This window comes from Xenopus laevis, chromosome 9_10L, assembly GCF_017654675.1.
Source record: "Xenopus laevis strain J_2021 chromosome 9_10L, Xenopus_laevis_v10.1, whole genome shotgun sequence".
NCBI classification, from domain to species: Eukaryota; Metazoa; Chordata; class Amphibia; order Anura; family Pipidae; genus Xenopus; species Xenopus laevis.
The window spans coordinates 137,388,507-137,454,148 of NC_054387.1; the positions used below are offsets into that span (position 1 = coordinate 137,388,507).

The window sequence follows — 65,642 nt, forward strand, 5'->3', positions numbered from 1 at the left end:
ACAGACTATAGAATGATGTGGCACAGACTATGACACAGACTATAGAATGATGTGGCACAGACTATGACACAGACTATAGAATGATGTGGCACAGACTATGGCACAGACTATAGAATGAGGTGGCACAGACTATAGAATGAGGTGGCACAGACTATAGAATGAGGTGGCACAGACTATAGAATGATGTGGCACAGACTATGGCACAGACTATAGAATGATGTGGCACAGACTATGACACAGACTATAGAATGAGGTGGCACAGACTATGACACAGACTATAGAATGATGTGGCACAGACTATAGAATGAGGTGGCACAGACTATGACACAGACTATAGAATGTGGTGGCACAGACTATAGAATGAGGTGGCACAGACTATAGAATGAGGTGGCACAGACTATAGAATGAGGTGGCACCGACTATAGAATGAGGTGGCACAGACTATAGAATGATGTGGCACAGACTATGACACAGACTATAGAATGAGGTGGCACAGACTATAGAATGATGTGGCACAGACTATGGCACAGACTATAGAATGAGGTGGCACAGACTATGGCACAGACTATAGAATGATGTGGCACAGACTATAGAATGAGGTGGCACAGACTATGACACAGACTATAGAATGTGGTGGCACAGACTATAGAATGATGTGGCACAGACTATAGCACAGACTATAGAATGAGGTGGCACAGACTATGACACAGACTATAGAATGATGTGGCACAGACTATAGAATGAGGTGGCACAGACTATGACACAGACTATAGAATGTGGTGGCACAGACTATAGAATGAGGTGGCACAGACTATAGAATGAGGTGGCACAGACTATAGAATGAGGTGGCACCGACTATAGAATGAGGTGGCACAGACTATAGAATGATGTGGCACAGACTATGACACAGACTATAGAATGATGTGGCACAGACTATGACACAGACTATAGAATGATGTGGCACAGACTATGGCACAGACTATAGAATGAGGTGGCACAGACTATAGAATGAGGTGGCACAGACTATAGAATGAGGTGGCACAGACTATAGAATGATGTGGCACAGACTATGACACAGACTATAGAATGAGGTGGCACAGACTATGACACAGACTATAGAATGATGTGGCACAGACTATGGCACAGACTATAGAATGAGGTGGCACAGACTATGGCACAGACTATAGAATGTGGTGGCACAGACTATAGAATGAGGTGGCACAGACTATAGAATGAGGTGGCACAGACTATAAAATGATGTGGCACAGACTATGACACAGACTATAGAATGAGGTGGCACAGACTATGACACAGACTATAGAATGATGTGGCACAGACTATAGAATGAGGTGGCACAGACTATGGCACAGACTATAGAATGATGTGGCACAGACTATAGAATGAGGTGGCACAGACTATGGTACAGACTATAGAATGAGGTGGTACAGACTATGACACAGACTATAGAATGATGTGGCACAGACTATAGAATGTGGTGGCACAGACTATGGCACAGACTATAGAATGAGGTGGCACAGACTATGGCACAGACTATAGAATGAGGTGGCACAGACTATAGAATGAGGTGGCACAGACTATGGCCCAGACTATGGCACAGGTATATATAAATGGCTAGCACAGTTGGCAAATAATATTTGGAGGTGGCACTTACTGAGCTGGGCAGAGGCCTCAGTGACCTCCCCTTGGTCGAGGCTGATGAAGCCGCGGTTGTCGGTGATGCAGACGGTGTTAGTGAGGGGGAAGTCGCATCTCTCACGTATGACGGAACCATCGGACCATCCCGCCCCTGCGAAGTTCTGGTAGGGCTGGTTCCGCAGGACACTCACACACAGGTTAATCAGGGAGGACGTGTCCAAGAAATTAAATGAAACTGGAGTTGAGAATAAACAGAACCTGAACCAGGAACCTGTCTGGGCACATTTCTTTGTCATGTGAGGGAGCAATTATTACTCGCTCCTAAACTGGGGCAAATACCCCACAGCTTCCCCCTTCCACCTACACTGGGGCAATTACTTGATCCAACTACCCCAGAGCTTCCACTTACAATCGGGCAATTACCCACTCCAACTTCCCCATGGCTTCCACCTAAACTGGGGCAATTATTGCTCTCTCAAACTGCCCCATGGCTACCACCTAGATCCAACTACCCCAGAGCTTTCACCTACACTGGAGCAATTATTACTTGCTCCAACTGCCCCACGGCTTCCACCTACACTGGGGCAATTACCTACTCCAACTGCCCCACTTCTTCCAGCTACACTGGGGCAATTACCCAATCAAACTGTCCCACTTCTTCCAGCTACACTGGGGCAATTACCTACTCCAACTGCCCCACTTCTTCCAGCTACACTGGGGCAATTACCCAATCAAACTGTCCCACTTCTTCCAGCTACACTGGGGCAATTACTCGCTCCAACTGCCCTATGGCTTCCACCTACACTGGGGCAATTACTCGCTCCAACTGCCCTATGGCTTCCACCTACACTGGGGCACACAGAAGAGTAAATACATTGCCTTTCTCTATAATTTCTCCTTCCTGGTTTACTGGTGTTGGTCGGGGGCGGAGCTTATAAACACCCCAAACCTTCATTCAGATCCACTCCTGACAGCACCCACTATATCTCTATACAGTCTGTCACTTCGGTACCAGAGGGAACTTCTGACATTCTATATCCATATACTGCAACTGTTTATTCTGGTAATTCTGCTATATCCCTACTTGTATTTGTTAACCCCAATAACTTTTGTCTGTCAGGCCTATTCTACTTTAGTTCTTTGATAAATATCTCAAGCACACATCTGTGTCCCCTCCTCCGTGAACAAGAGATATTTTTATAGCCCCAAACCTGGTTCTGGTGTCTGTAAAACTCTGCCCTTTGCCAGCTATTTAATTGATTAATTGATTAATTAGGCTCTGGTTTTCCCAATCAGCTACATATAAATTCAGACCCAGTATTGGGGATGGCACTCGTGTCTGGGGCATGGCACGAGTGCTAACCTTTCTTAAGTGCTCAGAAATGACAGTTAAACAAGGCAGTTTGACAAGGCAGTTGCACAAGGCATAAGGAACCGGATTCCCCTGCAATCAACATTGAACCATCTGGGATAAGAAGAAAACAGATTTGTTTGTACCTGCCAGTTTGTAACTTCTTATTCCAAACATGTTTTATCCTGTATTTCTCCTCCTTTCACTCTCATGTTTCATAAAACATTTTTCACTCCCTCCCCCATCAAATCCCAGTTCTATACAAATCTCAGCCTCTCTCCTCTCCTCTCCTCTCCACACATGAAGTTTATAAAGTACTCTGTTTAGCTATTCCACAAAACTCCTCCTTTTCATACAAACTAAGGACTTATAAATCCCACTCTCACTTAGTCTTTCTTTCCTTTCTATTACTGGCAGCTGGGGACATTTCCCCAAACCCTGGCCCTTACCCCATCCCAGTTATATCACGGCCACGAGCTCCTTCTCTCCGGAGCAAATTCCAACAGTACAGAACACTTACTCCTATACCCAAAAACCCAGTTAATCTTTCCTGTGCTCTCTGGAATGCCAGATCTGTCTGCAACAAACTCACCGCTATACACGACCATTTCATTGCCAATTCCTTTAACCTACTCGCACTTACTGACACCTGTCTCTCTCCTACTGACACTGCCTCACCTACTGCCCTGTCCTATGGGGCCTACACCTTACTCATACTTACTCATACTTACTCATACTTACTCATACTTACTCACTCATACTCACTCATACTTACTCATACTTACTCATACTTACTCATACTTACTCATACTTACTCATACTTACTCACTCATACTTACTCATACTTACTCATACTTACTCACACTTACTCACACTTACTCATACTTACTCATACTTACTCATACTTACTCATACTTACTTACTCATACTTACTCATACTTACTCATACTCCCAGACCTGCTAACAGACCTGGAGGTGGGGTACGTTTGCTTCTCTCTCCCCGCTCTACTTTTAAAGTTCTTCCACCTGTTCCCTCTCTATCATTCTCCTCATTTGAGACTCACTGCATTAGGCTCTTTTCTCCTGTTTCACTCTGCATTGCTCTTATATATCCACCACCAGGACCAACTGCACAATTTCTGGACAACTTTGCTGCTTGGCTTCCTTACTTTCTTTCATCTAACATCCCATCCATCATATTAGGTGACTTTAATATACCCGTTAACAACATTAACAACTCTTCTGTCTCTAAACTTCTCTCACTAACCTCCTCCCTAGGCTTATCTTTGTGCTCAGACTCCCCCTCTCACTCCAATGGTAATGCTCTGGATCTCATATTTACCAGACTCTGTTCAACCACCAATTTTACCAACTCCCCATTTCCCCTCTCTGATCACAATATGGTCACATTTCAACTCTCACTAACTCCCTCCTCACCCCCTGCTATTCCCCAAACACGTACTTACCGTGACTTGCAAGCTATAGACATGTCACATCTCTCTTCTTCCTTTGACTCTCTTCACTCTAATATCTCAGCCATCTCATGTCCTAATGTGGCTACTACTATAGTCCTCTCACCACTGCCCTAAATGAGCTGCTCCTATAAAAACTAAACGTTCTAGACCCAAACCACTTCAACCTTGGCATACTGCTCATACACAAGCTCCATATTCATTCACGTGCAATTGAGCGTCGCTGGGGCAAATCCCGCTCAGAATGAGACTTTTGGAGCTACAAATCTGCCCTGCGCTCCTTTAACACCAGCCTCTTCCAAGCCAAACAAACTTACTTTACTTCACTCATTAACTCCCTTTCTAAAAAACCAGCACAACTTTTCTCCACCTTTAACCCTCTCCTTTCCCCTTCTCCACCCCCTCCATGCACATCTGTCTCTGCTCAAGATATTGCTGAGCACTATAAAAACAAAATTGACACTATCAGAAGGGACATTCCACTACTCAACCCCCCTAGACTTCCACCACCCTCCCTCCACACTCCCCAGTCTCTCCTGTGCTCCTTCACCCCTGTCACTGATGAGGAATCTCAAAGCTTCTGGCCTCTTCTCACCTTACCACCTGCCCGCTTGGTCCAATTCCCTCAAAACTTCTCCGCAATACCAATCCTTGTCTAATCAAAGCCTTAACTCACCTATTTAATCTTTCCCTCTCAACTGGACTGATTCCTTCTCAACTAAAACATGCTCTTGTCACCCCCATTCTGAAAAACCCTCTCTTGATCCCTCCAATCTTGACAACCTCCGACCTATCTCTCTGCTACCTTTCATCTCTAAACTACTTGAGCGCCTAGTCTACAACCGACTAACCTCATTCCTCTCTGACAATAACCTGCTGGACCCCCTACAATCTGGTTTTAAGCCACAACACTCCGCGGAAACTGCCCTGACTCGACTGACTAATGACCTTTTAACCGCTAAAGCCAACAATCACTTCTCACTACTAATACTGCTTGATCTCTCAGCCGCATTTGACACTGTAGATCACCCTCTCCTCCTCCAGTCCCTCCAGTCACTTGGCCTTCGTGACACAGCCCTGTCCTGGTTCTCTTCTTACATCACCAATCGTTCCTTCAGTGTCTCCTACAATGGAGTATCATCTTCTCCCCTACCTCTTTCTGTTGGAGTTCCCCAAGGCTCTGTCCTGGGACCATTACTATTCTCCCTCTATACTTCCTCCCTTGGCAAATTAATAAATTCTTATGGTTTCCACTACCACCTCTATGCTGACGATACTCAGATCTATCTCTCATCTCCTGATCTCAACCCAGAACTCCTAACTCGCGTCTCCTCCTGCCTGTCCGCTATCTCTACCTGGATGTCACAACGCTACCTTAAATTAAACCTCTCTAAAACTGAAATGGTTCTCTTTCCTCCAACTAACACCAGTAACATCCCGGAAGTATCCATCATAGTTAACAATTCCACTATCACCCCCTCTCCCCAGGCCCGGTGCCTTGGGGGTATCCTAGATTCTGCCCTGTCATTCACTCCTCATATCCAGTCACTTATTAAATCTTGTCACTTCCACCTAAGGAACATATCCAAAATACGATCATTTATCACCCAAGACGCTGCCAAAATTCTTATTCACTCTCTCATCATATCGTGTCTAGACTACTGTAACTCTCTTTTAATTGGCCTCCCCCTCCAGAGACTGTGAGCTCTCCAGTCCATAATGAACACTGCTGCGAGGCTCATACACCTCAGCAACCGCTCCTCCTCTGCCTCGCCATTCTGTCAATCCCTGCACTAGCTTCCGTTACCTTTCAGAATCAAATTCAAATTAATGACACTGACTTTCAAAGCACTTCACAACTCTGCCCCACCCTACATCTCTGAACTCATCTCTATATACTCACCCACTCGCTTACTACTCTCCTCTACTGACCTGCTACTCAACTCTTCTCTCATTACCTCCTCACATGCTCGCATTCAAGACTTTGCAAGGGCTGCACCCCTCCTCCTGGAACGCTCTCCCACGGTCTGTCCGACTTTCTCCCAACCTTTCTACTTTCAAGAAATCTCTGAAAACGCACTTCTTTCGAGAAGCCTACCCTCACTCTGCTTAACTACCAAACGCAATACCACATTTCTCACCCACTTAATTCGATCTTGCCCACTCCCATACCTTGTGTATTACTCCCTTCCCTTTAGACTGTATGCCTGTGCATAGGGCCTTCCTCACCTTTTTGTACCTGTATTGATTGTGATGTTTGTTACTCCATATATTCTATGTATGTAATTCATGTGATGTAGTTGTATAATCACATTTACTTTACAGTGCTACGCAATATGTTGGCGCTATATAAATACATGTTAATAATAATAATAATTGGGGAACTTCTGACATTCTATAGACATGGGGGAACTTCTGACTTTCTATAGACATTGGGGAACTTCTGATATTCTATAGACATTGGGGAACTTCTGACATTCTATAGACATTGGGGGAACTTCTGACATTCTATAGACATTGGGGAACTTCTGACATTCTATAGACATTGGGGAACTTCTGACATTCTATAGACATTGGAGAACTTCTGAAATTCTATACAATTATCAACAGTATCAGCACAATCCATATCTCATATTAATACTCTCTCCTGTCCCAATATGGCAGCTTCTCTCTACAACGATGCCCTTTCAACAGCACTTGACTCCCTTAAACCTTCTACCACCCGTCACAGCCGGCCAGCTAAACCCCAATCCTGACACACTAGTGTAACACGGTACCTCAGAAGATGCAGTAGATCAGCTGAGCGACGGTGAGAAAGTCACAAACTGATCCTGACTTAATCCACTTCAAATTCATGCTCTCTTGCTATAACTGAGCTCTATCATTAGCCAAAGAACGATACTTCTCTTATCTTATATCTACTATGTCCTCCAAACCACAGCAGCTGTTTGCCACATTTAACTCACTCCTATGCCCCCCTCCACCTCCTCCACCTATTAATGTTACCGCCCAAGACCTTGCTCATTTCTTTAATGAAAAAATCGATCTCATTAGGCTGAGCATAGCGTCCGACAACAATCTCAGACCAATGTGCAATCCACTCACATCTACTTTGCACTCCTTCACCCCTGCAACTCTAGATGAAGTAACAAACTTCTAGCCAGCTCAAAACCCACCACCTGCTCCCTTGACCCCATACCCTCTCGCCTTCTCCACCCAATCTCTGATACACTCTCTCCTGCACTTACCCACCTATTTAATCTCTCACTCTCTACTGGTACCTTTCCATCATTATACAAACAAGCACTAATCACTCCTATCCTCAAAAAACCTTCCCTTGATCCCAGCTCTCCCACTAACTATCGACCGGTCTCCCTTCTTCCATTCGTATCCAAATCACTAGAAAGGCTTGTTTACAAACACCTGATCCAGCATCTCACTCACAACTCCCTCCTCGACCCCCTGCAATCTGGCTTCCGCCCATCACACTCAACTGAAACTGCCCTCACCAAAGTAACCAATGATCTTCTATTGGCAAAGTCTAAAGGTCATTATTCCATTCATACCTTCTAGATCTCTCTGCAGCCTTTGACACAGTTGACCACACACTCCTCCTTGACATTTTACACTCATCTGGCATTCGGGACACTGCTCTTTCATGGTTTACATCTTATCTGTCTGACTGTTCCTTTAAAGTTTCCTTCTCTAACTCTACTTCTACTACTTCCCCACTCTCTGTTGGAGTTCCTCAAGGCTCTGTTCTTGGCCCCCTGCTGTTCTCGCTCTATACAACTTCACTAGGAAAACGTATTCAGTCATTTGGTCTTCAGTATCACCTTTATGCTGATGACACCCAACTCTACTTGTCTACTCCTGATCTTTCTAATTCTGTCCTTTCCCAAGTCCCAGACTGTCTCTCTGCTGTCTCCTCCTGGATGTCTCGGCGCCACCTGAAACTGAACCTTTCTAGAACAGAACTCATTATATTTCCTCCAAGATCTTCCCCTGTCACTCAGATATCACTCACCGTAAACAACACCACCTTTCATTCCACCACACAGGCTGCCTAGGAGTCATCTTAGACTCTCATCTGTCTTTTTCACCACACATTCAAACACTTGCAAAATCTTGTCGTATTCAACTGCGCAACATTGCTCGAATACGACCCTATCTCAGTTCAGAATCAACTAAAACACAGATTCAGTCTCTCATCATCTCCCGCCTTGATTACTGCAACTTACTCCTCACAGGTATTCCAACAAGTCACCTTTCATAACTCCAATCTGTTCTAAACGCGGCCGCTAGACTCATTCATCTATTTCGCCTCTCAACATCAGCTGCTCCCATATGTATGTCCCTTCACTGGCTCCCAATCTCTTCTAGAATCAAATTCAAATTATTTACACTCACATTCAAGGCCCTTAATAATGAAACCCCTCCCTATATTTCATCTCTAATCTCCAAATACTCTCCTTCACGAAACCTACTCTCTGCTTCTGATCTTCCCTCACTTCTCCTCTGGTCACTTCTGCCCATTCTCGTCTACAAGACTTCTCTCTCATCACTTCTACCCATTCTGATCTACAAAACTTCTCCTCTGATCACTTCTGCCCATTCTCAACTACAAGACTTCTCTCAGGCTTCTGCTTTTCTCTGGAACTCTCTGCCACAAGCTGTCAAGACTTTCTCCTTCCTTCCAAACTTTCAAGCACTCCTTAAAGACCCACCTGTTTAAAGAGGCTTATTCGATGTACCTTAATTAATCATTGCTGTAACAAAAATGACAAAGTGTTTATATAATCCTAGTGTCTCAATTGTACCCTAACCTTTTAGTTTGTAAACTCTAATCTCTAGGTCCTTCTAACCCTATTGTACTCTGTAATCCTTGTCTGTTATCCACCATTTATTCCCTGTTTGCTATAACTGCAGTAAAGCACTGCGTATCTTGAAAGCGCTATATAAATAAATGATGATGATGATGATGATGAAATAGACATTGGGGGGAACTTCTGACATTCTATAGACATTGGGAAACTTCTGACATTCTATAGACATTGGGGGAACTTCTGACATTCTATAGACGTTGGGGGAACTTCTGACATTCTGTAGACATTGGGGGAACTTCTGACATTCTATAGACATTGGGGAACTTCTGACATTCTATAGACATTGGGGAACTTCTGACATTCTATAGACATTGGGGAACTTCTGACATTCTATAGACATTGGGGAACTTCTGACTTTCTATAGACATTGGGGAATTTCTGACATTTTATAGACATTGGGGAATGTTGGGTCTGGACCTCAGAGAGAGACTTTTCCAATGATACAGCCAACACCCTTTTCAAAGTTTCAATCAGAGAAGGAAGTTTATTCAAGCTCAGAATACAGAAGCATTCGGTAGCTCAGAGAGATCTCATGCTCTAGCTGACCATTGCACAAATATTTATTATGTTTCATTTCATACCAAAGCATTGTGTTATACATGATTGGTTAAAATATCACTGCAAACTCTACATAATATGGCTTAAGCAAAATGATTCTTATATGGGCATAAACTTTATACTTGGTACATTGGTACAGTAGTTTATCTGACCACAAGCACTTTCATTATAACTAGCTAGCTAGGCATTGGTCATTAGGTTCCTCTTTTATACTTGGTACTTTGCATGTAGCTGCATCTTATACATTGTTTACTGATAATACAGAAATATATTGCTATATAAAAAATATATTGCTATGAGAAGTAGAAAATTACATAGGACAGAACCAGAGTTCAAAGGTTAGATCTGCCGCATAGGTAGAGGTGGGTCAGAAGGTAAGTAAGATACCACAATCGCCCCTTTGAAAATTTTATTTTCACAAACTTTAGGGAGTAGTGAGAGTAGTCTGAATCATGTGGACATACTGGGGGTCACTGGGATTTCCTTCGGTAAGGATAGTGGGGAAATCATTAATTGGATCAACAATTGGGTAGGATATTACATGATTATCTTCAACAATGAGTACTTCTGTAGGATTAGATAGTTCAGACTTTACCATTACTTGAACACAATGATTAATTGAAATAGTGTTGGTCTTCTTATTGTGCAAAATATGGCATGATTTGGCTTTTAGAATCAACACTCTAATAACAAATAGGATTAAGAGGATCAGACAGATAAATGCGGCAATCTTAAGAATAGTAGACACAATAGAACCCCAGAATTACCAAACAAACTAGACAGGGACCATGGGTACTCTTTCCTAAGGCTACCTTCAATGCAGGTGATGCTGGAAACATGTTTTTCAATAGGATTGTAATGATCAATAATGTAAGTACAGCAATCAGTCTTTAGCTTATAGGAAGTCGAGGGCCATTCTATTTTGTGAAAAAACTTTTGTGACAGATTCCAAAACAGAGAAACTAAGAAACAACCCAAAAAGATTTGGGGCACCGCCATGATTAAGGAATGGTGAGCAAATCCAACAGTTACTGGCATTGACCGTCTTTGCAACTTTATGGGGTAACTGCAACACTAAATTGTTGTTGAACATTGTTACTTTGGGCAGAGCATAGTGCTGAAGCACCGCTTGATCAGATGGAGGTACTGACGATTTGCAATGTGATACATGCACGGGTACCCAGTAAGATTTGCCATCCAATTTTACTGACGGTGGTGATGTGAGCAACTATTGGAATGGTCCTTCCACCTTGGTTCCAATGGGGATTTCCTAATATGGTTACAGTAATAAACCCAGTCTCCTGGTTGTAGTTGATGAGGTTCCAATGGATGTTCATCAGGCTGAGTGGTTTGCACCTGTGATTTAATCAAAGACATTTTGTGTGAGAGTTGTATACAGTACTGAGCTGTATCATCACTACAGGTTCTGAGTTCTGTAGGGACAGTCATGGCAACATTAGTATTCATCTTCCTACCAAACAAAATCTCATCTGGGGACAATCCATGTTTTGCTGTGGGAGTGCATCTGATTGAGGTGAGTACCAGAGGAAGGGCTTCTACCCATGAACATCTTAATGTTTTTTTTATGTCTTTGGATTTTATTATTAAGTATCCTTTGTTACGAAGTAGATTTTTTATGCATTATTTTGTCTAGACATAACTTCTCCTTTTTCTTATATTATTATTGTCTAAATTCTAGTGACTTTACATGTACCAAGCAAACATGAACTAAGGGCTTTTAACACACAGACTTTGGACAACCAGACAAAACGAGCATTACCAATCACTATCACCATCAATACAACAACATTAGGATTTCTGGTCCATTTTTTGGAAATTCCAGCATTGTGTGTTGTGAACCACAAGCTCAAGTGTCATCTTTTGTTAGTGATAGCTATGGGTAACCTCAAGTCCAAACCCAGTAGGGAATGCGCTTCCCAAATGCTTGCCTTTACTGAGCCGTCATGCCTTTTATCTCCCACTGCTTATATGGATATTAATGGACCAGAAAGCCTGATGTTGTTGTATTGATGGTGATAGTGATTGGTAATGCTCGTTGTGTCTGGATGTCCAAAGTCTGTGTGTTAAAAGCCCTTAGTTCATGTAAAATCAAGCCCCAACATGGATGGCCAATATTTAACCATAATACATGAATCATCTGTAGCTGCTCTTGATAGAGATAACGCCATTGAGCTGGCCATAGTTACTAAAACAACTAATTCAAGATTGTATACCACTGCAATATAGATTATAGACTATACCTGACTATATGTCACTGAAAGATTCCTTATCACTCATTCAGTGATTCATAAGATTGAATATGTCGGGTCAAGTTGACAAAGTTGTCTAGTAAAGGGTTAAGCTTAAAGTTCTTGTTTGCTAGTACACAAACTGTTATAGGAACTGAAATTGTTTTGCTTGGTACATGTAAAGTCTCTAGAATTTAGACAATAAATAATATAAGAAAAAGGAGAAGTTATGTCTAGACAAAATAATGCATAAAAAAAATCTACTTCGTAACAAAGGATACTTAATAATAAAATCCGAAGACATAAAAAAAAAAACATTAGAATGTTCATGGGTAGAAGCCCTTCCTCTGGTACTCACCTCAATCAGATGCACTCCCACAGCAAAACATGGATTGTCCCCAGATGAGATTTTGTTTGGTAGGAAGATGAATACTAATGTTGCCATGACTGTCCCTACAGAACTCAGAACCTGTAGTGATGATATAGCTCAGTACTGTATACAACTCTCACACAAAATGTCTTTGATTAAATCACAGGTGCAAACCACTCAGCCTGATGAACATCCATTGGAACCTCATCAACTACAACCAGGAGACTGGGTTTATTACTGTAACCATATTAGGAAATCCCCATTGGAACCAAGGTGGAAGGACCATTCCAATAGTTGCTCACATCACCACCGTCAGTAAAATTGGACGGCAAATCTTACTGGGTACCCGTGCATGTATCACACTGCAAATCGTCAGTACCTCCATCTGATCAAGTGGTGCCAATAGCGAAAGCCATAAAACCTCCAGTACAGCAAAGCCCTCCACTGACCAGATCCAGAGCACGACAACTTCAGCCCACAACGATTGACCACAGACTCTGCACTGACTGCCTGTTGTGGTTTGCCTAGTGACACATTGTAGTAAGTGTGTGTACGGTATAATTTTTCCTTTACAGGTACTGAGTTCTGTGGGGTCTCTCATGTGAGAGGTAGCATGTCCTAGGTTTTTCCCTGATGGTCTAGTGGTTGTGATACAAATGTGACATGGCAGGCCATGTATGAATGTGAGTGTGATCAAGTGCATTCAATATGGCTCCTTAGTTGTAAAATGGATGTACTGACATTAGCAGGAGAACAGGGAATAGTAGGAGTTAAGGTGATAGACTCTCATATCTTATTCACATAGTTATAATCAATATACACAGCAATTATACACAGCAATTATTTTCATTCACATGGTTATTTCCATTTTCATGGTCATTCTCATGGCCATGTCCTGGTCATGTAGCCATTATTATTATTATTATATATGTCTATGTGTAATGATCTATTACTTTGTTATTGTACCAATATAAAAAGGAGCTCAGCTGGGGGGGCTTCGGGACTTCATCTACAAGCAGACGTGTTGTGTAGAAGAATTGGTCTTGTAAGGACCATTGGCCAATTGATGTGCTCTGGGAGTCGCTGTATTTGATTTGGGCCCGGGGTCCCCCAGCTGATGTTCCTCTCAGAAGTCTGACAAGGGAAGCTCGGCTAGACGTTGCGGTGTCTTCAATCGGTATTGTATTACTTTTCTTACAATATATTATTGTAATCAATGTGTGTGTGTTTTATTTCCACCCCTATATTTGATAAGTCTGCTGGGGGAAGTGCTCAGTTAGACATTTAGTTTGTGATAAGTCTGCCAAGGGAACTTGTAGCAAGACAGTGGTTAGGATTTGGCGCTCTCACCGCCGCGGGCTGTTGGCTCTGGACCTCAGTGAGAGACTTTTCCAATGATACAACCAATGCCTTTTCAAAGTTTCAATCAGAGAAGGAAGTTCATTCAAGCACAGAATACAGAAACATTCGGTAGCTCGGAGAGATCTCATGCTCTAGCTGACCCTTGCACAAATATTTATTATGTTTCATATCATACCTGTAAGGGCCCGAAGGCGCAGTTGGAGTGCGGACCAAGGAGGCGGCAGGTAACAAACCAAAGTTCGTGGTAACAGAAGGATGAGACAAGAGAATAGTCGAAGTCCAGGCAAAAATTCAACCAGGCAGCGAAGGGTCAATCCGAAATAACAGGCAAGGTTGGTACACAGGAATCAATCAATAATAAACACACCCAGGAATACACGAAGTAAGACCTATACTTGGGCAATGTCTGTAGTGTCCAGAAGGCTTTATATAGGCCAGGTTTGGCGCCAAAGTTTGGGCGCAATGGCGTCATGACGCTGACGCTGGTGTCCTGACGCTGGCGTCCTGACGCTGGCGTTCTGACGCCGGCGCCCGTTCTGACGCCGGCGACCATTCCGTCGCCGGTGACCAATCGGCAGGCAGGAAGACGCAGGCGTCATAGTGCTGCGACCAGCAGGATCCACATTGTGGGGCCAGGAGTCGCCATCTTGGACGCCGTCGCCATCTTGGACGCTGTCGCCATCTTGGGTAGAAACCTCTATTTCCATTACAATACCAAAGCATTGTGTTATACATGGTTGGTTAAAATATCACTGCAAACTCTACGTAATATGGCTTAAGCTAAATTATTCTTATATGGGCATAAACTTTATACTTGGTACAGTAGTTTATCTGACCACAAGCACTTTCATTATAACTAGCTAGCTAGACATTGGTCATTAGCTTCCTCTTTTATACTTGGTACTTTGCACATAGCTGCATCTTATACATTGTTTACTGATAATACAGAAATATATTGCTATATAAAAAATGTATTGCTATGAGAAGTAGAAAATTACATAGGACAGAACCAGAGTTCAAAGGTTAGATCTGCCGCATAGGTAGAGGTGGGTCAGAAGGTAAGTAAGACATTCTGTAAACATTGGGGAACTTCTGACATTCTGTAAACATTGGGGAACTTCTGACATTCTATAGACATTGGGGGAACTTCTGACATTCTATAGACATTGGGGCACTTCTGACATTCTATAGACATTGGGGAACTTCTGACATTCTACAGACATTGGGAACTTCTGACCTACATACTTTCTGATCTACATACCATTTATCTTGCCTTATATGTGTAATATAAGCTCTTACATATTCCCAGTAAAGTGCTAGTAGAGTGATTGGCAATGCCCTTAACAACTAAACACATGAAGTACTTTTAGCAACTGACTTTCAGTTTGGCAGCTGGATATTATTGAAGTCATTGAGCAAATTAGTCTGCCCACTGACTTTACTATTCTACCAGACCTTGTTTGGGTTACACTTTCTACTGGACTCTGTGGAACTCTGACTAAATCAGAAGGTTCTTTGTCAAATGACGTATGAGTAACATCATTTTGCCTATCTAACTGAAAAACCAATCTTGTTGGTGACTAAGCTGTGAGTCCAACAAATCATTGAGAACTTGAAGATCAAATACAACTTCATTATCAAATTCTTCAGGTTCTTCTTCTCTCTCAGTATTATGTATTGCCCTGTTACTTCCTTCATTTTGCAAAACCAAGGTTCAGGGTTCTTTCAGCATCTCCGTTTTCACAGGAAGAGTCCTCACGATGATCTTCTGTCCCAAAATTAGACACAGTAGAAGCATTTTCTGATGAATCTTTGTCTGTGATCTCTAGAAGTAGAAAATTGACTGGTAGTAATAAATTGCAATGAACTACCTGGATCTTTTCAGTCTTTGGATCACGTATCTGAAAAATTTATATTTTGGGATTAACATTGACAACTTCATAAACTATTGACTCCCAAATATCAGTCTAGTTTCCTTGTTCTTTTCTGTTTAAAAGTAGAACATGATGACCAATATTTTTCTATAGATGCAACAAATTCATCATAGCTTGTAACTGTCTCATCCTTTAATACACTTCTGAACAAGATGTCTACAGGCAACTATGGGGTACACCCAAATATAAGAAAAAATGGTGGATACCCTGTGGTTTCATGTACGGTGTATGCAAAGGTCAGCGTTTGGATCACTTGTGGCCATTTACTTTTGTGCTCTTGGAGTTAAGGATTTTAACATATTTCCTAGAGTACGGTTAAAGTGTTCTGCTTGACCATTTCCCATAGGGTGTTGTGTGAGGTTTTTCTACTCCAGCAATTTGTAGATGCTCATTGATCTATTCACTTTCAAAATTAGCTCCTCTATCTGAATGTAATATTTCAGGAAATTCATATATACAGAAGAAATGATCCCAAAGTTTACGGGCTACTTGCTCGGCTGTCTGGTTTAAACATGGGAATGCATGAGCTATTTTTGTAAAATGGTCTGTATCAACCAGAAAATCAATACTTATATTATTTTTGTCCTTGGCAGACCAAAAATCAATATATACAGGTTCCATTGGATGAATAATAATAATGGATAATTCATGAGGTGCTCTTCCTTCTGGTTCTAGAATTTTACAGATCACACATCTCTTACATTGTCTTACATAGGTTTTAATATCTTCTTCCATCTGAATCTAGAAATATCTTTCACAGGCTACAAAATTTGTTCTGTCTTGACTAGTGATGGGCGAATTTTGACGCTTTGTCGGTGGTGGTTTAGTGACCAGCGACTATTTAGACACCGGCGGCAAATAACGGATGCCCTTTGACTTTTATGGGCGCCGGCATCAACTTCAATGCCTTTGTCAGTTTTGATTCCAGCAAATTGTCGCTGGTGTCAAAATTCTGGTTTTGCTAATTTTTCAACCATATCGCGAATTTTGCTGGAAATTCATGAATTTAACAGGAAATTTTCAAATTTCGTGGGGAAAAATTCACCCATTACTAGTCTTGACCTTGGTTTCCAGTACCATCATGGATACCTTTCAGAACATCAACTTTTAGTGAGGAAGGGACCACAAACTAATCGCTTAATTCCAGAACAGTTTCTGTAAAGAATTCCTTTGTTTAACTTGAGCTTATCCCAGTGCTTAAGCAGTCTCAAAGTCATTTGGGATTCACAGGAATGTTTCCTATGGGATGGCCTTCTTCCTCTTTGAGCAAAGTGTATGGCCCTGAAAGGTCATCTTCTCCATTTTGCTTAGTTTGAAGGTCCTTTAAGGAGAACTTGGGAAGCAGAGTTGGTACCTGCTGTATCAGAGTATTTACCTTTTGTTGTATCAGCATTGTGTGGGGTATTCACCCATCTGCAGGTTGCAAGTGGTTTTGCATTACTGATTTAACTTCATCACTTGTCATCAAACAAGGAGCAGGGACTGAATGAAGAGGCAAATGTCTTATTCTTTGGACTCTCACTGAAAGTCTAAATGATTCCTGAGCAGCATCCTTATCAAAGGTTTATACACTAGATTACTGGTACCTTTACCCTTCTGAGACAATTCTAGTATCCCGAACACCTTTCTTCCATCCAAAGCAGTCAATCTGTAAATCCAATGAATAGGTGTGGATACAATAAAGTGCAGAGTTTCTGCTGCAAAAGGTGCCTTTATTCATGACATGTTTCAAGCTTGCTAGATCTTTATTAATATACACTTGATCAAGCTGTAGCAAGCTCAAAACATGTTGTGCTTGTGAATAAAGGCACCTTTTGTGGCACAAACTCTGAGCTTTATTGTATCCACGCCTATTCATTGCATTTACTTATCAAAGGTTTGGCAAGTTTGCAGCAGATCCTGGTAGGGTTCTCTTCCAATTCTGCTGTTGATACTTGGCTTGACAAATGGTTGATGACTTAGGAGATCAGCTGGTCTATTGTGTGTTCCTGGCACATATTTCAAGTCCAAATCATAAGGTGAAAGCTTGGCAACCCACCTCTCCTCACAAGCATCCAACTTTGGTTTGCTCATAATGTATGTGAGGGGATTGTTGTCAGTCCATGCAGTGAAATGGTGTCTTTTTAACCAATGGCTGAACTTGTCACAACCTGCCCACTTTAGAGCTAAGAATTCAAGCTGATATGGTGGGTACCTTGACTGGGACTTGTTTAGAGCCTTGTTAGCAAATGAAATAGGCTGGACCCTCTGCGCAAGTACTGCACCAAGTCCATCCATAGATGCACATATTGACAGGATAAAAGGTTTGCTAAAGTCTGGGTGTGCTAGCATCACTGTGTTTTAAATATCTGGTTCCAAATCAAAAGCCTTCTGGCAGTCTGTAGTCTAGTCATAAGGGCATCATTTCTTTATAATGCTTTTCCTTTGGCCATTTCTCTTTGTCATATGCCTGCCTTGTTTTGGCTCAGCAGTTAACTGATAAAACAGCTTTGCTTAATTCAGCCCACTCCTCAGTTTGCTTCTTACTCACTGGTGCAGTGTCACTACGTCTGCCATTTTGGGCTGTCAGACCTGTTATAATTGAGTGGCTAATCTGTTGTACAACTTTTCATATCAGATCAGACATAAACTACTGGTTTCAGATGTACCCTGCATGTAGCTAGCTGCACCTTTGCAATAAGGATCACTAGTATGTATCATACCTCCTGTGTGTACAGTGTGCTCATGTTGTAGTTCAGCTACACCCTGACTATTACAGGTAACACAGACCGTGTCAGTATATTTTCAGGCTGAATTGTTGACAGGTCAAAACTTACATTTCTCAGTTTGTCACATGATATAATGAGTCTTCCTTGTGGTGCAGGGGTAGATTGTAAGCTCTCAGGAGGAGTTGTGTGATGTTCAGACATATTGTCTTTCTATATCACTTATAGAGTCCCTGTGAGATGGTCTCTCAAACCTTTGAACACAGATCACTTAGGGGTTTACCAGCTGCAGTTACCGCTGGCCAATTGGAATCCGAGTCACGGCACCAAATAGAAGCCACTTTTCTGTCCCACCGACCCACATGACCCTCTGGTCTAAACACTCAGTCAGTGTAGGGAAGTCACTGCACAATAAGGACTTGAATAGACCAGGTGGAGACACAGAACAATATCATGTTTTATTCATGTGACCTGTCTGGGGAGCTGTAAAACAGTAAGGAGAACACTGACACTTTCAGGTACATCACAGGCCACTTATATTACAACAGGCAGTTAGTACAACATCTCCCCATTAACATATCACAGGATTTATAAAACTAGAAGAAAAAGCTGCATATCTGATAAACACGAGACATTATTACTATATAACAATGGGCAGATTAGAACAATCAGGTGACAGTGTGAGGATTAAATGTGACAGTTTTGTCCCACAGCTGACAGTTTAGATACATGAGCTGTGCCTGTCTCTATTACAGACTGTTGGTTACATGTTACACACTACTAAACTGATAAAAGCAAGAAGTTGCTGTAACTGGAGGTAAAAGAAGTCACTTCAGCAAAGAAATAAGATTTAAAATCAAGTGTGAAACGTGTGAGGAGATTAGAGAAGTGACAGACATCTCACCTCTTGTGACTGGAGATAAAGCTCTGAGGGACCAGACCAACTCACAGGACACACAGGGGGTTTAGGGAAAGTCCATTAAAGGGATCCTGTCATCAGAAAACATGTTTTTTTCAAAACACATCAGTTAATAGTGCTGCTCCAGCAGAATTCTGCACTGAAACCCATTTCTCAAAAGAGCAAACTGTTATTTTTATATTCAATTTTGAAACATGACACAGGGCTAGATATTTTGTCAATTTCCCAGCTGCCCCAAGTCATGTCACTTATGCCTGCACTTTAGGAGAGAAATGATTTCTGGCAGGCTGCTGTTTCTCCTACTCAATGTAACTGAATGTGTCTCAGTGGGACATGGGTTTTTACTATTGAGTGCTGTTCTTAGATCTACCAGGCAGCTGTTATCTTGTGTTAGGGAGCTGCTATCTGGTTACCTTCCCATTGTTCTGTTGTTTGGCTGCTGGGGGGGAAAGGGAGTGGGTGATATCAGTCCAACTTGCAGTACAGCAGTAAAGAGTGACTGAAGTTTATCACAGCACAAGTCACATGACCAGGGGCAGCTGGGAAATTGACAATATGTCTAGCCCCATGAATATAAAAAAATCTGTTTGCTCTTTTGAGAAATGGATTTCAGTGCAGAATTCTGCTGGAGCAGCACTATTAACGGATTCATTTTGAAAAAATGTTTTTTTTGCTCAGTGTGTGGCTATGGCTTTCACACAGACATTAGCTGCTCTGTCAGGAACTATTTATTATTTGATTAGAGTCTAATAAACAGTAAAACATACAAACGTATATGTTTCACTCCTGCTCAGTAGATTGGTACAATCCAAATGAATCTTCCTATCAGAGATATTTGGTGAATATTCATCTATTGCTGTGTTCCACATATATATATATATATATATATATATATATATATATATATATACAGTACAATCCAATATAATACAATATTTACTGATACACAATGAGAACTCAGACAGGTGACACATGAGCTGGAAGGTGTTTATGTGCTGGGAATGGAATGAGACAAATAATGAGGAGGTTGAGGGCAATTAAACACCTCCCAACTGTCCCGTTTTTAGAGGGACAGTCCCTCTTTTAACAGCTCAACCCACAGTCCCTCATTTGTACTGTAAAGTCTCTGCACTGAACAGCCAGAAAAAGAAACAATGTTTTTTAATTGGCTTTTGGCAGAGAGTCCAGAACAGCTACAACTGCAGATAAGATACTTTTGTAACAATTTTGAGATGAGCAAATAAGTAATTGTAACAATATAAGATAACAGGTCCCTTGGGAGAAGTGACACTCACAGCTTAAAGGGAAATTCATCTCAATTAGCAAAACTGGAAAGAAAAAAGCACAGATATATGTTCCAAAATGTTGGGAAGTATTCAATTGGGTGTATTAGTCATACAATTCACTTGACACTCTGTATCTCCACCTTTGTCCTCTTCCGCACCTTCTCCCTCTCCAGTTCCAGCTCCACCACCATCTGCTCCCGAATATGCCTCCTGCATTCCTCCTCCTTGCCCACCCTCTGCAGCTTCTTCATGCCCCTGTCGGCCTCGTTGGTGCAGAGGTTGAGAAATCTCAGGATTTCGGCTTCAGTCTCGGCGTCCAGCTCTGGCTCCTGCACCTTGAACTTCTGCAGAGCAATGACGTAGCGCACTCCCAACAAGTGGAAGCTTTTGCTGATCTTCTCCTGGATCTCCCCTGACTCCATCAGCACAACGAGGGGGAACATCCCTGAGGGGCACAGAGACAACATTAGCAGCCCCTGCACTGGGGCATCTCCCCTACTCCATTTATATACCCCCTCTTACACTCACTCACCCATATATATGTGTCTGTTCCTATAGCCGTGTGCAGCAAGAGGCCAATAGGAGCTTCAAGCCATTAGTGGGACAGTGTAGAAGGAAGAGGGGCGATATTAAAGATACATTTAAATAACATGAGTTCAGGAGGGAGCGCCACCTGTTTCTATGGTTTAAGCCCTACCTCTAACTCATTTAATGCATTTAACCTTTTCATTAGCATACCAAAGCACCATTGTTCACAATGGTGAATGCTTTAATTAGATGGGATGTTGTGTCACAGTTTTCTGTGTTAAATGAGATAAATGGGATATCTGTGTTTAGTTATTCTGTGTCAAACAGACAAACCAAAGTGGCTGCATCTGTACAAGTGGGATGGGTTCCCTGCCCCAGATGCCCCTACTCAAAGACTTCCAGGGGCCCCTGCTGTTATGGGGCTGGGGGGGGCCCTACCTGTTATATCAAAGCAGCGCAGTACAAATACTTTCATCTTCTCTGATTTCTCTGCCGTCAGCTCCTTCGCTCCCCTGGAACAAAAACATGCAATTTATACATTTATTTTGTAGAAAATATATATTTCTTACACCAATATTAAAATGTGAATTCCACACAGTTTTTTTCTACAGGAGCTGACTATTATTTGCCAGGGGCTACTTTATACACCCCGCTTGGCTTTGACTAACTGCCATTACAGTTCAGTCTCAATGGGCCTTAACTCTTTGTGTGCTTTGAGGAAGAACATTCAGAGGCTTCTGGAATGGCTTCAGGGGCAGGAGACGGGTGGGAGGTAGGTACATCTGTTACAGGTAAGTGCACAGGGAATTGAGTCTTTATCAAGGCAGACATGAGGGGATTCAGGGGTTACAACAATATGGGTCCCAGTCATTAGCAGGGCCCTAAAAACCGGGGCTTAAGTTGTTCATTATGACACAGGGACAAATAAATTGAATGCTCCAATAAATTAATAGATCTTTTGATTTTAGAAGAAGAATCTAAGCTCACCAAATTAGATGAAGAAATATTATCAATGGAAAGACATTTAGAAACTCTCAAGGATGATGGGGAAGGTATTCAGAAGTTTGAGAATTCACTGCTAGATACTAAGAAAAATAAACTCTCCAGAGACATTCAAGACTACTCTGCTAATGCAGTTTATAAATGGTCACACACGAAGAACAAATCCGATAATTTCCGCAATAATTTTAGGTCAACAGGCCGGGATAATCATAATGGGAAAGAAATACAACAAGAGAGGGAAAGAGGGAATGGAATGGCTTCCCCTCAGGGAAGAGATAAACAAATACAACCTCGTAGCAATGATGCGCCACAATCAAGTGGGATACACAATAGAGATAACACAACACAAGGGGGAACCAATTCCAACCCATACCCAATTTTTTTAGGATTGGGGAGGAACCTAAGGGATACCTCTCAGACACAGGGGGAGAATCACATGAGAGAGAACAACCAGGGGAAGGAGAGGTTCAATCTAAGGGGTTGAACACAGGTCAATTATGCACCAACTCGGAATTATCAAAAGAGAAACAAACATTAAGCATAATTAACCTTTCCGAACATATACTTTCAACAGCACATGTAGATGTTTTAAATAGAGGATTCTCCTTTTCCCCTACTTTTAAACTTGATATTTTTGATACGGTCAAGGACCTAAATTTGTTTGCACGAAAGTTATTGTTAAAAAAATATTTTGGGAAAGAAAAGGATGAGATTAATGATATGGAGATGATGCAAATTTTGATGATAATGAAATAGACATGGACTATTTACAAATTGAGGATTGGAGACAGAAACTGAAGATTAAATCTAAATTCACTCCAGCAAGTAATATCTGTCCAAATATCAAAATCTTTTTGAATTTAGTCATTAATGATATCATCGCGACACAAAAAATGAATGGAAAGCCATTAGAGATATGAAAAACTGGAGTGATGTTGAAATGAAAAGTCTGATAAGGGGGGCAATATAGTGCTCTGGCCTATTGATATGTACCTAACAGAAGCTATGAGACAACTCACCTCAGGTAGTTACAAGGGAATTCTGGGTGACCCTACCACCAATTACAAGGGAATATATGTTAAATTAATAAACAATGCATTTAAAGATGGGATTATAAATAAAAAAGAAAAGTTAAAAAGTGGAAAGCCCGAGAGTGGCAACTTTTTATCTTTTACCTAAGATTCACAAAAATTCACAGAAACCTCCAGGGAGACCCATAGTATCTGGAAATGGTAATGTAACCAAAAAAGCCAGCCAATACCTAGATTTCAGGATTAGACCCATAGTAGAAGGTCTGCCATCTTATGCTAGAGACACACTGGATGTTCTTTCACAAATAGAAAGAATGGAGATTGAAGGGGAAATCCATCTGTTAACCCTTGATGTGGAATCTCTCTATACATCTATTAAACATGAAAAAGGATTAGAAGCACTCTTATATTTTTTGTCCAAATCCTTGGGAGACAATGATGAGATCATAGCCTTCATGTGTAAATGGATGAAGTTGGTTTTGTGCTTTAATTACTTTACTTTCCGGGGTAAATTTTTTCTCTAAACCCAAGGAACAGCCATGGGGACCTCCTGTGCCCCGTCTTATGCCAATCTCTTTTTGGGATACTGGGAAGAGACTGTAGTCAAAGGTGAAGCCCTTGCACCTTTCCAGAGTAAAATTCTTAAATGGATAAGATATATCGATGATATATTGATTATCTGGCAGGGTACAACACAGGAAGCCACACAATTTGTTGAGAAACTCAAGTACAACAACATGAATATCAAATTGATCATGGAGATATCAAACAAATCAGTATCCTTCCTAGACCTCCTTATTATGAACGACAATGTAGGAAAATGACATACCAAAACCTATAGAAAGGAAACAGCAACCAACTCACTAATATCATATTCAAGTTTCCACCCTCATTCAGTTAAAAGATCATTACCAGTAGGGGAATTTCTAAGAGTTAAACGAAACTGTTCATCAGTACCCATGTTTAAGGAGCAAGCTAAGGACTAAGCTAAAGAACTAAAAAAATAGGCTCAAACTAAGAGGGTACTCTGGAAAATGTGTAAAAAGAGCATATCACAGAGCTTTGTATACAGATAGATCGACTCTATTGGAGAAAAAACAAAAGAGCCCCAATGCTGAATCCGTTAGATTTATAACAACCTATAATACTAATAGTACTCAAATACAGCAGATTCTCAATAAACATTGGCCAATTCTACTTGAAGACATGGCCCTAAAAACAGTTCTTCAAGATAAAGTATCCATCTGTTATAGAAGGAGTCCGAATCTAAAGGATATTTTTTCTAGAAGCCATTTTCAGGATCACCAAACAAAAATCAAACACAAAGGCTTTTTCCCGTGTGGCAACTGCATTATCTGTGAAAAAGTCATTAACACTACCAAATTCCCTGACAGATTTGGGTATGAACAGACAGTAAACAATTACATCAATTACAGAAGCCAAGGAGTCCTATACTGTTTAGAGTGCCCCTGTAATAAAAAATACATAGGAATGACAACTCAAATGTTCAAAACCAGAATCCAACAACACTGTAGCTCTATTAGAACTGCTGGCAATATCTGACATAAGTCAGAAAAAACATTATCTACAGTAGCTCAACATTATAAAAAATATCATTCCATGGATCCTTCTAAAATGAGAGTGTGGGCTTTAGAAAAAGTTAATTTAGGAATTAGAAAGGGTAATTTAGAGCAAACGTTACTAAAAAGGGAAAGTTTTTGGATTTTTAAGATGAATAGTGTTTCTCCAATGGGGATCAACGAAAATAACTTATATACTGCCTTTTTATGAATCTTATACATAGATCAGGGTTATATCGAATTATTCTTTTAAACTATGAATAAAAGTTATATTTTAGGTCTTAACAACCCTAGATAAATGGAGATTTATATTTTATTCCGATGATACCCTTAACCAAGAGGATATATTTTTAAGCCCAGATTGGGCATCCAGGAACAAAAATGGCAAATTTTTAGTCCAGGAAGATTGAGGCAGAACAGAATGGGGATTGGATATCTCGATGCCAACACACATCGGAAATCTCGCGCCATTACGACTGCGTGGCGTAATCACGCCAGTATGTACATTCGCATGCGTGGCGTAATTACGCCTGGATGTACATTCGCACAAACGCGGAAGTCTTTAAATAGTTGGCGTCCTCATGGACACACTCATTGATTGCCTTGAGAAAGCTCTTTTAGCGAAACGCGCGTTGGCAAGATTGATTCTAAGTTTTAAAAAGCTCTTTTTTTTAAAAAAATACAACTTATACTTTTACCTCTGTGCGTTCACTTTTACTTATAACAAAAAGCACTGAGGATTTTCGTTTACTTGTTTCCCAGAGGAATTGGGGCAATTGCCTTTTGGGGGAAGTACCTTATTGGTCTTCTCTAAATCCTGGTTGGTGAGGGGCATTAGAATTCATTACTCCCTTTCTTCTTTTGAACTATACTCTTAAAGGTTGCTGGATTTGTAGTCTTGTCGTTTAGTTTCTTATCAGACAGCTTAAAATAATATTGTGACTACAGTCCAGTACACTTTCACTGCCTTTGCTTTGTGGTGTCCTAGAGATAGAAAAAAATGAGATAGGGATTTTGGGACAGCTCCACCATCTATACTTTCACTTTTAAGTATCACCTATAATTTAGGTATTAGCTAACAATTAATTTTAATTTGATTTATATGTGCCAAGCCATAAAATAGAATTTGCAAGCCGCAGAACAATTACAGGGTGGTGCACTTAAAGAGATTGGAATAAAACGGGGTACTTTTTCTTTATTTTCTTTAATTATACATACTGATCAAGTCAGACCCCTGTATAGATCCATCAAACATTTTAGGAATATATCACAGGTTTTCAAATTTTTCTTTTGATATGACACAGGGACCCCAAATGTTCCACCTCTAAAGGGCAGTTATGGGGAAAATGAAAAACAGAGGCACGTGTGTAACTACTGATGGAGCAGACGTTGTTATTATTAATACATTGCTCAGAGTGTAGGTAATGTTGTCCCAGTGCAACAGGGAGCTCCATGTGCCACTCAAATCTGCTCCTTCTCCTGTTTCCATGGAGATTAGGCATTGCCCCTTTTATTACATACAAATACCTCATTATGCCCAAATAAGAATGTCTCCCCTCTGTGCCCATGGCCGTGCCCCTGTAGGACCAGTCGTTATTACCTGAACACCAGCACAGGAACCATAAGCTCCATCAGGGGGTTGTTATTTTTCTGCAACAGAAGCTCCATCTTTTCTTCTATAGTCCGATCCCATTTAACCTCTTCATCCACCAGCCGCAGGCCCCCTGCAATGGAAAGTAGTGCGGCTGATATGGGGGTGGGCTTTCTCATAAATAGCATAATAAATAGCATTACACAGTCATTACAGTTTCACAAAGACACACAGTAAATCAAATCATTCCTTTAACTTCTTGTCCTTTCTGTACAATAACAATTCCTTGTTGTGGTTTTTGCCCAAAGTCCTCGCCTTCTTGTGCCGCTCCCACAGCCAAATCCAGTTGCAGCCAAGCACCAGTACCCCAGAGGTGTCCCAGCAGGAGCAAATATGAAAAGCAGTACCTGCACGACTCTGTATATTCTGCACTCAAGGTTCTGACTCCTGAAACAGCCAAGGAGAGCTCAGTTCTGCTACATGTTTCAGAAGTCAGAACCTTAGAATGGGATGAACAAATGTTGCTTTCAACTGAAACAGCGTTTACACAAAACTTTATAGCCACTGAGAAAGTGAAATAAATGGACATTGGGGAGTTCTCTTGCCCCTAAGCTGTGTGCCACCCCCTGTTCCCACTAGCCACATTCACACATATAATAATGGGGTCCCACTTACTGAGCTGAGCAGAAGCCTCGGAGATCTCCTCAGGGTCCATGCTGTTGAATCCTCGGTTATCATAAATAAACATATTGTGGGTGAGTTGATATTCCCGTCTCTCCCGGATCACAGTATCGTCAGAATATCTCAGCCCAGCAAGGTCCTCGTACTGTTTCTTTTGGACAGAATTCAGGCACAGGTTGATCAGGGAGGTCTTGCCGTGGCCATAGAAGCCAAAGAGCTGCAGGGAGACTCGCTGGAAGCCGCGAGTATTGGCCAGAGCCAGGAGTGAGCCCGGCCTGTATTGGGTCAGCTTGGTCCTCATTGCATCCGCCATGTCTCTCTCCTGCCCGGGAACTGCGCTCGCTGCTGGTTAATACTGGGGTTGGGAATATACTGGTAATTGTGCTGAGGAGTAGACTGATGCTGTCTCTCTGTGCAACCTCAGGACACTCCCTGCCGCCTTTGTACACTCCCTGCAACCTCGGGACACTCCCTGCAGCCTTGTACACTCTTTATGTGCTGAAGGCTGGGCCCCAGAAGAAACGAAACTCACTGGAATTGTGAATAAACCAGAAACATGTGCAGGTGCAATTAATTCCTTCATCTGCCCCCCAGCTCCCACCCACACTGGGGCAATTATTACTCACTCCAACTGCCCCACAGCTTCCACCTACACTGGGGCAATTACTCTCTCCAACTGCCCATGGCTTCCTCCTACACTGGGGCAATTACCCAGGCCAAATGGATGTTCCAATGATTTCTGATCACTAAACAACAAAAAGAATTGTGGAGACTTGTGGAATCCCAGCTGGAGGGGTGCCATAGACAGAGGGTGGATGTTTGGGGAGGCTACTATTACATTACTATTACATTAAAAGCTCTGCTGGTCAGGGTCCACTTTACCTCTTCAGTGTCGGACTGGGATGCCAGGGACCCACCATAAAACCTATAACCGTGAACCCACCAGAAAATCTTAGACCGTTCCAAATTATTATTCATCCTTTACTCACTCAACCTCTTTATTCTCATAGTCTTTTATATATACTTACAATTTTCTCCCATCATTAAGCATTTTTCCCCATGAAGAAACAGGGAATGACCATGAAATAGGCCAAATGTTAAGAAACATGAGGGTCCACTGACACCTGGGCCCACCAGAAGTTTTCCTGGTATCCCAGTGGGCCAGTCCGACACTATCTTTACCTATTGACTGCTTGATATGTGCAATTAATGCAAAACATATATTACACAGGTCCCACTATACTGTCCCCATTCCAATTCCAGATATAACACCCCCAGAATACACAGTAGAGTAAATACATTGCCTTTCTGTATAATATTTCCTTCCTGTTACTTGTAGGGAAGGGCTGTCCAACTGGTGACCCTCTGGCCTGCCAGTCTGTCTAGTGTGTCTGATTACCATGTGTAACATATAAAAGTTATCACTACAGACATTAACTGGCCCCTGCATTGTTTAAACCTCAAATTAAGACTATAATCCTCTGTATTCATACATGTTCATACATGTAATCCCCTGTATTGTTCACACTTGTGACACCTCCATCGTTCACACCCTAAAGCCTGTACTGTTCCACTTCAGACCCAGACTGAAACTCCCACATTGTTCACCTGTTCACACTCACTATGCCTGCCCTATGTTCCCTGTGTGTGTCATACTCTGCCTGCCCTATGCTCCCTGTGTGTACCATACTCTGTGTTCCCTATGCTCCCTGTATGTGCCATACTCTGCCTGTCCTATACTCCCTGTGTGTGTCATACTCTGTCTGTCCTATGCTCCCTTTGTGTGTCATTCTCTGCCTTCCCTATGCTCCCTGTGTGTGCCATACTTTGCCTGTCCTATACTCCGTACATGTGCCATACTCTGCCTTCCCTATGCTCCCTCTGTGTGCCATACTCTGCCTGCCCTATGCTCCCTGTGTTTGTCATACTCTGCCTGTCCTATGCTCCCTGTGTGTGCCATACTATGCCTTCCCTATGATCCCTCTGTGTGCCATAATCTGCCTGCCCTATGCTCCCTGTATGTGCCATACTCTGCCTGTCCTATGCTCCCTGTGTGTGTCATACTCTGCCTGTCCTATACTCCCTGTATGTGTCATACTCTGCCTTCCCTATGTTCCCTGTGTGTGTCATACTCTGCCTTCCTATACTCCCTGTATGTGTCATACTCTGCCTTCCCTATGCTCCCGCTGTGTGTAACACTCTGCCTGTCCTATACTCCATGTGTGTGTCATACTCTGCCTGTCCTATGCTCCCTGTATGTGTCATACTCTGACTGTCCTATGCTCCCTGTGTGTGTCATACTCTGTCCTATGCTCCCTGTGTGTGTTATACTCTGTCTGTCCTATGCTCCCTGTGTGTGTCATACTCTGCCTGCCCTATGCTCCCTGTGTGTGCCATACTATGCCTGACCTATGTTCCCTGTGTGTGCCATACTCTGCCTGCCCTATGCTCCCTGTATGTGCCATACTCTGCCTGTCCTATGCTCCCTGTGTGTGCCATACTCTGCCTGTCCTATGCTCCCTGTGTGTGTCATACTCTGCCTGTCCTATGCTCCCTGTGTGTGTCATACTCTGCCTGTCCTATGCTCCCTGTGTGTGCCTTACTCAGCCTTCCCTATGATCCCTATATGTGTCATACTCTGCCTTCCATATGCTCCCTGTGTGTGTCATACTCTGTCTGTCCTATGCTCCCTGTGTGTGTCATACTCTGCCTTCCCTATGCTCCCTGTGTGTGTCATACTCTGTCTGTCCTATGATCCCTGTGTGTGCCATACTCTGTCTATCCTATGCTCCCTGTGTGTGTCATACTCTGACTGTCCTATTCTCCCTGTGTGTGCCATACTCTGCCAGTCCTATGCTCCCTGTGTGTGCCATACTATGCCTGACCTATGTTCCCTGTGTGTGCCATACTCTGCCTGCCCTATGCTCCCTGTGTGTGTCATACTCTGCCTTACATATGCTCCCTGTGTGTGTCATACTCTGCCTGTCCTATACTCCCTGTGTGTGCCATACTCTGTCTATCCTATGCTCCCTGTGTGTGTCATACTCTGACTGTCCTATGCTCCCTGTGTGTGTCATACTCTGCCAGTCCTATGCTCCCTGTGTGTGCCATACTCTGCCTGCCCTATGCTCCCTGTGTGTGCCATACTATGCCTGACCTATGTTCCCTGTGTGTGCCATACTCTGCCTGCCCTATGCTCCCTGTATGTGCCATACTCTGCCTGTCCTATGCTCCCTGTGTGTGCCTTACTCAGCCTTCCCTATGATCCCTGTATGTGTCATACTCTGCCTTCCATATGCTCCCTGTGTGTGTCATACTCTGTCTGTCCTATGCTCCCTGTGTGTGTCATACTCTGTCTGTCCTATGCTCCCTGTGTGTGCCATACTCTGTCTGTCCTATGCTCCCTGTGTGTGTCATACTCTGCCTGTCCTATGCTCCCTGTGTATGCCATACTCTGCCTGTCCTATGCTCCCTATGTGTGCCATACTATGACTGTCCTATGCTCCCTGTGTGTGTCATACTCCTTACTATGCTCCGTGTGTGTGTTATACTCTGTCTGTCCTATGCTCCCTGTGTGTGCCATACTCTGCCTGCCCTATGCTCCCTGTGTGTGCCATACTATGCCTGACCTATGTTCCCTGTGTGTGTCATACTCTGCCTGCCCTATGCTCCCTGTATGTGCCATACTCTGCCTGTCCTATGCTCCCTATGTGTGCCTTACTCAGCCTTCCCTATGATCCCTGTATGTGTCATACTCTGCCTTCCATATGCTTTCTGTGTGTGTCATACTCTGCCTGTCCTATACTCCCTGTATGTGTCATACTCTGCCTTCCATATGCTCCCTGTGTGTGTCATACTCTGCCTGTCCTATACTCCCTGTATGTGTCATACTCTGCCTGCCCTATGCTCCCTGTGTGTGTTCATACTCTGTCTGTCCTATGCTCCCTGTGTGTGCCATACTCTGCCTGCCCTATGCTCCCTGTATGTGCCATACTCTGTCTGTCCTATGCTCCCTGTGTGTGCCATACTCTGTCTATCCTATGCTCCCTGTGTGTGCCATACTCTGACTGTCCTATGCTCCCTGTGTGTATCATGCTCTGCCTTCCCTATGCTCCCTGTATGTGTCATACTCTGCCTTCCATATGCTCCCTGTGTGTGTCATACTCTGCCTGTCCTATACTCCCTGTATGTGTCATACTCTGCCTGCCCTATGCTCCCTGTGTGTGTCATACTCTGTCTGTCCTATGCTCCCTGTGTGTGCCATACTCTGCCTGCCCTATGCTCCCTGTATGTGCCATACTCTGTCTGTCCTATGCTCCCTGTGTGTGCCATACTCTGTCTATCCTATGCTCCCTGTGTGTGCCATACTCTGACTGTCCTATGCTCCCTGTGTGTATCATGCTCTGCCTTCCCTATGCTCCCTGTATGTGTCATACTCTGCCTTCCATATGCTCCCTGTGTGTGTCATACTCTGCCTGTCCTATACTCCCTGTATGTGTCATACTCTGCCTGCCCTATGCTCCCTGTGTGTGTCATACTCTGTCTGTCCTATGCTCCCTGTGTGTGCCATACTCTGCCTGCCCTATGCTCCCTGTATGTGCCATACTCTGTCTGTCCTATGCTCCCTGTGTGTGCCATACTCTGTCTATCCTATGCTCCCTGTGTGTGCCATACTCTGACTGTCCTATGCTCCCTGTGTGTATCATGCTCTGCCTTCCCTATGCTCCCTGTGTGTGCCATACTCTGCCTGTCCTGTGCTCCCTGTGTGTGTCATACTCTGCCTGTCCTATGCTCCCTGTGTGTGCCATACTCTGTCCTATGCTCCCTGTGTGTGCCATACTCTGTCTGTCCTATGCTCCCTGTGTGTGCCATACTCTGTCTATCCTATGCTCCCTGTGTGTGCCATACTCTGTCTGTCCTATGCTCCCTGTGTGTGTCATACTCTGCCTGTCCTATACTCCCTGTGTGTGTCATACTCTGTCTATCCTATGCTCCCTGTGTGTGACATACTCTGCCTGCCCTATGCTCCCTGTGTGTGTCATACTCTGAGTGTCCTATGCTCCATGTGTGTGTCATACTCTGTCCTATACTCCCTGTGTGTCATACTCTGTCTGTCCTATGCTCCCTGTGTTTGACATACTCTGCCTGTGTGTGCCCTGCTCTGCTGGTGTAACATAAGCCTGGTATTTGTTTTAAGGGTTTGTTAGTATTTGTAAATTATTGTTAGGGGGTCCATAAGGTGTTTAATCATATGCTGGGGTGTGCTACTTGGGAGGAGGAGGTATATTTATTTAAGGGTATGGTAAGGGTATTTAGGGTATGTCTTAAAAAACTTTTTTCATATGGTCTTGTGATAACATGGGTGTGGTTTCAGCTTTAAGAATAGGGAGTGGTCATCACTGGCTTCCATGATTGGCCCAGACGTTGGACAGCACTGCTGTAGGGAACTCACTGGTGTTCGTTGCAGGGGCGGAGCTTATAAACACCCCAAACCTTCATTCAGATCCACTCCTGACAGCACCCACTATATTTCTATGAAAATTCCAGGCAAACCGCACTTACTTTGTAGTTTACTTTTCCAGGGTATGGGTGCCCGTCAAATAACCTGTTCACCAAGGTTATAACTTGAACACATTCCTCTCCACAGACAGCACTCCCAGTTCTTATTTTTTATTTATTTATTTTTTTAAATTTAGGTAAATACAATGAAAAATGACAATTAAAATCCATATCAGGATAATTAAGGTAAGTAATAAATACATTTTCAAGTATTATATAACTGTAAATAACAATTTAGTACAATGAGTAATAAGTTGGTAATAAAAGTAAACTTAGATAACAATTAAATTGGGTTAGCTTGACTTGCAAATGATAGAATAGACTCCATAAATCTTTGGAATTTAAGAAAAAGAATATAGAATCTTGTCCAACTGTTCTTTGTCAATTTGAGATAAAGTACTTATTAATAATTTCCATTTAAACCAGAATTTAGATCGATTTTTCACGACTTTTTTGTGTGCGGTGGATGAAAAGAGTCATATCTTAAAAGTCTATTTCTGTCTGTTTTTTTGACAAATATGTCAGTTGTTAAACATCCTTTCCCTCTATTCTCCACCATCACATCCAAAAAAGGAATATTATCACATCACAGTGCATTGGAAACTTTACATGAGGAATGCATTTATTTCATCTATCCACAAACCTGACTAGGTCCGAGTGTTGCCCCGTCCATATTGTGAAAATCTCATCTGTGAAGCGATACCAACATTTACATTACCGTCGGAAATCCTCATCAGTGGATACTAAATTTGTCTCAAACACATCCATGAAGAGATTCGCGTAGGACGGGCAACATTCAAACCCATTTCTGTTCCTTTAATCTGCAAATAGAAATCATCTTGAAATAAAAAATAGTTTTTATATAACACAATTTGTAATAATTTCACCAGAAAGTTTTTTTGTGCTCCATGCAGTGAAATATCATTATTCAGATGTTCAATGACACACACCTCCATCATGTGGGATAGAAGTGTAGAGACTCTCCACATCAAGCGTAACCAACAATATACCAGGGGATAGAATTTTTTGTAAAAAATCAGAGGTGTCTCTGATATATGATTTAGTGTGAAACACATACTCCCGAAGAGCCCTATCTAGAAACTTGGACAAAGGAGACAATACCGAGTTTACCCCAACCTCAATTGGCCTACCTGGGGGCTTGTCCAAGTTCTTGTGGATCTTCGGAAGTATGTGTAGCACTGGAGTGATGGGGTTAATTTGTATCAAATATGTTGCCAATTTATTATCAATAATTTCAAGTGTCAAAGCCTCATCAACACAATCCTTAATAGTCTTTTGTATAGAGAAGAGGGGATTAGAGGACAATTTCTGGTAAGTGTTGATATCTTCTAACATAGTCTTAATTGTATCTACATCGAGATTTTCATCCATTGCGACCACTGCACCCCCCTTATCTGCAGATTTAACAATCATTACGCTTCTGTAAAGACAGCAAAGCCTCACGCTCTTCTCTAGAGATATTCTCTTTCTGTATGTATATGTCACCTTTTTGTATCTTTCTTCCAAATTTGTGATTTCCTCTTTAACCCCTTGTATGGATGTTTCTACCGCACAATTTGTTTTAGACGGCATATATGAACTTCGATTGTATAGCTGCCAATCCTGTAAGAGGAATTTATTACAATAATTATTTATTGGATCCCTCCCAATGTCCCCTTCATCACTTAATGAAGCAGTCAGCCTAATACGTCTAAAGAAAATCTCCAAATCAATGTCAATCTGAAAAAAGTCAGGAAATGTAGTCGTAGCAAAGGCCAATCCTTTGGATAATACCTTAGTCTCATTGGCAGTCAGCTGGGATGAAGAGATATTTACCACCGCATTCTCCTCCTGTATCGTGGCTGGTTTTATTGGGTGATGTTTCTTGCCCCCTCTTCTTCGTTTATTCGTTTGGTAGAATGCGCTGATCCCAGACTCTCTTGTGAGCCAACTAAAAAAGATGATGCTGATGAGGTGCCCAACGATTCCAATTCCATCCTAGGATCATCACGCTGTGGTATGGTGCGTGGGCCTGCCCTCCAAGCTTCCCTCCTTGGATTTCCCTCATAATATCCTTCTCGGGGGAGCCATCGATAGACCCGTCCATCAGCATAATCCGCTTCATCACGGAGGAATTTCCCTCATTTCCCTCGTTATGCGTCACTTCTGAGCCCGGAAATGACGCATACCTTCTTCCAGCTTCTGCTGTGGAGCCTGATACTGTTCCCCCGAAACTGAGGACCGTACTTTACATTCCGCCTCCTCCATCTTGGACGCTATTACCGGCATCTCTTGTTGTAGCCGTTCCATAAGCAGAACCATAATATCGAGGGAACATTTATTGAGGATCACCTCCCATCTACATTTGAATGTAGCATCTTCAGCAAACATGGTAGGTCTCAGATGGGATCTCAAACCCCTAGGAATGTGCTGTAATTTATGGTGTTCAGACAAAGTCCACAAGTGCAGATCACAGGCAATTTTCTGCATATTTAGTTTCTCCATTTGTCTCAATAAACCAACATTGTCTTGTTCCGTTAGGAAGTCTCTATTGCCAGTAATTGCATTGACAATACGTGCTGCCTCCATATCAGTATATGCAAAAGTCATTTTGGAAATAATGTTGAAAACACTAATAGTGTGAGTTAAGGTGAGCAAAGTTCATATGAAAATTCCAGGCAAACCGCACTTACTTTGTAGTTTACTTTTCCAGGGTTTGGGTGCCCGTCAAATAACCTGTTCACCAAGGTTATAACTTGAACACAGTTCTCTCCACAGACAGCACTCCAAGTTCTTGATTAAAATTCACCTTTATTTATTCCATCTTGGGGCAGCATAAGTAGGTAACGTTTCCAGTGGCCCTCCACTCTTTATCAAGCATAAAACACACCATTGTGGCACATGAGCTTATATAGTATGGGGAATACTGAGCCCTAACTGTCATCACAGGTTCTAGTATTTAATTTTCTAGGATTTACATGTAGCAAATGTAGAAAACCATATATATATATGTATACAATATATGACATTTAGATCCCAGAACATCAAATATAGACTATAACATAGTACATATTATTTATCTCCATAACATGGTTCTAACAACCACTTATCTGGGTATCCACATGTCCAACAGATATTATCATATAATCTGGCAGATAAATTGTTTCTGTGCCCACCTATAAAATTTAAAACCAATATAAAAATGAAAAACATTACTTAAATAAGAATGGATATAGATCGTATTCATGACTGAGACCATGCGGGGATATAGTTCCTAATTTACGTATCCATTGAGCTTCTCTCCGCAATATCTCCCTATCATGGTCTCCCCCATGTCTCATTTTTGAAAATTAAATAATATAACAATGTGATGACAGCTAGGGGTCAGTATTCCCCACTATATTTCTATACAGTCCGTCACTTGGGTGAATGAAATGCTGATTATAGCGACACACACATTTCTAACAATCACAGGTTAAAGGGGTGGTTCACTTAAAGTTACATTTTATTATATTATAGACAGGATGAATCCTTTTTGTTTTTTATAGTTTTTCATTTATTTGCCTTCTTCTGCTGACTCTTTCCAGCTTTCAAATGGGGGTCACTGACCCCATCTAAAAACAAATGCTCTGTAAGTCTACAAATGTATTGTTATTGCTACTTTTTATTCCTCATCTTTCTATTCAGTCTCTCCTATTCATATTCCAGCCTCTTATTCAAATCAGTGCATGGTTGCTAGGGGGATTTGGACCCTAGCAACCAGATTGCTGAAATTGCAAACTGAAGAGCTGCTGAATAAAAACCTAAATAACTCAAAAAAATGAAAATCAATTACAAATTGTCTCAGAATATCTCTCTTTACATCATACTAACAGTTAATTTAAAGGTGAACAACCCCTTTAATGAGGAGGGAATGTTACACCAATGTTCTTGTGACTTTTCTGGGTATTTCTCGCATATCTAAAAGCTTTCTCTCCATGCCAAGAGCTGACATTTCCAAACTGAGGAGGTTCTGTGAATCATTCCCAGTGGGACAAACGGAACCAACAAATAATCCCATATAATAAGCAGTGAATAGGATATTATAAATATAACAATTATAAATAACACCCCCAGTCCTAATACACAAGTAATTAGCCCTAATAATAAGCCTAATAATAAAATCTGGCAAAATGAATTCAGTTCAGAAATTGTAAAGGAAATATTCCATTTGGGATTTGATACATTCAGATGTCTGTATCCTGTAACATCAGCAGCAGCTCTGCAGTTGGTCATTGCTGTTATGTTGCTGTTAGATAAAGAGACTTCTGTTCTGCTTCTGCACCTTCATCCGCCCCAACAATTACCTACTTGTTTCTACAGGAGACACATCCAGTGGCCAGAGAAGCAGCTCAGTGGTGGACATCTGTACCAGGAGGAACTTCTGACATTCTATAGACATTGGGAACGTCTGACATTCTATAGACATTGGGGAACTTCTGATATTCTATAAACATTGGGGAACTTCTGACATTTTATAGACATTGGAGGCACTTCTGACATTCTATAGACAATGGGGAACTTCTGATATTCTATAGACATTGGGGGAACTTCTGACATTTTATAGACATTGGAGAACTTCTGACATTTTATAGACATTGGAGGCACTTCTGACATTCTATAGACATTGGGGAACTTCTGACATTCTATAGACATGGGGGAACTTCTGATATTCTATAGACATTGGAGAACTTCTGACATTCTATAGACATTGGAGAACTTCTGACATTTTATAGACATTGGAGGCACTTCTGACATTCTATAGACATTGGGGAACTTCTGATATTCTATAGACATTGGGGGAACTTCTGACATTTTATAGACATTGGAGAACTTCTGACATTTTATAGACATTGGAGGCACTTCTGACATTCTATAGACATTGGGGAACTTCTGATATTCTATAGACATTGGGGGAACTTCTGATATTCTATAGACATTGGGGGAACTTCTGATATTCTATAGACATTGGGGAACTTCTGACATTCTATAGACATGGGGGAACTTCTGATATTCTATAGACATTGGAGAACTTCTGACATTTTATAGACATTGGAGAACTTCTGACATTCTATAGACATTGGAGGAACTTCTGATATTCTATAGACATTGGGGAACTTCTGACATTCTATAGACATTGGGGAACTTCTGACATTCTATAGACATTGGGGAACTTCTGACATTCTATAGACATTGGAGAACTTCTGACATTCTATAGACATTGGGGAACTTCTGACATTCTATAGACATTGGGGGAACTTCTGACATTTTATAGACATTGGAGGCACTTCTGACATTCTATAGACATTGGGGAACTTCTGACATTCTATAGACATTGGGAAACTTCTGACATTCTATAGACATTGGGGAACTTCTGGCATTCTATGGACATTGGGGGGAACTTCTGACATTCTATAGACACTGGGGAACTTCCGGCATTCTTTGGACATTGATAAGGTTCCTGACATTCTATAGACATTGGGGAACTTCTGACATTCTATAGACATTGGGGAACTTCTGACATTCTATAGACATTGGGGAACTTCCGGCATTCTTTGGACATTGATAAGGTTCCTGACATTCTATAGACATTGGGGAACTTCTGACATACTACATACATACCATCTGATCTTTGTACCATTTATCTTCCCTTATATTTGTAATATAAGCTCTTACATATTCCCAGTAAAGTGCTAGTAGAGTGATAGTCTAGCCATTAGTTGTTAAGGGCATTGCCTAACACATAAAGTACTTTTAGCAACTGACTTTCAGTTTGGCAGCTGGATATTATTGAAGTCATTGAGCAAATTAGTCTGCCCACTGACTTTACTATTCTACCAGACCTTGTTTGGGTTACACTTTCTACTGGACTCTGTGGAACTCTGAGTAAATCAGAAGGTTCTTTGTCAAATGACATATGAGTAACATCATTTTGCCTATCTAACTGAAAAACTAAGTCATCTTGTTGGTGACTAAGCTGTGAGTCCAACAAATCATTGAGAACTTGAAGATCAAATACAACTTCATTATCAAATTCTTCTGGTTCTTCTTCTCTCTCAGTATTATGTATTGCCCTGTTACTTCCTTCATTTTGCAAAACCAAGGTTCAGGGTTCTTTCAGCATCTCCGTTTTCACAGAAAGAGTCCTCACGATGATCTTCTGTCCCAAAATTAGACACAGTAGAAGCATTTTCTGATGAATCTTTGTCTGCGATCTCTAGAAGTAGAAAATTGACTGGTAGTATTAAATTGCAATGAACTACCTGGATCTTTTCAGTCTTTGGATCACGTATCTGAAATATGTATATTTTGGGATTAACATTGACAACTTCATAAACTGTTGACTCCCAGATATCAGTCTAGTTTACATTTTCCTTGTTCTTTTCTGTTTAAAAGTAGAACATGATGACCGATATTTTTCTATAGATGCAACAAATTCATCATAGCTTGTAACTGTCTCATCCTGAACAAGATGTCTACAGGCAACTGTGGGGTACACCCAAACATAAGAAAAAATGTGGTTTCATGTACGGTGTATGCAAACATCAGCGTTTGGATCACTTGTGGCCATTTACTTTTGTGCTCTTGGAGTTAAGGATCTTAACATATTTCCTAGAGTACGGTTAAAGTGTTCTGCTTGACCATTTCCCATAGGGTGTTGTGTGAGGTTTTTCTACTCCAGCAATTGGTAGATGCTCATTGATCAATTCACTTTCAAAATTAGCTCCTCTATCTGAATGTAATCTTTCAGGAAATTCATATATACAGAAGAAATGATCCCAAAGTTTACGGGCTACTTGCTCGGCTGTCTGGTTTAAACATGGGAATGCATGAGCTATTTTTGTAAAATGGTCTGTATCAACCAGAACATCAATACTTACATTATTTTTGTCCTCGGCAGACCAAAAATCAATACATACAAGTTCCATTGGATGGGTAATAATAATGGATAATTCATGAGGTGCTCTTCCTTCTGGTTCTAGAATTTTACAGATCACACATCTCTTACATTGTCTTACATAGGTTTTAATATCTTCTTCCATCTGAATCTAGAAATATCTTTCACAGGCTACAAAATTTGTTCTGTCTTGACTAGTGATGTGCGAATTTCCATGTTTTGCCTTCTGAGACAATTCTAGTATCCCGAACACCTTTCTTCACTTGCTAGCAAATGAAATAGGCTGGACCCTCTGCCCACATTCAGACATCTGACTAAGTACTGCACCAAGTCCATCCATAGATGCACATATTGACAGGATAAAAGGTTTGCTAAAGTCTGGGTGTGCTAGCATCACTGTGTTTTAAAAATCTGGTTTCAAATCAAAAGCCTTCTGGCAGTCTGTAGTCTAGTCATAAGGGCATCATTTCTTTATAATGGTTTTCCTTTGGCCTTTTCTCTTTGACATATGCCTGCCTTGTTTTGGCTCAGCAGTTAACTGATAAAACGACATAAAATGAGAATAATAATTTTCTAGCCCTAAACATGATCTTATCTTCTTTGCTGATGGTGTTCCTCCATCTCTCTCCATCAGGTCACTCACTGTAACATTTGTTATTGATGAGATCTTCTCTGGGTCAGCTTTTATCCCTTCCCTTGTGATGAAATGTCCCAAAAACTTGACAGATTTGCTTAAGAGTTTGCATTTTGTGGGAGCTAGTTTCAGGTTATGTTCACAAAGTCAACTAAAGACCATCTCAATTCTGTCAATGGCTTACTGTTCAGTTTTTCCAAACACCAACAGATCATCCAAATAACACGCCAAATTTAGGTAATTTAGGTCACCAAGGATTGAGGTCTTCATTACTTTCTCCAGCTATGCAATTAATTTCTCAACATTTGTATTATCTTCCTCTTTAATACAAGGGTAATATATGGGAGGTTCTCTTTTACTGGAAGTTTAGAAAGAGGGTAATTAGTTAAACCATCTAGGAGCTCCCCATTTTTGTTAGCTAGGGTTTTGACTGGCTTACATTCAGACCTCAGTCTCTTGTCTCTAAGATAACTATCCATCATTTCTTGCACCACACTCACAGTCCATATTTCAGTGGGTTACACCTGAATACACCCTGCAAATCTGGCTCTGGGCAGTGTCTAACAAACATCATTGCTACTTCATGACCTGGATCTTCTACACATTTCCCTTGTCTTTTTAAACACTCATTGGCAAAATCAGTGACTAGGTTTAAATGAATCCAGTAGTCTTGACTACTAAATACAGGGGTGACGTTGAAATTTTTCATATTTCGCCATATGGCCATCACCGATGCGGGATAATCATCTTTACGACCAACCTTTGCACAGTCGCCTGATCATTCCGATTCCCATCCGATTTGTGTTCATCAGACATGACTGCAGCATGCCGGGTGTGGCGCCGGTTGGATTGAGGAATACGGACCACTGAACAAAGGTGTACTTTTACAGTACAAGCCATGTTAAGATCACTTTGTCTGTGTATATGTATATTACCGGAGGAAGTGCCTTTTGTCCTGGTGTCTTTTGTTTGCCTAGGGAAGTCTACCTTCCCCCCCCCTCTTCTATGGACATGTGTCTGTGTGCTGGTTCCACCAATTGATTCATAGCATAACATGCTCATTGATTGGATATATTGTAAGACCACCTTTTGTCTTGGTGTATAATAAACCACTGGCCATTGTAGAGGGAGGCAGAATACTGGACCCCAGCTGAGAACGACTGCTGTGACGTTATTTCCGGGGGATTGCGCAACATCACCACACGATACATCAAGGTTTCCGGATCGATTGTCCATTAAGACGAAAGATCGTTTTTTCCTACTATATCAGGGGGTTCCTTTACTTTTGCATTCAGTGGAAAATTTAATTTAGCCCACTCCTCAGTTTGCTTGTTACTCACTGGTGCAGTGTCACTAAGTCTGGCATTTTGGGCTAAAATACAATTTAAAAAGCACACACCCAAAAAGAAATGCTGAGGTGCTAATACCTAAGGGGGCCACCCAAAGAAGCCTCCTAACATATATAAGCTCAAAAAGTCAGGATTGCACACTCAGTCTTAAAGATACAAAAATAATGTTATTAAACACTTACATAATAGCAGAACTGAGTGTGCAATCCTTACTTTTTGGCCTTTTGGGCTGTCAGACCTGTTATAATTGAGTGGCTAATCTGTTGTACAACTTTTCATATCAGATCAGACACAAACTACTGGTTTCAGATGTACCCTGCATGTAGCTAGCTGTACCTTTGCAATAAGGATCACTAGTATGTATCATACCTCCTGTGTGTACAGTGTGCTCATGTTGTAGTTCAGCTACACCCTGACTATTACAGGCAACACAGACCGTGTCAGTATATTTTCAGGCTGAATTGTTGACATGTCTCTATTACAGACTGTCGGTTACATGTTACACACTACTAAACTGATAAAAGCAAGAAGTTGCTATAACTGGAGGTAAAAGAAGTCACTTCAGCAAAGAAATAAGCTTTAAAATCAAGTGTGAAACGTGTGAGGAGATTAGAGAAGTGACAGACATCTCACCTCTTGTGACTGGAGATAAAGCTCTGAGGGACCAGACCAACTCACAGGACACACAGGGGGTTTAGGGAAAGTCCATTAAGGATTATAGTCTGGCAAAGGTTCTGCTCAGTGTGTGGCTATGGCTTTCACACCGACATTAGCTGCTCTGTCAGGAACTATTTATTGTTTTGATTAGAACCTAATGTAGGGAATCTGTGCAAAATAATTGCACTTATCCCTGTAAGGGCAGGAGACCAGATCCTGTGTGTGTGTGTGCTGTAAGCTGTTACCTAGCAACCAGCTATTCAGTGATCTCAGTGCAATAGGAAGTGACACAGCAGCTAGTGAGTGGCAGGCAGGAAGAGGAAGTCACAGAGACTGGCAAAAGAAGAAAGCCTGGCATAGAGAGCCACATGGTGGACAGAGAAAGAAGCCAGAGAGCTGCTGGTGGGACCAGAGAGCTGAGAGGCTGCACCACATTCATTTGGATCAGACTGGCACAGGGAAGCCACATACTGTGCCTGGAGAGACAGAGAGTGTGAGAGGAATCCAGACTGGAGGAACAACCAGCAGGAGATTCCTATCTGAGCATCCAAAGGGGCTGCTAGTCTCACTGTATGACTGACTGTACTGGACTCACCTAAAGAGAGCTCTGAAGTATCCAAAGAGAATTTGTGAGTATCCTGTTTAAAGGGACAGTACCCTAAAGAGCGCTGAAGAGAAAAAGACTGTTTATTAAAGGACATTAAAGGACTTTAGTTAGCTAGACAGATTGTGCTAGCAAGTTAGTTAGTGAGGCCCTATTGCCACCGGTTAGGAGTGCTGCATGTATTAGGTGCCCATTTATTTTATATAAACCGTTATTCAGTTTAACCAATAGTATGTGTGTGTTATTACTGTATTCCTAGTGGGGCCACCCGTAGGTGCATTCCCCAATCCCACTAGGTGGAGGCACTGCACTAGTAAGTACCAGGTACCCAGTCTCTCCCAATATCACTGAGGAGTGACTCAGGTTTGTCCCATATCATCAGGTAAGTGCCACATGTGGAGTGTAACACCGACAAAAGGGTGTCGAAAGGGTTACACAAATAAACAGTAAAACATTCAAATGTATATGTTGGTACAATCCAAATTAATCTTACTGTCAGGAATTTAATCTTTTATACATCAGAGATATTTGGTGAATATTCATATATTGCTGTGTTCCACATATATATATATATATATATATATATATATACAGTACAATCCAATATAATACAATATTTACTGATACACAATGAGAACTCAGACAGTTGAGACATGAGCTGGAAGGTGTTTATGTGCTGGGAATGGAATTAGACAGATAATGAGGAGATGAGTTGAGGGCAATTAAACACCTCCCAACTGTCCCATTTTTAGTGGGACAGTCCCTCTTTTAACAGCTCAACCCACAGTCCCTCATTTGTACTGTAAAGTCCTGTTTTTCTCTACACTGAACAGCCAGAAAAAGAAACAATGTTTCTAACTTAATTGGCTTTTGGCAGAGAGCCCAGAACAGCCACAGCTGCAGATAATATACTTTTGTAACAATTTTGAGATGAGCAAATAAGTAATTGTAACAATATAAGATAACAGGTCCCTTGGGAGAAGTGAAACTCACAGCAATTCATCTCCATTAGCAAAACTGGAAAGAAAAAAGCACAGATATATGTTCCAAAATGTTGGGAAGTATTCAATTGGGTGTATTAGTCATACAATTCACTTGACACTCTGTATCTCCACCTTTGTCCTCTTCCGCACCTTCTCCCTCTCCAGTTCCAGCTCCACCACCATCTGCTCCCGAATATGCCTCCTGCATTCCTCCTCCTTGCCCACCCTCTGCAGCTTCTTCATGCCCCTGTCGGCCTCGTTGGTGCAGAGGTTGAGAAATCTCAGGATTTCGGCTTCAGTCTCGGCGTCCAGCTGCGGCTCCTCCACCTTGAACTTCTGCAGAGCAATGACGTAGCGCACTCCCAACAAGTGGAAGCTTTTGCTGATCTTCTCCTGGATCTCCCCTGACTCCATCAGCACAACGAGGGGGAACATCCCTGAGGGGCACAGAGACAACATTAGCAGCCCCTGCACTGGGGCATCTCCCCTACTCAGTATCCATTTATATACCCCCTCTTACACTCACTCACCCATATATACAGTGGTGTGAAAAACTATTTGCCCCCTTCCTGATTTCTTATTCTTTTGCATGTTTGTCACACAAAATGTTTCTGATCATCAAACACATTTAACTATTAGTCAAAGATAACACAAGTAAACACAAAATGCAATTTTTAAATGAGGGTTTTTATTATTTAGGGAGAAAAGAAATCCAAACCTGTGTGAAAAAGTAATTGCCCCCTGAACCTAATAACTGGTTGGGCCACCCTTAGCAGCAATAACTGCAATCAAGCGTTTGCGATAACTTGCAACGAGTCTTTTACAGCGCTCTGGAGGAATTTTGGCCCACTCATCTTTGCAGAATTGTTGTAATTCAGCTTTATTTGAGGGTTTTCTAGCATGAACCGCCTTTTTAAGGTCATGCCACAACATCTCAATAGGATTCAGGTCAGGACTTTGACTAGGCCACTCCAAAGTCTTCATTTTGTTTTTCTTCAGCCATTCAGAGGTGGATTTGCTGGTGTGTTTTGGGTCATTGTCCTGCTGCAGCACCCAAGATCGCTTCAGCTTTAGTTGACGAACAGATGGCCGGACATCTCCTTCAGGATTTTTTGGTAGACAGTAGAATTCATGGTTCCATCTATCACAGCAAGTCTTCCAGGTCCTGAAGCAGCAAAACAACCCCAGACCATCACACTACCACCACCATATTTTACTGTTGGTATGATGTTCTTTTTCTGAAATGCTGTGTTACTTTTACGCCAGATGTAACGGGACGCGTACCTTCCAAAAAGTTCAACTTTTGTCTCGTCGGTCCACAAGGTATTTTCCCAAAAGTCTTGGCAATCATTGAGATGTTTTTTAGCAAAATTGAGACGAGCCTTAATGTTCTTTTTGCTTAAAAGTGGTTTGCGCCTTGGAAATGTGCCATGCAGGCCGTTTTTGCCCAGTCTCTTTCTTATGGTGGAGTCGTGAACACTGACCTTAATTGAGGCAAGTGAGGCCTGCAGTTCTTTAGATGTTGTCCTGGGGTCTTTTGTGGCCTCTCGGATGAGTTGTCTCTGCGCTCTTGGGGTCATTATGGTCGGCCGGCCGGGAAGGTTCACCACTGTTCCATGTTTTTGCCATTTGTGGATAATGGCTCTCACTGTGGTTCGCTGGAGTCCCAAAGCTTTAGAAATGGCTTTATAACCTTTGAAATTGAACTCAGGTGTGATAAACCACAGTTAAGTTATTTTTTAACAAGGGGGCAATCACTTTTTCACACAGGCCCATGTAGATTTGGATTTTTTTTCTCCCTTAATAACATAAACCTTCATTTAAAAACTGCATTTTGTGTTCAATTATGTTATCTTTGACTAATAGTTAACGGTTTTTGATGAGCAGAAACATTTAAGTGTGACAAACATGCAAAAGAATAAGAAATCAGGAAGGCGGCAAATAGTTTTTCACACCACTGTATGTGTCTGTTCCTATAGCCGTGTGCAGCAAGAGGCCAATAGGAGCTTCAAGCCATTAGTGGGACAGTGTAGAAGGAAGAGGGGCGATATTAAAGATACATTTAAATAACATGAGTTCAGGAGGGAGCGCCACCTGTTTCTATGGTTTAAGCCCTACCTACAAGTGGGATGGGTTCCCTGCCCCAGATGCCCCTACTCAAAGACTTCCAGGGGCCCCTGCTGTTATGGGGCTGGGGGGCCCTACCTGTTATATCAAAGCAGCGCAGTACAAATACTTTCATCTTCTCTGATTGCTCTGCCGTCAGCTCCTTCGCTCCCCTGGAACAAAAACATGCAATTTATACATTTATTTTGTAGAAAATATATATTTCTTACACCAATATTAAAATGTGAATTCCACACAGTTTTTTTCTACAGGAGCTGACTATTATTTGCCAGGGGCTACTTTATACACCCCGCTTGGCTTTGACTAACTGCCATTACAGTTCAGTCTCAATGGGCCTTAACTCTTTGTGTGCTTTGAGGAAGAACATTCAGAGGCTTCTGGAATGGCTTCAGGGGCAGGAGACGGGTGGGAGGTAGGTACATCTGTTACAGGTAAGTGCACAGGGAATTGAGTCTTTATCAAGACAGACATGAGGGGATTCAGGGGGTACAACAATATGGGTCCCAGTCATTAGCAGGGCCCTAAAAACTGGGGCTTAATATTGTTCATTATGACGCAGGGACCCCAAATGTTCCACCTCTAAAGGGCAGCCATGGGGAAAATGAAAAACAGAGGCATGTGTGTAACTACTGATGGAGCAGACGTTGTTATTATTAATACATTGCTCAGAGTGTAGGTAATGTTGTCCCAGTGCAACAGGGAGCTCCATGTGCCACTCAAATCTGCTCCTTCTCCTGTTTCCATGGAGATAAGGCATTGCCCCTTGTATTACATACAAATACCTCATTATGCCCAAATAAGAATGTCTCCCCTCTGTGCCCATGGCCGTGCCCCTGTAGGACCAGTCGTTATTACCTGAACACCAGCACTGGAACCATAAGCTCCACCGGGGGGCTGTTATTTTTCTGCAACAGAAGCTCCATCTTTTCTTCTATAGTCCGATCCCATTTAACCTCTTCATCCACCAGCCGCAGGCCCCCTGCAATGGAAAGTAGTGCGGCTGATATGGGGGTGGGTTTTATCATAAATAGCATAATAAATAGCATTACACAGTCATTACAGTTTCACAAAGACACGCAGTAAATCAAATCATTCCTTTAACTTCTTGTCCTTTCTGTACAATAACAATTCCTTGTTGTGGTTTATGCCCAAAGTCCTCGCCTTCTTGTGCCGCTCCCACAGCCAAATCCAGTTGCAGCCAAGCACCAGTACCCCAGAGGTGTCCCAGCAGGAGCAAATATGAAAAGCAGTACCTGCACGACTCTGTATATTCTGCACTCAAGGTTCTGACTCCTGAAACAGCCAAGGAGAGCTCAGTTCTGCTACATGTTTCAGAAGTCAGAACCTTAGAATGGAATGAACAAATGTTGCTTTCAACTGAAACAGCGTTTACACAAAACTTTATAGCCACTGAGAAAGTGAAATAAATGGACATTGGGGAGTTCTCTTGCCCCTGAGCTGTGTGCCACCCCCTGTTCCCACTAGCCACATTCACACATATAATAATGGGGTCCAACTTACTGAGCTGAGCAGAAGCCTCGGAGATCTCCTCAGGGTCCATGCTGTTGAATCCTCGGTTATCATAAATAAACAGATTGTTGATGAGTTGATATTCCCGTCTCTCACGGATCACAGTACCATCAGAATATCCCAGCCCAGCAAGGTCCTCGTACTGTTTGGTTTGGACAGAATTCAGGCACAGGTTGATCAGGGAGGTCTTGCCGTGGCCATAGAAGCCAAAGAGCTGCAGGGGGACTCGCTGGAAGCCGCGAGTATTGGCCAGAGCCAGGAGTGAGCCCGGCCTGTATTGGGTCAGCTTGGTCCTCATTGCATCCGCCATGTCTCTCTCCTGCCCGGGAGCTGCGCTCGCTGCTGGTTAATACTGGGGTTGGGAATATACTGGTAATTGTGCTGAGGAGTAGACTGATGCTGTCTCTCTGTGCAACCTCAGGACACTCCCTGCAGCCTTTCTACACTCCCTGCAACTTCGGGACACTCCCTTGTACACTCTTTATGTGCTGAAGGCTGGGCCACGGGAGAAACGAAACTCACTGGGATTGTGAATAAACCAGAAACTGAACCTCCGCCCGGGGCACATTTATTGTCATGTGCAGGTGCAATTAATTCCTTCATCTGCCCAACAGCTTCCACCTACACTAGGGCAATAACTTGCTCCAACTGCCCCACGGCTTCCACCTACACTGGGGCAATTGCTCGCTCCAACTGCCCCACAGCTTCCTCCTACACTGGGGCAATTACCCCGGCTAAATGGATGTTCCAATGATTTCTGATCACCAAAGGACATGAAGAATTGGGGAGACTTGTGGAACCGCAGCTGGAAGGGTGGAGCATTAAAAGCTCTGCTGGTCAGGGTCCACTTTACCTCTTCAGTGTCGGACTGGGATGCCAGGGGCCCACCATAAAACCTTAGACCTTGGGCCCACCATAAAACCTAAAACCGTGAGCCCACCAGAAAATCTTAGACCTTTCCAAATTATTATTCATCCTTTACTCACTCAACCTCTTTATTCTCATAGTCTTTTATATATACTTACAATTTTCTCCCATCATTAAGCATTTTTCCCCATGAAGAAACAGGGAATGACCATGAAATAGGCCAAATGTTAAGAAACATGAGGGTCCACTGACACCTGGGCCCACCAGAAGTTTTCCTGGTATCCCAGTGGGCCAGTCCAACACTATCTTTACCTATTGACTGCTTGATATGTGCAATTAATGCAAAACATATATTACACAGGTCCCACTATACTGTCCCCATTCCAATTCCAGATATAACACCCCCAGAATACACAGTAGAGTAAATACATTGCCTTTCTGTATAATATTTCCTTCCTGTTAATTGTAGGGAAGGGCTGTCCAACTGGTGACCCTCTGGCCTGCCAGTCTGTCTAGTGTGTCTGATTACCATGTGTAACATATAAAAGGTATCACTACAGAGATTAACTGGCCCCTGCATTGTTTAAACCTCAAATTAAGACTATAATCCTCTGTATTGTTCATATATATAATCCCCTGTATTGTTCACACTTGTGACACTTCTATCGTTCACACCCTAAATCCCTGTACTGTTCACACCTAAAACCCAGAACTGCCACATTGTTCACCTGTTCACACCTTATTCAATAGCTAATGGGGCCCCAGCCCTGTGTCACTGTATGTAGTACATATTAGACTGCTCCTGATAGCTTTCCCTGTCTCCTGCTCTGTTCTGCCTGCCCTATGCTCCCTGTGTGTGTCATACTCTGCCTTCCCTATGCTCCCTGTGTGTGTCATACTCTGCCTGTCCTATGCTCCCTGTGTGTGTCATACTCTGCCTGCCCTATGCTCCCTGTGTGTGTCATACTCTGCCTGTCCTATACTCCCTGTGTGTGACATACTCTGCCTTCCCTATGCTCCCTGTGTGTGTCATACTCTGCCTGTCCTATACTCCCTGTGTGTGTCATACTCTGCCTGCCCTATGCTCCCTGTGTGTGTCATACTCTGCCTGCCCTATGCTCCCTGTGTGTGTCATACTCTGCCTGTCCTATACTCCCTGTGTGTGTCATACTCTGCCTTCCCTATGCTCCCTGTGTGTGTCATACTCTGTCTGTCCTATACTCCCTGTGTGTGTCATACTCTGCCTGTCCTATACTCCCTGTGTGTGTCATACTCTGCCTTCCCTATGCTCCCTGTGTGTGTTATACTCTGTCTGTCCTATACTCCCTGTGTGTGTCATACTCTGCCTGCCCTATGCTCCCTGTGTGTGTCATACTCTGCCTTCCCTATACTCCCTGTGTGTGTCATACTCTGTCTGTCCTATACTCCCTGTGTGTGCCATACTCTGCCTGCCCTATGCTCCCTGTGTATGTCATAATCTGCCTTCCTTAAGCTCCCTGTGTGTGACATACTCTGCCTGCCCTATGCTCCCTGTGTGTGTCATACTCAGCCTTCCCTATGCTCCCTGTGTGTGTCATACTCAGCCTTCCCTATGCTCCTTGTGTGTGTCATACTCTGCCTATCCTATACTCCCTGTGTGTGTCATACTCAGCCTTCCCTATGCTCCCTGTGTGTGTCATACTCAGCCTTCCCTATGCTCCTTGTGTGTGTCATACTCTGCCTGTCCTATACTCCCTGTGTGTGTCATACTCAGCCTTCCCTATGCTTCTTGTGTGTGTCATACTCTGCCTGTCCTATACTCCCTGTGTGTGTCATACTCAGCCTTCCCTATGCTCCCTGTGTGTGTCATACTCAGCCTTCCCTATGCTCCTTGTGTGTGTCATACTCTGCCTGTCCTATACTCCCTGTGTGTGTCATACTCAGCCTTCCCTATGCTTCTTGTGTGTGTCATACTCTGCCTGTCCTATACTCCCTGTGTGTGTCATACTCAGCCTTCCCTATGCTCCTTGTGTGTGCCATACTCTGCCTGCCCTATGCTCCCTGTGTGTCATACTCTGCCTGTCCTATGCTCCCTGTGTGTGTCATACTCTGCCTGTCCTATACTCCCTGTGTGTGTCATACCCTGCTTTCCCTATACTCCCTGTGTGTGTCATACTCTGCCTTCCCTATACTCCCTGTGTGTGTCATACTCTGCCTGTCCTATGCTCCCTGTGTGTGTCATACTCTGCCTGTGTGTGCCCTGCTCTGCTGGTGTAACATAAGCCTGGTATTTGGTTTAAGGGTTTGTTAGTATTTGTAAATTATTGTTAGGGGGTCCCTAAGGTGTTTAATCATATGCTGGGGTGTACTACTGGTGAGGATGTGGTATATGTATTTAAGGGTATGTCTTTAAAAACTTTTTTCATATATGAGCGTGTTACTGGGCGCATGTAAGTTCAGTAGCCAGGCAGATCTTCAGTGGAAAACTGTGTGCTTTATTTTGAAGAAAATGCAAGAATCAATGTGTGCAAAGATGCAGTATAGACTTTGACCAGCAGGGGGTCAGTAGTAACCCTACAAGCACACACCTGAGCTCCAGAACAACCTCTCACAAACTCTTAACACAGACTCCCAATGATTTCAGTCTGCAGCCTTTTATAGCTTCCAGACTGCTCTGTACTGACACCATGTGATCAGGATCTACCCTATAAATATTCATTAAGAGAGGCTTTAGGAAGTGGCTACTCTGAGAGCTCTAGGTAAGTTCTTCATGAAACGTTGTACAATCAATTGCACTATTCTATATACAAGTAAAGCTTTCCATGCACACTCTTGTGTAGTAACATGTAACAGACATAGCTTTCAATATACAATTGTTTTAGCACCATTTACATATACTGGCCGCACAGCTGAACTACAGGCTTCACACAAAGAAGGTCTCAGTTTGTGACCCAAAACTAGTTTACACCTAAATAAAGTATTTACATAAATGATACACATAGCTATTTACACCGATTACTGGCCAGCAATTAACAAAAAGAAATGAAATTCATTCCAGAGTGATATTCCTGCAGGGAGCCCCAACCAGTTGGTTTTTTGGTGTGTTACCCCCATTAATGTAGACATGGTCTTGTGATAACATGGGTGTGGTTTCAGCTTTAAGAATAGGGAGTGGTCATCACTGGCTTCCATGATTGGCCCAGACGTTGGACAGCACTGCTGTAGGGAAGTCACTGGTGTTGGTTGCAGGGGCGGAGCTTATAAACACCCCAAACCTTCATTCAGACCCACTCCTGACAGCACCCACTATATTTCTATACAGTCTGTCACTTGGGTGAATGAAATGCTGATTATAGCGACACACACATTTCTAACAATCACAGGTTAAAGGGGTGGTGCACCTTAAACTTCCATTTTATTATATTATAGAAAGGATAAATCTTTTTTTATAGTTTTTCATTGATTTACCTTCTTCTGACTCTTTCCAGCTTTCAAATGGGGGTCACTGACCCCATCTAAAAACAAATGCTCTGTAAGGCTACAAATGTATTGTTATTGCTACTTTTTATTCCTCATCTTTCTATTCAGTCTCTCCTATTCATATTCCAGCCTCTTTTCAAATCAGTGCATGGTTGCTAGGGGGATTTGAACCCTAGCAACCAGTTTGCTGAAATTGCAAACTGAAGAGCTGCTGAATAAAAAGCTAAATAACTCAAAAACCACAAATAATAAAAAATGAAAATCAGTTGCAAATTGTCTCAAAATATCTCTATTTACATCATACTAACAGTTAATTTGTCTATAGACATTGGAGGCGCTTCTGACATTCTATAGACATTGGTGAACTTCTGACATTCTATAGACATTACAATAGAATATAGGGGAATCTGCGCTCAGCCTAGCAATGGTTATACGGTGAATGCCTCAATCCTCTTGTATGGATGTACCGTGCATCCAAAGGTATCAATCTTAGTAGATAGTAAAAGGAGAGCACTCAAATTGCAGATTTAACTGTTTATGCTTATTTATTTCAGTCTGTGAGACACGACATGTTTCGGGCCCAAAAAAGCCATTTCTCAACTTGAGAAAGGGCTTCTTTGGGCCCGAAACATGTCGTGTCTCACAGACTGAAATAAATAAGCATAAACAGTTAAATCTGCAATTTGAGTGCTCTCCTTTTACTTTCTACTAAGATTCTATAGACATTGGGGGAACTTCTGACATTCTATAGATATTGGGGAACTTCTGACATTCTATAGATATTGGGGAACTTCTGACATTCTATAGACATTGGGGAACTTCTGACATTCTATAGACATTGGGAAACTTCTGACATTCTATAGACATTGGAGGAACTTCTGACATTCTATAGATATTGGGGAACTTCTGACATTCTATAAACATTGGGAAACTTCTGACATTCTATAAATATTGGGGAACTTCTGACATTCTATAGACATTGGGGAACTTCTGACATTTTATAGACATTGGAGGCACTTCTGACATTCTATAGACATTGGGGGAACTTCTGACATTCTATAGACATTGGGGGGAACTTCTGACATTCTATAGACATTGGGGAACTTCTGACATTTTATAGACATTGGAGGCACTTCTGACATTCTATAGACATTGGGGAACTTCTGACATTCTATAGACATTGGAGGAACTTCTGACATTCTATAGATATTGGGGAACTTCTGACATTCTATAGACATTGGGGAACTTCTGACATTCTATAGACATTGGGAAACTTCTGACATTCTATAGACATTGGAGGAACTTCTGACATTCTATAGATATTGGGGAACTTCTGACATTCTATAGACATTGGGAAACTTCTGATATTCTATAGATATTGGGGAACTTCTGACATTCTATAGACATTGGGGAACTTCTGACATTTTATAGACATTGGAGGCACTTCTGACATTCTATAGACATTGGGGGAACTTCTGACATTCTATAGACATTGGGGGGAACTTCTGACATTCTATAGACTTTGGGAAACTTCTGACATTCTATAGACATTGGGAAACTTCTGACATTCTATAGACATTGGGGGAACTTCTGACATTCTATAGACACTGGGGAACTTCTGACATTCTATAGACATTGGGGAACTTCTGACATTCTATAGACATTGGGGAACTTCTGACATTCTATAGACATTGGGGAACTTCTGACATTCTATAGACATTGGGGAACTTCTGATATTCTATAGACATTGGGGAACTTCTGACATTCTATAGACATTGGGGCACTTCTGACATTCTATAGACATTGGGGAACTTCTGACATTCTATAGACATTGGGGGAACTTCTGACATTCTATAGACATTGGGGGAACTTCTGACATTCTATAGACATTGGGGAACTTCTGACATTCTATAGACATTGGGGGAACTTCTGATATTCTATAGACATTGCAGCACTTCTGACATTCTATAGACATTGGGGAACTTCTGACATTCTATAGACATTGGGGGGACTTCTGACATTCTATAGACATTGGGGAACTTCTGACATTCTATAGACATTGGGGGGACTTCTGACATTCTATAGACATTGGGGGAACTTCTGACATTCTATAGACATTGGGGGAACTTCTGACATTCTATAGACATTGGGGGAACTTCTGATATTCTATAGACATTGCAGCACTTCTGACATTCTATAGACATTGGGGAACTTCTGACATTCTATAGACATTGAGGGGACTTCTGATATTCTATAGACATTGGAAAACTTCTGACATTTTATAGACATTGCTGAACTTCTGACATTCTATAGACATTGGAGGCACTTCTAACATTCTATAGACATTGGGGCACTTCTAACATTCTATAGACATTGAGGAACTTCTGACATTCTATGGACATTGGGGGGAACTTCTGACATTCTATAGACATTGATGAGGTTCCTGACATTCTATAGACATTGGGGAACTTCTGACATACTACATACATACCATCTGATCTACGTACTATTTATCTTCCCTTATATTTGTAATATAAGCTCTTGCATATTCCCAGTAAAGTGATAGTAGAGTGATAGTCTAGCCTAGTTGTTAAGGCTATTGCCTAACACATAAAGTACTTTTAGCAACTGACTTTCAGTTTGGCAGCTGGATATTATTGAAGTCATTGAGCAAATTAGTCTGCCCACTGACTTTACTATTCTACCAGACCTTGTTTGAGTTACACTTTCTACTGGACTCTGTGGAACTCTACCTGGCACGTCAGCAAACACACAAGCTGACCCCCAATTTTCACAGTTTATGGGATGGCTACAAGCACATATCCAATCATCTGTTCAACAGGCTGTTACTAGCCATGCCACTCCATCTATCAGACCTAAGGTTAAACTAACCACACCATCTGAAGCCTCTGCTTCTAATTCTGACTCTGTTTCTCACTCTGACTCTCAAGAGAGTAATATATCTTTGTCAGATAATTCCTTGTCAGAAGAGGCCTCTGCTCCTAAACAACCAGAGGATATCAAGTTGCTCATTAAGTACTTACAAGACACACTTGAAATCAAGGAGACACAAATTCCGATCTCCAAAGTAGATAAAGTTTTGGGTGATACTCCCAAGAGATCCAGAATTTTTCTCACTAGTCAGTCAATTTCAAAAATTGTCTCAGAGGAATGGTCAGATCCCGACAAACGCAAACCATTCCACAAAAATTCCTTTCTAAGTATCCAGTCGCAGAGGAATTTAAGCAAATTTGGGATAAATCCCCAAAGGTAGACTCCGCTATAGTGAGATTATCCAGAAACACTACACTCCCGGCTGAAGATGCAGGTTCCTTTCGGGATCCTATGGATAAGAAAATGGAATTATCACTGAGACGTGACTTCACTCACTCAGCAGCCATTCTACGCCCAGCTTCTGTGTCACTTAGTGTGGCTCGTACCGCAAGATTCTGGTGCCAGGAATTACGAAACTCTCCAGGCAAAATGCACCCGGAGACTTCTGCTATATTAGAAAAGCTAAGTCTAGCATTGTCCTTTCTCAGTGAGGCTTCAGTGGAGATTACTAAATTGTCCTCAAGAGCAGCAGCAGCTTCCATTACAGCTCGCAGGGCACTATGGCGGAGACAGTGGTCTGGGGACGCTGCATCAAAAAATAGATTGGTATCTCTTAAGTTCGAAGGTGTACAACTTTTTGGCCCACAACTTAAACAAATTATCTCAGAAGTGACTGGAGGAAAAGGCTCTTTTCTTCCTCAGGGCAGACTCAAAGACACTCACAAATGCAACTATCACCACAAATCTTGGGGCTCTTACTCAAGATCCAATACCAGAGGCAGATCCACCCAGTGGAACACCAACCAACATCAATTTTCTCAGAGGAAATCCAAGCCATGGCAATCTCAGCAAAGAGCTGTTCGGAAAGGAGGCCCACCCAAGAGCCAGGATTCCTGACTCTCACTTAATGGGCACCTTCCAAGTAGGGGGCACACTGCAAAGGTTTACCCACATTTGGGCGAACTCAATTTCAAATTATTGGGTCCTCCAAACTTTATCTGTAGGTCACAAAATTTACTTTAACAACTATCCACTGAAAAGCAGATTTATTCCATCGAGTCTGTCAACAGACCTTTCCAAAGCTGCACCAATGACTGCAATTATTCAAGACCTGCGGGAAAAAGGTGTGATTTCTCCAGTTCCCCATCATCAACAATTTCAAGGGTTTTACTCAAACCTGTTTTTGGTGTCAAAGAAGGACGGGGGTTTCCATCCTGTCTTAAATTTACAACCGCTAAACAAGTACATCAAATACCAACGCTTCAAGATGGAATCTATTCGCTCCATCACCTCATGCATTCCATTAGCAGCCTTTATGACAAAGGTCGACCTCAAGGATGCATATCTCCACATTCCCATTCACCCAGACCACCAAAAGTTCCTAAGATTTTTTCTGGGACAGCAACACTATCAGTTCCAGGCCATGCCTTTCAGTCTGACTTCAGCACCTCAGATTTTCACCAAAGTCCTAGGAGTTCTCATTGCCAGCATTCGGGAAAAAGGGGTACACATTTTTCCGTACCTCGACGACATTCTCATTTTTGCCGATTTCAGCGACAAGGCCATACAGGACACTCAATTCTGTATACACCAGCTAAAGATCCATGGCTGGATTATCAATTATCAGAAGAGCATCCTCACTCCCATGCAAGTCCTACCCTTTCTAGGAATGATAGTAGATTCCAAGAAACAAACTTATTTCTACCACTAGAGAAGATAAACAAGATTCAATCTCTAATCCCAGCATTTTTCAGCACAACTGTTTCAGCATTTACCATTCTCCAACTTCTGGGCCTGATGGCATCATTGATAGATACAATGCCGTTTGCCAAGTTCCACATGCGCCCTCTCCAGAGGTCATTCTTACAATGATGGAACAAGGATCACCAGGATCTCTCACAATTAATAATTCTACCGACAGCAGTTCGCAACAGCCTCCATTGGTGGTCACACCTGGCCAATCTCTCCAAGGGCAAGCCTTGGCACCTTCCAGATCCATCAGTAATTTCAACAGACGCAAGTCTGTCGGGTTGGGGAGCAACCTGGAAGCATCTCAGTTGCCAAGGGCGCTGGACCTCTCACAAACAGAAGTTACACATCAATGTTCTCGAAATACGGCCATATGGAATGCTCTCCTACATTGGTCAGATCTTCTACAATGTGCTCACATTCGCATTCAATCAGACAACAGCACCGCTGTTGCCTACCTGAACAAGCAGGGGAGAACAAGATGTGCAACGGCAATGTGAGAAGTAACCAAGATCATCACTTGGGCAGAACATCATTCTGCACAGTTGACAGCCATCTACATTCCCGGCATTCAAAACTGGCAGGCGGACTATCGCAGTCGCCATACTCTAGATCCCGGGGAATGGATGTTGAAGACCTCAGTATTTTAAATGATAACAGACAGATGGGGAACGCCTTGTGTAGATGTCATGGCATCGAGACACAACAACCAACTCCAAAGATTTTTCTCCAGGATCAGGGACCCAATGGCTGTTGACGCGCTAGCGATACACTGGTCGTTCCAGATGGCTTATGCATTCCCTCCATTGCCAATTCTACCAAGGACACTCACCAAGATCAGACAAGAACAAATCCCAACAATTCTCATAGCTCCAGCTTGGCTTGCCTGAACATGGTTTGCAGATATAATGACAATGTTGGTGGATCGACCTTTTCGACTACCGCTCTCACAGGACCTTCTCATGCATAGTTACATAGTTACATAGTTACATAGTTAAATTGGGTTGAAAAAAGACAAAGTTCATCAAGTTCAACCCCTCCAAATGAAAACCCAGCCCCATACACACACCCCTCCCTACTGTCACATAAATGATATATACCCATATCTATACTAACTATAGAGCTTAGTATCACAATAGCCTTTGTATTATGTCTGTCCAAAAAATCATCCAAGTCCCTCTTATAGTCATTAACTGAATCATCACCCGGCAGTGCATTCCCCAACCTCACTGTCAAACAATCATGTCCCCTCACAAGCGCCTTTTTTCCCCCAGAGAAAACAACCCCAACCTTGTCAGTCTCCCCTCATAATTTAACTCTTCCCTCCCTCTAACCAGTTTAGTTGCACTTAGTCTCTGCACTCTCTCCAGCTCATTTATATCCCTCTTAAGGACTGAAGTCCAAAACTGCCCCCATACTCCAGATGAGGCCTCACCAGGGACCTATAAAGAGACACAATTATGTTTCATCCCTTGAGTTAATGCCCTTTTTTATACAAGAACTTTATTTGCTTTAGTAGCCACAGAATGACACTGCCCAGAATTAGACAACTTGTTATCTACAAAGACCACTAGATCCTTCTCATTTAAGGAAACTCCCAACACATTGCCATTTAGTGTAGAACTTGCATTTATATTATTTTTGCCAAAGTGCATAACCTGCATTTATCAACATTGAACCTCATTTTCCAGTTTGCTGCCCAGTTTTCCAGTTTAGACAAATCACTGTGCAAAGTGGCAGCATCCTGCATGGAACCTATAGTTCTGCACAATTTAGTCTCATCTGCACAAATAGAAACAGTACTTTCAATGGCCACCTCCAGGTCATTAATAAACAAGTTGAAAAGCAAGGGACCTAGTACAGAGCCCTGCGGTACTCCACTAACAACACTGGTCCAATTAGAAAATGTTCCATTTACCACCACTCTTTGTAGTCTATCTTTTAGCCAGTTCTCTATCCAGGTACAAATACTATGTTCCAGGCCAACATTCCTTCATTTAACCAGTAACCTTCTGTGTGGCACTGTATCAAATGCTTTAGCAAAGTCTAAGTAAATCACATCCACTGCCATCCCAGAATCGAGGTCTCTACTTACCTTCTCATAAAAAGAAATTAAGTTAGTCTGGCAAGATCTATTACGCATAAAACCATGCTGGCACAAACTCATAGTATTATGATTTGCTATGAAGTCCAGTATCTTATCCTTTATTAACCCTTCGAAAAGCTTTCCTATCACTGACGTCAGACTAACTGGCCTATAGTTTTGAGGCTGAGAATGGGATCCTTTTTTGAATAGAGGCACCACATTAGCAATTCGCCAGTCTCTTGGCACTATGCCAGATCTCAATGAATCCTGAAAAATTAAGTAAAGAGGTTTGGCAATCACAGAGCTAAGCTCGCTAATTACCCTGGGATGAATACCATCTGGCCCCAAACCTTTGTTAATCTTAACCTGTTCTAGTCTCTTTTGAATTTCATCATGTGTGAACCATGCATCATTAGTTGTATTACTAGAATTGGTACTATTAAGAAGGAAACCTTCACTTACTGGTTCCTCATTTGTGTAGACAGATGAAAAATATGAGTTCAGAATCTGCGCTTTTATTTTGTTTTCATCAACCAGCTGACCCCCCTCTGATAGTAAGGGTCCCACCCCTTCCCTGCTTCATTTTTTTACTATTAACATATTTAAAAAATAATTTGGATTATTTTTACTGCTTGCTGCAATATCCTTTTCTATAGCAATTTTAGCTTGCCTTATAGCTTCTTTGCATGATTTATTGGCCTCCTTGTACCTTATAAATGATTTGGCTGTACCAGATAACTTGAAAGCCTTAAAAGCAGTTCTTTTCTTACCCACCTCAACACCAACGCTTCTATTGAACCAAAAAGGTTTTGCTTTGCAACGACGTTCCTTGCTTACAAGTGGAATATACTGACAAGTAGATTTATTATAAAGACTTCCCATTTTTGTTCTGTGTTTAACCCTGTGAAAAGCATTTCCCACTTAATATGTTGCAGAGATGCCCTTATACTGTCACAGTTTGCACGTCTGAAATGTAGTGTTTTAGTTGGTCCCTTATAGAATTGCTTCTGCAACAGAATCTCAAAGGAGACCATGTTATGATCACTATTCCCTAAATGCCCCTCACCCACACAAATGTTAGAGATGAGTTCAGTATTGTTAGTTATTACAGGTACAAAAGAGAGTTATTCCTAGTAGGTTCTTGAACGAGCTGGAATAAAAAGTTGACATTCAGCATATTTACAAACCTACTAGCTTTTTCTGTTTTAGCAACCCCATTACCCCAGTCAATGTCTGGATAATTGAAGTCACCCATAGTAACAACGTGACCCAGCTGTGAAGCCGCTTGTATCTGCAAGAGTAGCTGGGCTTCATACTCGACACTTATACCAGGTGGTTTATAGCATACACCAATGATAATTCTTTTTGTTACCTTTTGCCCAGTCAAAATCTCTACCCAGAGGGATTCTACACCCTCACCAGTGCCAGCTATTGTTATTTCTTTAGCGCATGGCTTTAATTCAGGCTTTACATACAAACACACTCCTCCACCCGCTATTTAATCCCTCTGTCCCTCCTAAAAAGGGTGTAACCATTTAAATTCACAATCCAGTCACATGTTTCATCCCACCAGGTCTCAGTGATACCAATTATATCATAATGTTTAGAGCAATTAATTCCAGGTCTCCCATTTTACCTGACAAACTCTGTGCATTTGCAGCATACAGCGGAGGTTACTACTTTTACTTGTGAAATTTGCATTACTTAGTGGAGAATCATATGTTAAGTTAGTATTATTCTGTTTTCCTTGTAACAGAGGGACCTCCTTAGCTGGTAAAATGTTTGCCCCCCTCACTCCTCCCCCATGACCCCTTACTAATCCCACTGCCCCGTCTACCCTAGCTTCCCCATAATTCTTTATCTCACCCCCCCTTGCCTAGTTCAAACACTCCTCCAACCTCTTAGCCATTCTTTCCCCTAGCACCGCGGACCCCCTTCCATTGAGGTGCAAACTGTCACGACTGTATAGGATGTACCCCAAGGAAAAATCAGCCCAGTGCTCTAGGAACCCAAACCCTTCCTTCCTACACCAAGACTTGAGCCACGCATTTAGCTCCCTAAACTCCCGCTGTTTTCCTAAACTTGCATGTGGCACAGGCAAAATTTCAGAAAAGATTACATTGGAAGACCTTTCCTTGATCTTAGAGCCTAGATCCCTGAAATCGTTCTTTAAGGTCTTCCATCTACCATTTATTTTGTCATTAGAACCAATATGCACTAAGACAGTTGGGTCATGCCCAGCCCCGCCCAATAATTTGTCTATCTGATCAACCACATGCCGAACCCTGGCACCAGGTAGACAGCAAACTGTTCGGTTGTAGCGATCCGGAAGACAAATTCCCCTATCCACTTTCCTAATAATTGAGTCCCCTACAACCACAATGTGCTTAGACTCTACTCTCCTCCCCACCACTACTAGAGAAACTGGTCTCCTGGCTGTTAGAGAGATCAGCCCCATCTAGAATTGCCAATCCAGAGTTCATACTCCCATCATCTTCACACAATCTAGCAAATTTGTTGCGATGTATAATCTCCGGATCAGCCTCCATTTTCCTTTTGCCCACCTTAGATTTTCTAACTGTCACCCAGCTAGCTGCCTCAATATCCTGCTGCTGTTCTGTTCCCCCCAAACTATGTGACCCCGCTAGGTCCTGCTCAGTGAGCAAAAGACTCCTCTCAAGATTGTCAATCGACCGCAGTGTTGCAATTTGTTGCTCTAGTGACTCTAACGTGAGCCTCCAAAGTGGCAATTTGCTCACAACCACCACAGAGGTAAGTATTGTGGATCTCTTGTTCCCAACATACATATGGCAGACTGTGCACTGAGTCAGACCTTCAATCTTGCTAGCACTCATTATCCCAGTTACACATCAAAACAGGAAAAAATAAAAATAAATAAATAAAATAAAAATTAGGGTTTAGAACACATTATTGACCTAGTTTGAACCTCCTTCAGTTTTCAACTCCGGTGTTTATAACTCCACTTACAGATCCCCCACTAACTCCAGTGTTTATAACTCCACTTACAGATCCCCCACTAACTCCAGTGTTTATAACTCCACTTACAGATCCCCCACTAACTCCAGTGTTTATAACTCCACTTACAGATCCCCCACTAACTCCAGTGTTTATAACTCCACTTACAGATCCCCCACTAACTCCAGTGTTTATAACTCCACTTACAGATCCCCCCACTAACTCCGGTGTTTATAACTCCACTTACAGATCCCCCACTTAGGGCTCTTACACATGAGCGTTTTTACCTGCGCTCCCCTGCGTTCCGTTTTTCGGCGTTCAGCCGCAGGGGAGCGCAGAATTAGACGCATTTCATTATTTCAAATGGGGCTGTACTCACTCAGGCGCATGTAGGTTCCGAACGCAGGTTGAGACGCAACATGCTGCATTTTTCCTGCGTTCGGTGCCTACACGCGCCTGTGTGAGTATAGCCCCATTTGAAATAATGAAATGCGTCTATTCCTGCGCTCCCCTGCGGCTGAACGCCGAAAAACGGAACGCAGGGAAGTGCAGGTAAAAACGCTCATGAGTAAGAGCCCTTAACGAGCAAACATTTAAGAGCAGCTAAACACTAGAGCAAGTTCCACTGGAGTCCCAGGGCTTCTATTTATACAGTCTGTTCAGGTGCAACTAATCAAACCCCACCCCCTCAAACTGAGGGAAAACTAAGTGCAAAGTAAATCAGGTTGTGACAAACTTACTGTAACACAATAGCACCCAAACTTTGCTGTTTAGCACCCAAGACAGAAAAAAAAACTATAAAAAATAAAACCACAGTAGTTAAATATAAACCTTAATATAAAATAGCAGTTAATAAATACTTATCCTTTTCAGTTGATTTGTTTGCTTTAAGTTGCTCTATCCAGTCAGCAGCGTGATCAAACAGCCATCGTTTTACTCGGACGTACACAGACTCAGCCTAACGGCTTTTCTATTGAATCCGAGCTCTGGGAAAAGAAGGGTTTTCAACCCAATGTGATCCAAACACTATTAGCAGCAAGAAGTCCTTCCGCATATAGAACATATCATCGCATTTGGCGGATCTTTTTTTCTTGGTGCAATTTCAGGAATTATCGTGGACAGACTGTAGTTCTCCACAGATCCTACAGTTTCTTCAGTCAGGTTTTGAGTTGGAGTTAAGTTAAGTACAAACTTGGGCCCTATCAGCCTTGTTTCAGACACAGTGGGCAGTACTTCCAGAAGTTCCACTATTTTTTCAAGGCTTAAAAAGACTTAAACACCAGTCAGACAACCCGTTCCTCCTTAGGACCTCAACATGGTGTTACAAGCACTACAAGAACAACCTTTCGAACCAATTGATTCAATAGAGCCCAGATTTCTCACTCTCAAAACCGTTTTTCTCTTTGCAATAGCCTCAGCGAGGAGAGTCTCTGAGATAGCTTCACTTTCATGCAAATCTCCATGGTTACAATTCCATTCAGATAAGGCGCTACTCCGTACCAATCCAAACTTCCTACCAAAAGTTGTGACTAAATTTCACTTAAACCAGGATATTGTAATCCCAGTCCTACATCCTCAGGAAACTAATAATTCTAAAGATTTATGTTGAAAGGACTCAGTCCACCAGACAGTCTGATGTCCTATTTGTTCTCTTTGGAGGTCATAAAGTAGGTCTTCCCGCTTCCAAGAGAACCATAGCCAGATGGATTGTAGATTCCATTTCCATAGCATACACCAAGGCAGGACTTTCTCCTCCCTTGCCACTCAAAGCCCATTCCACGAGAAAGGACTGTACCTCTTGGGCATTCCAACAAGACATTTCTTTAGACTCTATTTGTCAAGCAGCTACCTGGGCATCACCTCATACATTTTCAAAACTTTACAAATTAGATGTTTTCCATTCTCAGCAGTTTGAGTTTGGCAGGAAGGCACTACAAGCAGCAGTAGCACGTAGTTAGCTTCCTGATAGTTTCCTATCATTTGTTTTTTTGTTCACACTGTTAATAGTTTTTCTTCCCTACCCTATTTTTTGGATGACTTTGGAACATCCCCATTCGTCCTGCACTGACAGGTAGGGCCGTAAGCATAAAAGGAGATTTACTTGGTAACGCTCTTTTGCATAGGCCGTACTGTCAGTGCAGCATTCCGCCCTTTTGTGTGGATGCCGGTTGCTGCCGATCCTTAGTTAGATAGGGAATTAGTTCTCTGTACTCTATGTGTCTCCTCACAGACTTTACAATCAACTGAGGGTAGAGGGAGACACAGGAAGAGGAGGAGCCAAAAAAATCATTCATGTTTGTGCTGCCTCCAGAGAGGAGAACTTAACTCCCATACGTCCTGCACTGACAGTACGGGCCTATGCAAAAGAGCTTTACCAGGTAAGTAAATCTCCTTATGTCTGACTGTGCTGGACTCACCTGGAGAGAGATCTAAAGTATCCAAAGAGGATTTGTGAGTATCCTGGTTAAAGGGACAGTACCCTAAAGAGTGGTGAAGATAAACAGACTGTGTATTAAAGGACATTAAAGGACTTTGCATTTTTTCTTAGTTAACTTGACAGATTGCGCTAGCAAGTTAGTTAGTGAGGCCCTATTAGCACCGGTTTGGAGTGCTGCATGTATTAGGTGCCTATTTATTTTATATAAACCGTTATTCAGTTTAACCAATAGTGTGTGTGTTATTACTGTATTCCTAGTGGGGCCACCCGTAGGTGCATTCCCAGATCCCACTAGGTGGAGGCACTGCGCTAGTAAGTACCAGGTACCCAGTCTCTCCCAATACCACTGCGGAGTGACTCAGGTTTGTCCCGTGTCATCGGGTAAGTGCCACAGGTGGGGTGTAACACAGACAAAGGGGCGTCAAAAGGGTTACACTAATAAACAGTAAAACATTCAAATGTATATGTTGGTACAATCCAAATGAATCTTCCTGTCAGGAATCTAATCTTTTATACATCAGAGATATTTGGTAAATATTTATATATTGCTGTGTTCCACATATATATATACAGTACAATCCAATATAATACAATATTTACTGATACACAATGAGAACTCAGACAGGTGACACATGAGCTGGAAGGTGTTTATGTGCTGGGAATGGAATGAGACAAATAATGAGGAGATGAGTTGAGGGCAATTAAACACCTCCCAACTGTCCTATTTTTAGAGGGACAGTCCCTCTTTTAACAGCTCAACCCACAGTCCCTCATTTGTACTGTGAAGTCCAATTTTTCTCTTCACTGAACAGCCAGAAAAAGAAACAATGTTTCTGAGCAAATAAGAATTGTAACAATATAAGATAACAGGTCCCTTGGGAGAAGTGATACTCACAGCTTAAAGGAACAGTAACATCAAAAAATGTAAGAGTTTTAAAGTAATGAAAATATCATGTACTGTTGCCCTGCACTGGTATTTTTTGACATTACTGTTTCTTTAAAGGGCAATTCATCTTCATTAGCAAAACTGGAAAAATTGGAAAGATAAAAACACAGAAATATGTTGGGAGGTATTCAATTGGGTGTATTAGTCATACAATCCACTTGACATGGGCAGAGAGACCTGCTGAGTACTCTGTATCTCCACCTTTGTCCTCTTCCGCACCTTCTCCCTCTCCAGTTCCAGCTCCACCATCATCTGCTCCCGAATATGCCTCCTGCATTCCTCCTCCTTGCCCACCCTCTGCAGCTTCTTCATGCCCCTGTCGGCCTCGTTGGTGCAGAGGTTGAGAAATCTCAGGATTTCGGATTCAGTCTCGGCGTCCAGCTCCGGCTCCTGCACCTTGAACTTCTGCAGAGCAATGACGTAGCGCACTCCCAACAAGTGGAAGCTTTTGCTGATCTTCTCCTGGATCTCCCCTGACTCCATCAGCACAACGAGGGGGAACATCCCTGAGGGGCACAGAGACAACA

The 65,642-nt window shown here is 42.2% G+C and overlaps 3 protein-coding genes across 4 annotated transcripts in view; all 3 read right to left on the minus strand.

The window, feature by feature from the left end:
- Positions 1-20,697: 20,697 nt before the first annotated feature.
- Positions 20,698-27,531, minus strand: LOC121398037. The gene is made up of 4 exons (XM_041576511.1): positions 27,156-27,531; positions 26,490-26,613; positions 21,715-21,788; positions 20,698-21,193 (listed from the first exon to the last, which is right to left on the minus strand). The coding sequence occupies exons 1-4, from the start codon at positions 27,472-27,474 to the stop codon at positions 20,865-20,867; spliced, it is 846 nt and encodes a 281-aa protein (XP_041432445.1). The 5' UTR covers positions 27,475-27,531; the 3' UTR covers positions 20,698-20,864.
- Positions 27,532-43,791: 16,260 nt separating this feature from the next.
- LOC121398038 lies at positions 43,792-47,971 on the minus strand. The gene is made up of 4 exons (XM_041576512.1): positions 47,533-47,971; positions 46,867-46,990; positions 46,090-46,163; positions 43,792-44,321 (listed from the first exon to the last, which is right to left on the minus strand). Exons 1-4 carry the CDS (start codon positions 47,849-47,851, stop codon positions 43,993-43,995), a joined length of 846 nt encoding a protein of 281 aa, XP_041432446.1. The 5' UTR covers positions 47,852-47,971; the 3' UTR covers positions 43,792-43,992.
- Positions 47,972-65,228: 17,257 nt separating this feature from the next.
- The window catches only part of LOC121398161, a 23,011-nt gene continuing 22,597 nt past the window's right edge, over positions 65,229-65,642 (minus strand). For both annotated transcript variants that reach the window (XM_041576917.1, XM_041576918.1), the window contains exon 4: positions 65,229-65,621. In XM_041576917.1, coding sequence (XP_041432851.1) covers positions 65,257-65,621 — 365 coding nt within the window. In that variant the 3' untranslated portion in view covers positions 65,229-65,256. The remainder of the gene's footprint in view (positions 65,622-65,642) is intronic.

Coding starts and splice junctions, on each gene's coding strand:
- LOC121398037 (XM_041576511.1), bottom strand. CDS start 27,474: ATGGCGGATGCAATGAGGACCAAGCTGACCCAATACAGGCCGGGCTCA. Junction 26,614..27,155: donor CGAGGCTTCTGCTCAGCTCA/GTAAGTGGGACC, acceptor TTTCCATTGCAG/GGGGCCTGCGGCTGGTGGAT. Junction 21,789..26,489: donor GTTCCTGTGCTGGTGTTCAG/GTAATAACGACT, acceptor TTTTTGTTCCAG/GGGAGCGAAGGAGCTGACGG.
- LOC121398038 (XM_041576512.1), bottom strand. CDS start 47,851: ATGGCGGATGCAATGAGGACCAAGCTGACCCAATACAGGCCGGGCTCA. Junction 46,991..47,532: donor CGAGGCTTCTGCTCAGCTCA/GTAAGTTGGACC, acceptor TTTCCATTGCAG/GGGGCCTGCGGCTGGTGGAT. Junction 44,322..46,089: donor GCGCTGCTTTGATATAACAG/GTAGGGCCCCCC, acceptor TGTGCCCCTCAG/GGATGTTCCCCCTCGTTGTG.